Source organism: Pinus tabuliformis, chromosome 8 (genome assembly GCF_031772625.1).
Source record: "Pinus tabuliformis cultivar Carrire ecotype Pingquan chromosome 8, CPIR1, whole genome shotgun sequence".
Taxonomy (NCBI): Eukaryota; Viridiplantae; Streptophyta; class Pinopsida; order Pinales; family Pinaceae; genus Pinus; species Pinus tabuliformis.
The window spans coordinates 1,080,492,328-1,080,564,416 of NC_142294.1; positions in this window are offsets into that span (position 1 = coordinate 1,080,492,328).

Consider the following 72,089-nt stretch of genomic DNA (forward strand, 5'->3'; position numbering starts at 1 on the left):
GTGATGACGGACGTGAGTATGTTTTGAATGAATTAAAAAAAAATGTGCAAAACAAATTATTCAAAGAGAGTTGACAACACCCCACAACCCACAGCAAATAAGGGTAGATATGAGGAAGAACCAGAGCAATGTGGGAGTAGTGATAGCTATGTCACATGACCAAGGCCTACCTTTGCATTTGTAGGCTGAGGCATGCAACATAATTGTCTATTTGCATAATCAGAGTCCTCATTGGATTCTTGGTATGATTACACCGAAGGGGGCCTTCTTAGGGAGAAAGTCGGATGTGTCACACTTTAGGACTTTTGGAGCCTCTGTTTACTGCCATGTCTCCAAAGAATCAAGGAATAAGCTTGAGCTGACAACAAATTTGTGGGTATTTGTGGGTTACACGAAAACTCCTCACAACTACCGTGTGTACTTACCTTCTCTCTGAATGACAGTTGTGCTAAGGGATGTAAAGTTTGATGAGGAGAAAGTGATGCGGTGCTCTCTTGAGAGGGAGCTTCAGATCCCGCCAGAATATGAGCTTTTAGCTCTAAATGAGGATCCTCAGGAAGTTGTGGAGCAGCCACAAATTGAGGAGCAGAGAGTGGAGACATCCACTCAAGTAGAACCATCCAAAGAAGGCTGAAAAAGAGCCAGGGAAGTTGATAAACTTGTGCAGGATGTGAGGGAGAATGTGGGAGCTCCTTTAAATTTGCACAAGGAAAGGAGGTCACCTGAGAGGTACAATGGCTACATGGCTCTAATGACTCAACTAGTAGAGACTAAGTCATCCTCTTCCTAGGAAGCAGTAGAGAAACTTGTATGGGTTGATGCAATGGTGGAAGAGTATGAATCCATTGTAAAGAACAGTGTTTGGGAAGTGGTCCCAAACCAACAAATAAACCAATTGTGGGTTCAATATGGATTTGTGGCCAAAGGATTTTCTCAAGTTGAGGGAAATGACTATGAGTAAACCTTTGCTCTTGTAGCAAGTTATTCATCCATTACATCTATTCTTGCTCTGGTTGCACATATGGGGTGGAAGATCCACCATATGGATGTAAAAATAACATTTCTCAATGGGATTATTGAGGAGGAGGTGTACATCGAACAACCAGAAGGTTTTAATACATTTGATTGAAAGTATCTTATGAAAGGACTTAAGCGAGCATTTTACGGTCTCAAACAAACACCTTGTGCTTGGTACACCAAGATCGACAACTATCTCATTGGTTTGGGATTCCCAAAAAATGAAGTGAATGCAAACCTCTATAACATATTGGTAGAAGGTAAATTGCTTATTATTATCTTATATGTTGATGATTTAATTTTAACTGGTGATAAGAAGTTGATCATATCTTGCAAGGGAATTTGAAATTGAGGACATGGGTCTCATGCATTACTTCCTCGAGTTGGAAGCATAGCAAGGAGATGAGGAACTATCTGTGTCTCAAGGAAAGTATGCAAATGAGATACTACAAATATTTTGCATGGGAGTTGTAAACCCATGGAGACACCTCAAGCGACCAACTAGAGGAAGGAGGAAGCCACTTTAGGTGAGGAAGTGGATGCTACCATTTATTGGAAGCTAGTGGGTTCAGTGATGTATCTTGTGAATACACGACCAGATATGTGTTATAGAGTCAACCAGTTGAGCCAAGATATGGTTAGACCAACCACATTGTATTGGAAGACAGCTAAGCATGTGTTACGGTAACTCAAAGGCACTACCCAGTTTGTACTATGGTACATACGGATAGAGGGAGTGAAGTTGTGTGGCTTATTTAGTGCAGATTGGGTAGGGAGTCCATTGGCAACCAAAAGAGTACATCAGGTGGAATTTTTAGTGTTGGTCTGTAGTTGTTTCCTGGCACATCAAGAAGTAAAGATTTGTGGTGCTTAGCTCGGTAGAAGCAAAACACATGGTTGCAAGTCAAGCAGCATGTGAGCTGATCTGGATGAGAAATATACTTGTGGGATTGTTTGGTCATATGATGGATCTAACTATGATTTATTGTGATAATCAGAGTTGCGTCAAGATCTATGAGAATATTGTATTTCACGATCAATCCAAGCATATAGATATCTGGTATCACCATTTACGGGACTGTGTGCAGAGGTGGATAATGTTGCTACAATACATTCTAACAGAGGAAAAAGATGTTGACATTTTGACAAAGGCTTTGTCAAGATGGAAGTTCAAGTTCCACAGATGCAGGATAGGGGTGATTGTCAAAATGCAACAAGAAAGTCTCAACTTGATTTTGCCTTGGTCAAATTGAGAAAATCCAAATTTCCACATCAATAGACAACTTGGATGCAATTAACTAAGGTGACATGGCTCTTGTCACTCAGTTGACTCAATAAATTCAGGTTAGAGGAGTTATTCAATTAAGCATGTGTCATTGCTAATTTGTAGCAATCAAGGTCAGTTATTTCAAGTTGTTTCCAGTTAAAGTAGTTCTAACTGTTGGAGGAACTAGTGGAAGGTCATTTGTGTAGTGAGACTTTAGTCTAACTCAGTGATCAACCAGTTAACTGATCAATCAACCCAAAATAGCTAGAGAATTCGAGTTCCCCAGTTGTGGTGGAGATTCCAAGGCAATGCAACATTAGTTGTAGACTAGTCTTGAGTGTATAGGTGTTGCATGCAGTCAAATGACCAACCTTGAGAATTGTGCAAGCATTTTGGAGGAAATTCCTAAATAATAGGGGCCTAATTTCTTTAGGAATTACACAAGGAAATAGGGGCTCAAGCAAAGGCAAAAATTGACTAAGTTTGGGTTAGAGCTTCTCAATGAGTAGAGAGATAGGTTATTCACTTGCAGGTTGAGGTCAGATTGAGCTAGCAATTGTAATACATCTCTATTGATTGTATTAATGCAAGCAAGGAAAGGGGTTTCTAACAGATTGCTTTCCCTTAGAAAAATATTGTGTGCATGTGTGTTATTTCTCATTGCATGTTTGTGATTGATGTTTTGAATTGTGAATTTAATTCCACATGGCAGTGGAGTAGGATTATGTCTTGTGATTTCGATTAAAATTTCATGAGAAGTTACAATTCTACACCATAATTTCTACAGAAAAAAGTTGTTTGAGCGTAAAATCTAAAATCAGGAAAATCTCACAATTGAAATTTTTAACATAACACATACAAAGTTCATTGATTCCAACCATGAAAAAATGTCGATACTTATGACACACTTCAAGAGGCTCTTGATTTGTGGGTAGCTCATACCATAAATTATTTAAAGAAATAAAACATTAAAAGATGAAAGAAATAAATGTCAACTTTCATTATGATTCGCCAAAATCTTCCCAATACTTGGAATTAGCTACTTAAGAACACTCAGTTGCAGAGCATTCGTGGTGTTTAATGAGACAAAAGCAAAGAGAGGTTGAATATTAAAAGATGAAATAAATAAATACCAAACTTCATTTTTATTCCCCAGAACCTTCACAATCTTTGACATCAACTGCTCAAGAACCCTTGGCTATAGAGGATCCGTAGTGTTTCATGAGACAATAACAAAGAGAGACAGAACATTAAAATATAAAGAAATAAATACCAAACTTCAGTATGATTCCCTAGAAGCTTCATAATACTTGGCATCAACTGCTCAAGAACTCTTGGCAGCAAGAGATGTGGAGTGTTTCATGAAATACTACACATCCTCATAGTTTGAGACGAGATGATGGTAATTCCTTTGCGCTTCATTCACATCAACTTATTTGCATATAAATGTCCAGCAACAATCAACAAGTATTTAACATTACTTGTCGTAGACACATTTTGAAATGTGGGACACTTGCATTGTAATGAACACACTGGTTTTAGGCTTGAACTCAAGATCAAAATAGAAATATTATAATATATTTTATGTTCTTTTTATGATAACTGTTATAATATTTTATAGCCTTTGCAAATGAGGTATGAATATCAGAGGCTCACTTGGTGGATGAGGGAATTGAGGGAGCAGGGCAAGGCGCTTCCCTAGCTACCTTTGCCCTAGTTCGTGCCTCCTTTCCTGTCGATTCCCTCACCGCGGTGAGGTCCTTGGCATGTTGTGGCTCTCTTGGCGTGGACATCTGGTGTTTGGTTGCGACATGGAGGTAGGGTTGAGGGGGCTTCATCACGTTTCAGGGTTTTGGGCCCCTTTCCTCTGTTGTCGAGTCGTGTTGTCAGGGATCGCTTTCTATGCGTCATTTCTCTACTGAGGTCCGTGGGATTTATGTTCTCATGTCTCCGTTGTCGTCCACCTTTTTTCCTTTGGCTTTCTCTTGGGTGTTGTCTTTGTAGTTGCCTTTCCCTTTCATTGCTACTGGGTGTCGAGTAGGAGCTTAATCATTTGCTGGTGTAGGCTCATTTCTTGGCAAGGTGGTTTTGGGGTTTGCGGCTCATGGTTTCGCCCCCATCATCAAGATTTTGTGCAGGGGATTATTCCCTTATTTTGTTATGGATGCTTATCTTGGGCTTAGTTTTATGTGGCCCCTCTGGGTTTTTTCTGTGTCAGGCCTGCGTGTCCCCATTTTTTGGGCTTTTCTGGGGTTGTTTCTGGTGTGCCCTCTCCTCTAGTGTTGGCTTCTTAGCCTTTTCCTCATATCATGATGAGGCATTTTTCTGTTTGGCCTTAGGTTGATGTATCTGTAATCCCCTTGGGCATCTGCAAAAATCTAATTTTGTTGCTGAATAAAATTACGATTTTTTTCTTTGGAAAAAGAAAAAAATGAGGTGTGTTGCAATTCATTCACAGTCCAAGAACCCACCAAGAGAAAGGTTTTTTAACAAACACTGAAAGCGAGTGAGGAGAGGGTAGTAATTTCAAATCTAAAGTAGCCATCAAATTTGATGCTTTTTGCAACTCTAATATCCATTTAGATCATTTTATCACAGAATATTGACGAGCTAAAAAAAATTGGTTGTATTTAGTGGGAAAATTACCCTGTGATGGGCACATTATCTGTCAAATTCCATCCTTGATGAGGAGTGTGAAATAATTAATTTTAATCCCACAAAATAGCTAAAGTAATACAAATGAATAGTCTAATAAGTAACAAGACAAGGTCTACAGTCTCCATTCAACGCTAGGCTCAATTTAACCTTTTTACAAATTCTTATATTTAAACAATGTAAACTTTGAAATGGGAACTATCAACTCAAAATAGGAACTCTAGCAAAAAAAAACCCCAAAAAAAATCAAAAACAGTGCTGAAAACGAAAAGTGTGTATACTCGAATGACATTTTTTTAGGGTCAATTTTCAACATTTTAAAAAAATGACAATAAAACTGATTTTTTTGTGTGCAAAAAACAGTTGTTTTTGAAGAAAAAACACACTAATGCTTTTGGTAGAATAACATTTTTATTTTCCAGGTATAATTTTAGCATTTTTTAATAATGACGATAAAAATAAAATAATTGGATCTGAAACACATTAAAATTACATTAGTTTTCATCCATGTTGTTAAACATATAATAACATGACATTAAAGATCGCTAAAATTCTAATTATTTTCAACCATAACATTAAAGAAAAAAAAAATGGAAAAATTTCAACCATAGAATTAAAAAACTTTCAACATATTATGAACAAATTACATGAAAAAATTAATCAAAATGTCAATACTTGTAGATTGAATGAAACATAAATTATATCTCTAAGTTCTTGTTGCATTGTAGATATTATAAACAATAAAAATCATCATAATGAAAACATATAATCCAACAAACATAAAAATGACCCATAACTTCATTTAACACCATATGTGAATCAAAAATTTAATTTCAAGATACGATGCCAACATCAGTTATATAAACCGTCTTAAATAATTATTCAAAATCGCTCATATTTTCTTACACATCTTCAAATGAATGACTAGATGCAAATGAAGATGTTCTGTATTCTTCTCTTTCATCAACTAGTGCCCCATCTGAGTCCACATGCATGCCCACCATTTCAGGTTTCAAAATTCTTCTAGATCTACGACTGGTTTCAACAGACTCCCATCTCAACATTGTTCCTTCTAGTAACAACCTCTTTAGAATCTCTATCATCTTGAATCGAAGAGTTCCTCTCTTTGTTAAATTGAAGTCCAAAACAAGTATGTCTACATCCTCCAATTTTAAGAGGTCTTTGCGTCGACGATTTATATTTGTACCCTTTCTTTTTCTCTTTCCGCCAATTTTTTTATCAACTACCATCTTTGGCTTATACACACCATTGAATGGGTGTGAATTTGTGGCATACCAGTGTACTTCAACACCTGCAACATCTTCATTTTCTATAATGACCTTTATAACCTTAGTAACCTAGAATGGATAGCCATTGGGATCTCCATCTGCTAGCACTGTGATCATGCAACCCTCCTTAATAGCCTGTATTGAACCCTTATAAAGGTCTTCCATGGCTTCACATTGTGCACACGGTCTTCTAGAACCAATATACATTTCTCTTTCCTTTACCTGTGAAGAATTAATAATACCTTGAGATTGTTGTTGTTCAACAATGTTTCTTTCCTCATGTTCATTTGACACATTTTGTGGCCAAATAAATGGATTTTTAAAGGTATATCTTTATTTGTTGTTCTTGAAATGATATCACTTTGATTATTGAAAAAAATCTCCCACCAAACTGAATCAACAATATCAAAGTACTCATTTGTATATCTAATACATTTTTTATTTTCTTCTAGGAAATCAGAATAATTTATATCTCTATTCTGTTTATGTGCATTATGAACTTCAACAACTGATTGTAGTAACAATATATTTGACGCAAATATTTGATGATCTCGAATGAACTTCAAAAATGCCAAACCTTATGACGGCGCCTATTCTGCAGTAGTTGAATACTTCTTGCCCCATATTAGTGTTTTCCCATCAATTTTTTTGATACGAAATTGATGTTGGAAGCTAATGTCATTAAGTTGTTCAATGCATTTCTCCTCACCATGTAATCCCAGAATACACCTTCGCATGTCAACAGTTTCTTCCAAGACATCAAAAGTAGGCTCTGGCACGTATGATTTCTTAATACATTCAAGTAATGACAACGAGCTCCCAACTTCCTTCCTCCTCAATGTGACTAAAAAACGACTAAACATCTGATCAATATGGTCATGAGTGTGCCCAACAAGAAGGAAACCAACCTTTACCTTCTGGAAAATTCCCAATTAAACAAGCATGTTTAGATATCCAAAAACAATCTGATTTTTGTTTTCACGACAAGTGTTATCCAATTGTAGATACAAAACTTCAACAAGATTACGAGACCAATGAAAAAGCACATCATGAATTATGGTTATTGTCAGATTTGCATCATTGTGAATATTTGGAGTATTGAAGTATACCCTTGTCAACATTTTCACATTAAAGACCATACAACCGACCAAGTGATACTGAATAAAAATTTTCCTCCTGTAAATTTTTGGGTCTGCGAAAAAAATGTGGTAGAAGTGTTTTCTTCTGGTCCATGCCATCAATTATCAAACCCAAATATTTATTTGAATTATCATAACACTTCTTTCAATTCTTGTACAAATTTTTCCTTTCACTTGTTTGTTGTTCGTGAGACTCTTGAAGTGATTTGACAATGGAATCTACACAAGATAAAGGAAAGTCATTAAGAAATATGTTCTCATAGTTGATGACTATACAATTTTAAAAATTAAAGTTATGAATGCTTATCGCTTTCTAACCCTTCACATTTGTCCCTTTTTTATTTAAGAGAAGCACATGTATCGCAAATCCCCATCCTTGTCTTCTTAGGAATATGGACATTGTGGAATTCTTTCTTTCATATTTTCACAAAATATTGATATGTAATAAATCGACCATGTCCTTCAGGGCCTTTTGCATATTATTTGTATAAGTTGTAGATTTCTTGTCTTGAGAAATTATCTGGAATATGTATTGTCTCTCTATTTGGCATACACTCTCCATGTTTTGAAAAGAAATCTTTCATCCATGACATTGCAGTGTTTGACAATGGTCCAAACTGTCGTTTATGACGTACTTCTGAATAAAATATGGGATCCTTTTCCAATTTTTCTTGGATTCTTGACAAACAAAAATTACCCTTTAAATGAAACATTTTGAAATTCTTTCTACAGATAAATAAAGACCCAATATGATAATCATAACCTGACAATGTAGATTGCATGCACCCCACTAAATATGAATTTTGCATGCTTTTATTCATTGACAAATATCTCTTCCTTTTCTCTAATACAAACTTGAAATCCATGTGTTTCAAGCAATCTTTTTGACAACATTCACTTGAAATGAGAGCACTAATATAACTTCTTCTCGTCAAATATTCTTCTCTACTCCTTGTATAACTAGAACATCTTGGATTGATACAAAAAGGTCTTCCCCTACTCCTTGATACAATATTTCCTGGAAACATCTCCATCATTGGATCATCATTTGTATAAGAATTTTCATCATCATTATGAGGAATGTTATCCTCACTATGATCATCTGTGATTTTGAAATATTGACTTAGAGGATATTCTTCATCTTTCCCTTCTTCAGTGCTACCCTCATAGTCCTTAGAATTAGGACTAAATGGAAAATTTGACTCGATGTTTATTGGATATTATTCATCGTGTGCATTGTTAATGTTGCTCTCATAGTCCATAGGATTAGGACTACATAAAAAATGTGACTCTCTACTTACTGAAAATTCTTCACCCTGCCCTTCGTCATTGCTTCTCTCATAGTCCTTAGGATTAGCACTGAGTGTTTCATGTTGTCCTTCATCACTACTGCTCTCATAGTCCTACTAATTAGGACTAGGAGGAAAATGTGACTCTCGATTTATTGAAAATTCTTCATCCTGACCTTCATCATTGTTACTCTCATAGTCCATGGGATTAGGAATAAGTGGAAACTGTAACTCTCTATTCATTTGAAATTCTTCATCATGCTCTTCATCATTGATGTTCTCATAGTCCATAGGATTAGGATTTAGTGGACATTGTGACACTCTATTCATTTGAAATTCTTCATCTTGTTCTTCATCACTGTTGCTCTTATAGTCCATAGGATTAGGACTAAGTGGACGCCATGACACTCTATTCATTTGAAATTCTTCATCATACTCTTCATCACTGTTGCTCTCATAGTCCATAGGATTAGGACAAAGTGGACACTGTGACACTCTATTCATTTGTAATTCTTCATCATGCTCTTATAGTCCATAGGATTAGGACTAATTGGAAATCACGACTCTTTATTTATTTGAAAATCTTCATCATGCTCTTCATCACTACTGCTCTCATAATTCATATGATTAGGACTAAGTGGAAACCGTGACTCTTTATTTATTTGAAATTGTTCATCCCGTCTTTCATCAGTGTTGCTCTCATAGTCCTTCGAATTGGGACTAAGTGGAAGATTTGACTCTCTATTCATAGTGGAAGAATTTCCGTTATATTCATCAATATGAATAGAATTGTTATGCGACGAAGATGTTGATGCTTCACAAATCGAAACTTCACTATTATAAGAATTCATGCCTTTCAAACAGAAAAGGTTGAATGATACAAATGCACTCTCTTCTAATCATAATATATAGCTTAAAAAATGAAAAATTCCCTCCAAAGTTTCCCTTTAAAAAATTTCGCCGAAATCTTTCTCTCCAGAAATTTTGTTTCATGTATTTTCTTCCATAATTTTCTTCTACAATTTATTGAAAATTTTTAACTAAAATTTACTTATAAAATTAATATTTTAAACTAAATCTTTAAATTAAAATTATAAACTAAATCTTTTACCTAAATTAATTTTTTACTTAAACTATATAGCATTTACTAGACAATTGAATGTTTCTTTTAATTTTTATTATATTTTCTATCACACATTAAAAATAAATTGCTATATCACCATAACACGATTTATATGTTAAGTTTTTATATATAAAAAAAGAATACCACATTCACCATGTGGTAAAACAATTCTGCAATGTTCGCTTTATCATAATTTACTATATCGCCATAACAAAATTTATATGTTAAAGTATTTATAAAAACAAATTAATACCACATTCACCGTGCGGTAAAACAATTCCATAATGTTCGCTATATCAAAATTTACTATATCGCCATAACAAGATTTTATTAAAACAAATAAATCCCACATTAACCGTGTGGTAAAAACAATTCCGTAATTTCCATTATATCATAAATTTTATTATCACTATTCCTCACATCACATCAAGGCTTTTCGAGGTTCGTTAAAAGACTTGGAGCGAATTTGTGGAGCAACTACATTGTTATCAAAAACATGTGCAACGAAAGGTTATTGCATTTGAAAGGTTAGTTTCCCTTTTGCTGTGTGCAAATTTTTAAATTTAATAGGTTTAATGAAATTTAGATTTATTTATTTATTTATTAAATTAAAAATTTAGATGAGCCAAGTTTACCCGATAGCCTCATGGCAAGCAGAATGCCACTATGTTCATAGTGAGTGTGGTGGGCCCGATAATTCTCACCGGCAACACCCACCCCAGCGGCCCAATGGACTAGTGGGAGTGGAGGCCTCCACCCCCACGGGGGAGGGGCGGGAGCGGCTGCATGCAACCCCTCCCGCCCCACCCCTGTGGCCCAACGGGCCACCGGTGGGTGGAGGCCCGATATTTAGTGGAGAGAAGGGGCTGCCCGAGGAAGGGGAAGGGCGGGAGGGCGCTACATTTTTTTAAGTTATTATTAAAAAAATGTTAGGTTTTACAAAATTATTGATCATTTATCATTTTGTTTATTTATTTAAGCTATTGTTTTTTTGTAATTTACTGATTTATATATATATATATGTGTGTGTGTGTGTATTTTTGTAGGAAAATGGCATTAAAGTAAATTTTGGTGAATCTTTCTGGACCAAAGACTACTAAAATTAAAGGTGGATCCTCAAAAAACATTGTTGAACGAACCAGACCTGAGCTAATAACTACAAATCTATCGAACGTCTCAAATTATAAAAAGATGATTTCATACTGGAAGAAATCAAAAGAAGTGAAGCTTCTAAAAAATGTATGGTATGTGAAAGATAGAGAAGGCGAAGAGGTGCAATTATATCTATATGTTGATATCCCTAATGATCGTGGAATTTATGAGGTACTGGGAAGAGTCATAGACAGATGTTTGATACCGGACATTGAAGTTGTTTATGTACTTACAAAATCGCCCAAGTCACATGACAAGATTAAATATCAGTTATCATTGTCATTATATGACACGACAGAGGAATCTACAAACTTATGTAAACAAAATATAAATGACATTGCAAAAGTTATGGTAAGTATTATTATTTATATTTTGTTTTGCATTATTGTAACTAACTCATTATATTTTTATAACTTACTTTTTATTGACATATGATATTTTGTTTGGCAATTTTTTATTGAAAATCTTTCAATTATGTTGGGAGGCATTCATTTCATAGAGAAAGATATTATAAATGTTGTTAGCAGTTTCTACTCAGGGTTAGAAGAAGATGTGGCAAACAAGCAAAAAATAGTGATTCATGATGCTACAAATCTACATCCAAAGGATCAGAAAAAAATGTCTAGTGGATAAATCTAGCAAAGGTAGACAAATTATTTTTGAAGATGAAGAAGTTGAAATTGGCGCTGAACAATATGTTGCCATTACTGAGGATGACATTAGAACTGATGTTAGAAAGGAGAAGAGACATACAAGACCAAAAGTAACAATGCCTAGGAATGTCTCTATTCTAGTTAATGATGAGAATGTTAGGAGGAAAAAAATAAAAGTTGAACATTCTCAAGTAGTCATTGCCAACAATGAAGTTCATAGTGAAAATTCAAAAGAAATCAGGGAAACCATTACACTAGGAGTTGATTTAGAGGATGTCATTATTAAAACAAAACAAAATGTCACTCGATAAAACTTGACAAAGCCAAAGTTAATTGAAGGTGGTCGTACATTTCAGCTTAATATGAGACAAATCTGTAAGCCAAGTGAAGGACAATTTAAATATCAAATTAGAAAGCCACACCACCTGCATGCTCACAACTTGAAGACATTGATGAGGTACAATCCATATGCTCATGTGGTTAATTATGTGCTTCTTGCTAATCTAATTCAAGTTCCCAACAAAGAAGCATTTGTTAAGTCAAAATGTCTTGAATACAATTATTATGTGCTTGAAGTGAACCATTCTATAGAAGCTCAAAGGCAATTGATGGAGGAATGTTAGGGTCCAACCCTGACCCCCTTATTTATGTAATAGGGTCAAGTCATAGTTATAGTTAATTAAAGAGTCAATAAAGCCCATATTAATAATTGAAAAGTGGTTGACCCGCATTTAAAGAAAGGGACCATAATTAGTTGCAAAAGGGTCATGGTATTAGATACATGGTATTAAGAGAACCATGGTACTAACCCATGGTATTGCATGTATGAATCCTATATAAAGGATAGAGACTCCCCATTGAGGAGTGTCGTGTCTTATTTTGTAATCGAGCTCTGATCTATTGGAGGTTGCCCCTTCGAAGAGGCAAGTGAACATCGCTTTCATCTCTGAATAATAAAATACATGCTATTATTTCTTATTTTGTTCTGTGTTCTGGGTTGTCTTTTTTCATATATTCGGTATTCTGGCATCTTCTCGCAGGTCAAGAGCATAACAAGGAATATCTCAATAACCCACATTTTGAAACAATGAAATGTATCATTTATGTTGGTTTATCAGATACAGAAGCAAAGTTATTGGCATGGGATCATAATTCAAATAATGAATATAGGATGTCTATGACTTTCATCTAAAAGGTTAGATTTATTCGTAATGAATTTAAAGAAAAATGTGGTGGGGATAAGATAAATGTTACTATAGAATTCCGAAAGGAATGTTGTATGGAAATAGGTTATCAAATTGAAGAGAAAATCAGTTCAAACGACGACAGAGTAAACACTGATATATTCTGAGGTATTGATAACATTTTCCGGTTGTCATTTAGAACTGGAGAGATATCAAAATTGATTAATGAGATTTTTAGCATGTGGGAGAACATTGGCATTAAAAACCAGAAGCTCAAAAGGTCTAAACCATTGATATGTAGCAACAGTAAACCAGGGCTTGAAATGAAGCAACTTCCAGAAGATACGACTATCACACCTTGGAGAGCATTGCAAGGAGTGAAGGATGAAAAACTTGTCAAAGCAATATTATCTTGTGTGAGGTCAGGGGAATTATCATTGGAGAAAATGTCTGAAGAATTTCAAAAGTAAGTTTGTTGAATTATTTTTACTTATTTTTAGATTATAATTTTCTTTTAAATATAACATATTGTTCTTGGTAGTATTTATTATACATATCATTATATTAACTTTTTTTTACTTTATCTATTCATTCACAAAGTTTACATGAAAATACAAGAACAAATGGTTAAATTGTTGAATGAAGATAGTTGGGATGATGTTGTACACAACTACCCAGATTCAAGTTCTACATCGACTCTAAAATATTTTTATCTTGCATTTAAAAATGTATGTTGATTTATACATTCATTTTTATTCATGTGTATACTATTTTTATTTTATAACTTATACATATATTTGTTTATTTTATTAAAGATGAAGAAGAGTGCAAATGGAGCACCAGATAATTTCAGAACCTTTATTGAAAAAATTAAGATTGAAAGACTGAAGAAATAACATCTTAAGAATGTTGAGCTTGATCCAAATCTTACTCATTTCATTTGAAACACGCTTGAAACTATTCAATATCAAGTAATACAAGGCGAGTGTGAAGACATTGCTAAACTCATACCTAAAAGGGATTATTCCCTAGTTATTGCAGATATTCCCCATGGTTTCATTATCCCAAACATTGACTGTGATAGTGACCCTTATACTTATCAAGTTCTTAGTAAAGTGGTTGCGGGATTTGTAGAAGTCACATCATCACCATTATGGAGATTTGTGACATTTCATTCAAACACACAATTGGAAATATTATTGTCAAGCTTCAAGGGGAAAACAAACTCAAGGATGCAGTTTACATAGTAAGACGTTGAAATGTATGTTTGATTAATGTTAAAAAATTCATTTATGTACAAGTTAATTGAACTTTTACTATTTCATGTTACAAGCAAAAGTCAAATCTTCTTAACCATGAAGATCAACCATTTATAAATGATTGTGATTTCATCCATATTGATAATTGGGCAAAAAATGATGGCTATATGTATATGCTAATTAATCAGGTAGATGGAAATAGTCATAGCCAAGTATAGGTTTATGATGTTGTTGTGAAAAAACTAACATATGAAGACAAAGAAGCAAAAGGAGAGATAGTTAACATTTATCAAAAACCACAGTCATTGATTAACTATCTTATAGGTCTATGTTCAAATGAGGGAGATTGGGTTCTGGATTTATTTTCTGGCTCAGGTAAGTTTTATTATATAGAATTGAATTTCAATATCTTCTTTCTTAATTTATATGTCATTATACCAATTTATTTCATTATTTCTTTTGTGCTTGATAATTAGGTACAATGCTAGCATGTTGCCTACAAATAGAAAGAAATTGCATTATCATTGAAAAATATCCAGTACAATGCAAATTTATTTGGCAAAGAATTAATGCTCTTTAATTTCTTTCAGATGCAATGGAAGAAATTGGATTGAAGAAAGGGGATTTTAGTGATAAAGGAACCTCAACCACCATTAAATGGAATGATTGGAAAGGCATACATTGGGAGATTCGCAGACATCAAAAATCCATTCGAAGAGGAAAATGAGCAAAATGAAACAGAAAAGATTGTGGAAGAAGACACTGATGAAACTCTAGAGGATGAAGAGTTTGGATTACGTGATATTGTTGATTAAACTTAAGTTATGCTAGGAAATCAAGCTCATTCTTTGTAACTATTAATTAGTTATATTTGTAATGTTTTGACTTTGACATTTTATGAGAAGAATAGCCATTCAATTAATGTTGTTATATGTTCAATATTTGTATTATGTGATTTTCGCTTTAATTTTATGTGAATCATTATTTTTTGAAAAAACTGTGGTCATTATTATTTTTTTGACATGCAATTCATAAAAAAATATTATTTAACCATTTTTTGTTAAAATTCTCCTATAAAAATGTGATTTTGACATGTCATTTCTAGCAAAAAATTATCAAAATGTGTAATTTTTTAGTTATATTTATGTTTAGAATGGTTATTTTTATGTCAATTGTTAAAAAGTATTGTTTTTTAGAGACAATTATTTGATGTGCATTGAAAAATCAATTAACGATATATAAATATGTAGAATATCAAAACTATACAATATTGGCCTTCTTCTTTAACTATGCAAAAAAATAAAACCTCACTTTAAAAGAAAAAAATATGAAGAAGAAGACCACTTGAAAAATTGTTAAATCTAGAAAATAATTATTCACATTTAATACATTAGAAAACTTAAAGTCAAAAAATAGGTCTTTTAAAAAAAGGGCGTGACACAGAATCAACACTTTTTAAAATCAACCTGCAAATCACTAACATTCTAACAACTAATGTACATAAAAATATATAAAGCGTCAAAAACTATGCTAAAAAAAATTCTGTGTTCTGCATCACCACTTTTCAAAATCGGGTCACTTTTTTGCTACCTCAACAAAACGGGTAATCATATCAGTTCCCATTTCAAAGTTTACATTGTTTTAATAATTTTGAATATTTTTCAATTTTACTTCAAACTTTTATAACAAGCCTAGATTCATCTTAACTCTGAATCTACCAAGCACCAAGAGGGGTCAAATCTCTTTTCACTCTAAAATAGATTTGCATCTCAAGCGATTTGGTCCCGCTTGATGCTTGGTTGATCCAAAGTTAAGATGGATCTAGGTTGGTTTAATTTTTCCCTTTAAATACACTATATTCCACATGAATACCATGGGTCATTTTTATTTTTATTATTATTTTGTTTCTATAGAGTTACCTTTATTTTGTTATTTTTTTTGTAAGTTTGGTAGGACTACGCCATCATCATATCCAACTTATCACCTCGATAGGGGGAGAGAGGACAAGATTTGAACCCAAGACTTCTGATTCAGCGAGACTTCATTTCCGCGGCCATTACCAATTGAGCTACCCCAAACGAACTTTATTTTGTTATTTTTACTTTTATTTTTTATTTTTATTTTGACCAAGTTAAAAGATTTACATTACATTGTGTTAATATTTTTAATTAATTTTTTTTACAGGACATTATATTACATTGTGTTACACCATCTCTACCATATTACGCTAGAGAAGGTCTTTTGGTGCAATTACTTTTTTTTTATAATTATTTTCTTTTAATTATGGCAGTTATGCTCATTGCAAATAGTGTCTTCATGACATGAAAGTTACATGTCGCATGTCACAATTCTTTATGCATCTTTTTATGCTTAATAGGCATTCACAAATTTTCAACCTCAATTTGTTAGTCCTTATTCCTTATTACCCTGTCGCAGTCAGTAGTAACGCAATCAATAATGCTTTGAATTTGAATTAGTTACATCGCTGACTAAAAATGAAACGAGCTTCAGTAAAGTTAACATTAGAGTATTTTGTTTTGTTTTAATTTACTGTTAATTTAATTTATTTATTTATATTTCTATTGGTTAAGAAAAATGGGGTATTATTATGCAATCATTGTACGTTTGCACCAGCCGTCAGAAAAGCGTACAGTATTAGTAAAAAATAAAATCTTTGTTCATTCTATCCATCAAATTCACATCAATTATGAAAATGATTTCTGACATCATTTATTATACCATAAATTCACTGAAATTCATATTGAATGCGTATAGTATTCAATATATTCCACATGTCAGTGTTGTGTTATTCAAGGGCCTCACGTGTCATCATCTTCATACCATTGTTGTTGGGCGGATCCTATTTCCAACTCTATTGTAAATTTAATGCAGGTTGACATGCGGGGGCGATAGCCACATGCAACGTGCGCCGTGATGACTAGGAGGCGGTAGTCATCAAGGCCTGCGTTGTATGTGGCTATCGCCCCTGCATCTCAAGCGCATTAAATTTATAATAGAGTTGGAAATAGGATCCGCCTTGTTGTTGAACTGCAAATCTCTCATTGAAACTCATTGTTGGAAAGTTTTTTCAAAAGGCACACGTGTTGATCAACCGCTTGGGAATGTCTCAGGATCGTTGCAATCACACCCAGGTTAAAATAAGTGTGGTGAGTTTAATTTATTTAAACCACTTTATATAATAATGTTGTCATGTAATTTATACGGTGGTGTTTTTTAGTAATTAAAAATAACCAATATAGATTGTTTCATTTAATTTAAATGTGGGTTGTTGCCATTTAATTTAAATTTGGGTTATTACCTTGCCTCAAGAAGTACTAACACAATCGAATTTCAATTAGTTTCGCCGCTAATAAAAAATTAAATGAGTTTCAACAAAGTTAACATTATATTATTTTGTTTATTGTTAATTTAATTAATTTATTTTTATTTCTATTAATTAAGAGCAATCAGAGCTTATTATACAATCACTGTACTTTGCACCCGCCGTCAAAAAATTCAATAAAAATCTTACGAATATATATGTTTTGAAATTCACCCATACATCAAATTCCACCCATGCCACAGAGGCATAACTCTATTCGTTGTCCTCACAGTCAACTTAAAAAAATTTAAAATTTTATGCACGTTGGGTCTTTGATGTGGCGTGAAAAAAAGTATATGGTGATCCACACTGAGCAGTCTGTGGTCATATTTGTAACTAAATTTTCAATAACCTACACGTGTTGCATTACATATAGGATTTGATTTAAGATATGTAAAAGTTTCATTCTTAGATTTGAACTCTTTTGATCGTCAACATAATTACTCGAAATTTTTGCATTCTGTGAACATTAGCTTGCTTTTAGTTTTAATTATGATTATAAGAATAAAATTTTAATTATGATTATAAGGATGAAGGTGAAGACTAAAAAACAAAACCAAGTAAAAAACAACCCAGTACCTTGTTATAGTTCAATCATTCTGGACCCTCTCAAAGAAGAATAACCTCAAATCTATGACCCACTCAAATCATTTGAATCAAATCAGTAAAACATGGGAATATATCGATGTATTCCAATTTTTCTACTCAACCCACACTCTGCTAGCAAAAAAATGAAAGGACACGATTGCATATTGATAAAATATTAAACTTTGATTTTATTTATTTTTAAATAATGAAATTATAATTTTATTTTATAAATAATAATTAGGAATTAATAATAACTATTTTCAATATTAAATTGGCAATTAAATTTTAATAAATTATTAAATAAGTTGGTTAAATATAATTTAATAAAACTTTTTTTTTTGGTCAAGTAAGAATAGAGTCTTCTATTAACCACAAGAAATATTACATATATTACATGTCTCTACAAGTGTAAAGACCAACAAGGGCTAAGCCGATGAAGATTAACCTGAAACAAACCCGAAACCTTATGCCTTAGTCTTACATCTAAACCTCTGCCCATTATCCAACCCGATGGCCATTCAATAAGACCTCCCTTGATCCAACAGTCGTTAAAGAAATCACTTCAGAGATATGTGCGACCTTTACCAGCTTTACGGAGCCGACAGGGTAAATAAATTGTCAACGTATAAAACTTCAGGTCTGTTCTTGGCCTTAACCTCCTCCCATGTTGAAACCCGATGTCCCTTCGATCCGGATCCCGTAAGATCCGACGATCACGAACACTATTGCCTCGGCAACAAGTGCCCCTTTTACACAGTTCATGGACCCGATAAATATTATGAGCCATTGGTTTATAAATGTTCAGGTTCGGTCTGAGACTTAACCTTCGATTACTTTTAGAACCTGAAATCCATACGATTAGGTCCCGGTTGATCTAATGGTCCCCGCGATATCGGATCGGAAACTTGCATGGTCTTCCCCTCTTTTACGGACCCGATGAAGATTATGAATCGTTGATCTAAAATCTCCAGGTCCGCTTGATTAGTTAACCTTCGGTCACTTTCCCACCTGATATCCATACGATGGCAAAGGTTATCAACATTTGTTGGTTGGAAACCTACTAAGAAACCTGCTGTGTATCAAGTGCCCCTTCCCTGTAGAAAGCTCTGTCTTATGCATTTTTGAGGGATCAATGGTTAAGAAAGACTTTCGCTTCTGCTCACTCCTGCTTCCACTGGTATTCTTTCTTGTCCATTCCTGATAGTCTGGAAGTTCTCCATGTCTTTGGCCGCCTGTGTTTGACAATCCTCACACAATTTTCCGTAGGGTGTCGAATCCCAGTACCTGCTGTAACTTTATGTGCATAACACTCCTTCATTTGTCAGACGATCAGCTAGCATATTGGATTTCCTTCGCACATGAATGAAGCTAATCATTCTTAGGGTTTGTAGGTGGGTATGAATGTGCTGAAAGAAATGCAAAAGCTGCCAATGTTTTGAAACTTTTCCCGGTGATTTTCCATTACAAATCTTCTTGACCGCATTAATAATCAATTCAGAGTCTGCTTCAATGATGGCATTATGTAAATTTGACTCAATCAATATTTCTAGGCATTGCTCTAAGGCCATGAGCTCTGCCATGTTATTAGTGGCAGTCCCCAAATGATTGTGAAAGATAACCTTAATGCACCCCTGTTCCTCTCTAATGACCCCTCCAAAACCAGCCATCCCTGGGTTACCTTTAGAGGCTCCATCTATATTGAATTTTAAGAAACCATGAGGAGGAGGTTGCCAAATGTCTTTACTAGCATTTATTTGTCTCACACCCTTGTTTATGCTCTAGGAACTAGAAAATTGAGACCCAATTGCAGCAGTATACGAACATCCTAAGGCAGAGTAGGGTCCTCAGGAGGTCTTCCTAAAAGGGCTCCAACAGTGTCTTTGAGTAATCTTAATATTTGTGCAATAATGTTCTAAGTTGAGTCAGTTTTATTCTTGAAAATCCTGCCATTGCATTCTTTCTAGACATACAAGATTAAGAAGCCTAGAACCAGAGTCCAAGCTTTGTTGATGATTTCATTGCCTGAGAAGTTTTTTCTCCAATTCTTCAAGGTGTTGATAATACTGAGTCTGTCCCTGTCAGTCTACCTAAAGATTGAGGCCACCCAATCACACAAGGAAGAGGTAAAAGGGCAGAGGTTGAGTAAGTGTTCCATCGTCTCCTCTTATGAATCACATAGATGGCATTTGGATGGGCCAACAAAACCCTTTTTTAGAATATTTTCCCAAGTTAGAAATTTATTTTGTTGAACCAACCACATAAACAACTTTATTTTCATCCAATGCTAGTGCTGCCAAAGGTCCTTCCATACCTTATCAGGGTTTTGATAATCAAACCCTAGGGCTATTCGTTTAGCTTCTTTGTGGTTAAATTTACCTTCTGTTTTTCTTCCCCATCTCAGCCAGTCAGATGACAATGATACCAAAATCTTCCTCTGTTCCAAGTCCCCAGCAAGAGAGCCTGCCTGAGCTTTCAAAGGGCTCTCTTCATTGTAGCCTAGATCCTTCCATATTCTCCATGTACCATTGTTCCTTGCCTCAATCCAGAAGTCACTCACCATGCATAAGCCTTTGTTGTCAATGTCATTCTTGAGAGAAGTTAGTTTTTCCCTAAACAAATTTGGTTCCTACTGCCAGTTGTCCTCCCAGAATCTTGCCAGGTTCCTAGCTCGGATCTCCCAGAAGTTGTGCTACTGGACAATGGCTCTACTTTCCCAAGCCAGATTCCAAATGTGGGAGCCCTTGATAAGGCCAGACATTCAAATATGATCCCTCTCCTTCCAATTATTTGTGTATTTTTGTTTCCAAAGCTTGGCCCAAGGGGTTGCCGATTCCTTAAGCCACCTCCACCAAAGTTTAGCACCTGAAACTCTGTTGAGGGTTTTAGGGTCATCAAGCCCCAAACCACCATGGGCCTTAGGTTTGCAAATCTTTTCCCAAGCTACCAAAGCCCATTTCTTTTTCTCTTCCCCTTTGCCCCAAAGAAAATCTCTTTAAATGTTCCTAATCTATTGAATAACTCCTTTAGGAGCAGGAAGCGCTAACATCCTAAAAATGGGTATGACCTACAAGACAACCTTTGTAAGCACAAGGCGCTCTGCCAAATTCAAAGATCTACATGTCCATTTCCTGATCCTATCCTGAAGTTTGTTAATTACCAGCTCCCACACTCCCCTACTTAGAGGTTTGTCCGTAAGAGGGATTCCAAGGTACTTAGAAGGTAACTGATCCCTTTGAAACCCTAGAATTCTGGTGAGGTTTCTCTGAATAGCAATGTCAGTGTTAAAAAAGAAAACTTTTGATTTGTCAAGGCTTACCTCTGTACCAGCGGCCATAGCAAAGTCGTTCAAGATTTGTTTAAAAGCTTTGGCTTCCTTGACCGTGGGAATGCCCTGCAGCATAGTGTCATCCACAAATTGTTGGTGAGTTGAAGCAGCTCCATCTATGGTCAGTTTCAATCCCTAGATTCTTCCTTCAGCACTTGCACTTTTTATCACTCTGCCTAGTCCTTCCATCATGAGCACAAAGAGGAAGGGGGAAAGTGGATCTCCTTGTCTAAGACCCCTAGAAGGCAGAAAGGTTCTGGAGGGTGAGCCATTAAGAAGGATTGAAAAGCTAGCCGTGGATACCAGGGCCATAACCCATCTAATCCAGTTGTGGTTGAAACCATAAGCTCTCAGCATTGCCCTCATGTAAGACCAGCTTAGCTTGTCATAAGCTTTCACTAGGTCAAGTTGTATAATCATACCAGCTTGCTTATTGCTTTTAAGAGAGTGTACCATCTCATGAGCTTATATGATGTTATTGAGAATATGTCTTCCTTCCACATAACCAGTTTGCTCCTCTGAGACAAGAGCTGGAAGAAGTGGCTTGAGTCTGTTAGTGATCACTTTGGAAATAATCTTGAACACCATATTAAATAAAGCTATGGGTCTGAATCTATCCGGTGTCATAGCTTTTTCCTGCTTTGGAATCAAAGCTATGAAAGAGGCATTAAGAGCCTTCAAAACCATTCTGGATCTTCTAGAGTCTTCCACTACATCAAGGATGTCTTGTTTGACTGTTTTCCAGCATGCCTTGAAGAAGTCCACATTGAATCCATCCGAGCCAGGAGCTTTCCCATTTTGCATCTCATTGATAACTTCACTAGCCTCATCTTCAGACACCGGCCTATTAAGATTGTGATTGTCTTTCCTTGTTACAAGCTTGGGAATGTACTTCGTGAAATTGTTGATGAACCGTGACCTATCTAAGAGAGGCTCCTTTGCAATGCTAAGGAAGTGTTGTACTAGGACATATTCCATTTCTTTGTTGGAGACAAGCTCTTTCCCTTGAAAATCTCTGAGTTTTGAAATTTTGTTATTTGACCTGTGATCCAAAATTGATTTATGAAAAAACTTTGTGTTTTTTCCCCTTCTCTAATCCACTGCACTCTAGATTTCTGCCTCCAGAATATCTCCTCTTGGATGCACCTATCTTCCCATTCCTTCTAAAGAGAGTCAGCTTGAGTTTTCCTTTCCTCGGTAAAACCATCTGTGATTATGATATGATTAATCCCCTAGAGTTTCTGTTCAACTTCTTTTTTGGCTTTAAAAATATTACCAAACTCTTTTTTGTTCCAATCTTTGAGTCTGGATTTGATGTGTTTAAGTCTTTGTTGCAGCATAAACATTTTAGTGCCTTGAATGGGCAAATCTTCCATCCACCATATGTCAATATTGCTGGTGAAGTCCGGGTGAGAGAGCCAAACATTTTCAAACCTAAAAGGTATGTTCCTTGGTGTACCTATAAATGTGGCTTCAAGCTGGACATGCAAGTGGTCTGAGCCTCCAAAGGGAAGGATTAGAGCGGTCATGTCAAGTCCTGTGGGAAGGAGGTCCTATGAGATTAAGAATCTATCTTGTTTAGAGGCAACTTGAGAAGCCCCTACTCTCTTATTGTTCCAGGTGAATGTGCCATTTATTGTTTCAACGTCCACTAGTCTCATTTTATTTATGAAGTTCTGGAAGGCAATGGAATCTCTGCCTAGTGTTCTGGTGCCACCTTTCGTCTCTGTAAGAGATTTGATCATGTTGAAATCCCCTACCAGAATCCATGGCATATCAAGATATCTCTCTCTTAGCTCCTCAAGGGAGGTGAGAAGCTTGAGTTCGTCTTCTAGTTTTTGATGATCATAGACATTTGTAATCATGTAATTCTCCCTATCATCCAAAGGCTGAATCACTAGCAAAAGATAGTTCCTGGACGCTTCCGCATCTAGGATTCCAAGTTTCTGGGGATCCCAAAGTATAAGAATCCCTCCTGCCGAGTTATCTGCCTTAACCTCTAGATATTCATACTTGCTTAACCATTTACTTTGTATTTCTCTAATCTTGTCCATCGAACACTTAGTTTCCTTAATAAAAACCATATCTGGTTTTTCTTCTTTTGTTCTACTGCTAAGATTTCGTTGTTTCCTTTTACTTCCTAGGTCCCTAATGTTCCAGGTTGTGAGCTTCACTAAGAAAGGTTTGTAAATGGTAGCTAGTGAGATCTCTCATCTTACCTGAGTTAATCATGAGTTTTCCACATTCGGTCAGCAGCTCATTCTGTCTTTTCCTTCCTCTTTTCCTACCCGGATTCTTGGAAGAGTGCCCCGGTGTTTCCTCCATTGTTTTCATCCCTCTATTCTCCTGGTTTTCATGGTTTCTCTTGACTCCAGAGCCCTTCGATTGGGATCTCCAGAGGAAGAGCTATTGAACCCTGTCAAACTCCTCCTTTGGCAGGGAGTCAACCCCTTTGGCAATACCCTGCTCCAGAAACTTTTCTAGATCTAAGTTCTCCCTCTCAAGAATCTCCTGCAGTTCATGGTCCTCCATTCCCACCTCACTTGGGGTCATCTCATGGTCCCTATTGAGCTCCACAATGCTTGGTAGATCATCCTTTTGTTGGTTGTTCTCTAGTATATCCTCCATGCTAGCATCCCTATCCTTCTCATTGGTATTAGTCTCCGCTTCCTAGTTTGCCTCGTTGTTTCCATCTTCTTCTTCTAAGATTTTGAAACTGTTGTGGCTCGATTGCCCGTCCTCGTTGATTTTCTTTTGGTATCATTTTCCACCTTTCCCTTTGCCCCCCACCTTAGTGAAACCCTCAGGATCTTTGCTTGTGGTGGTTTTTGTGTTGCTCTCCAATTTGTTTGATGGGCAGTCCTTGTATAGGTGCTCGTGTTCATGGCATTTACGACATCTGAATGGTACATGTTCATAGTCCACTGCCTGCACCCATTCTTCATCATATACTTCTAAAATGATCTCATCTGGAAGTGCCCCAGATAAGTCCATTTCCACACAGATCCGGGCGAAAGAGGTGTATTTACCTCTTAGAGTCGCATCCGATATTTTTATAAAATGCCCTAGTTTATTACCAATAGTCTTTAAAGACTTCGGCAGCCAATAATATAAAGGAAGAGAGTATAGTCTTATCCATACCAGTACTGAAGGGAACGTTTCTCATTCTGGGACAAAGTTCATCACCCATGGTTGCATGTAAAGGCCTGCAACAATGTAAAAATAAGGTCCTCTCTCGAATACTCTGTCTTTATCTTCTAAGCTCGTGAACACCACCGTAAAGAAGCCCTTGGATCCAAGATGAAGGTTTATTTCCCCCTTTGATTTCCAGTGGTTCCTTATCCATACATGTAAGGCCTTTTCCATAGGCCAAATCCCCATAAATTTGCATATAACTGCGTGTTCCGCCATGTGTTCTCTGTGCACCTGTAGTGTTGGGTCACTTAAAACGACCCGATGAATAATGGTCGACTTGGGTTTACAGACCCCTGTCGCACTCATAGGTGCAACTTTCTGACTTCTACCCTCTTTCCTTTTCTCCCTGCTATCTTCCTCATGATTTTCTTTCTGTCCGTGAGGTTTGATATTTCATGTGTTAGTATCCTCAATTATCACCTCCAGTGGTTTCTTGAAGCGATGTAGACCAGTTTCCTTGCTTATGTTTGCGGCTATGTGACTGTAGGAGGGAGTAGAACTCCCTCCTCCACGAGCCGCCATGGTTACCAGCTTCCAAACCCTAACTCAAACCCTAGTTCAGATTGCAGATCCCTTCGGGCATGTGGTCACATAGATTATCTGGATTTACCTGATTTCAACAAAACATAATTTAATAAAACTTATTATTATTGAAATCAATATTATATATTCATCACTTTTAAAATAATAGCTAAAACTATTTACAATTAATTACTACAACTTATATATTTATATATTGTTTTTGAATATAATTGAAGTTGGTTAAAAATCTTTTTTAGATTTTTTTCAATAAATATCATATAGGGAAGTCATGGGTATTTGACTTTTTATTAATTTTAGATGAACATTACATAATCTTATTTCTCTTGTTTTTCATTTTTCCTTACAAAAAAAATGAAAATATATTTATTTTTATGATTATTATATATTTGTGATATTTATGTTTATGTATTCATGCATATGTAATATTGTGCAAAAATGGAATTTGATGAGAGGTAATATGTGTGTCTATAAATATATGTTAGTTGTTAGATTTCGAATGCAAGATAACAATATTTTTTTTGCCACTTTTTCAATATTTTCTTACTGTAATAAACTAGAAATATTTTTTGGTTCTATGATTTTCATTCCACAGTCCACGTACTATAAGTTCGAGGTCATTTAAAGCAATATTCTATGGCTACTGAAAAACACTTTGTTTAACCATTCATGCATGTCTTTATTTGTTTTTGTTCATACCTTTCAAAGTCCAATAATTAAACTAAGTGACAAGAAACACTAGCTATATGGCTTTGTTGCAATTCTTTTTGAGACGACAAATATTTTTAACTTAAGATTAGAACTTGACTTCAAACATGAATGGAGTCATTTCAATATTAATAATATACAAATTCCCAAAGACATATTGTCTTCATGTTTGATTAATGTTATATTGACTTTAGTTAATTGTTTGAGGATATTTGTTTATCTTTATATATTAAAGGTTCATGTCTACTCAACACAAGATAGCAACAACACTCAACTAATAGACCGTATTTTCCATATTTTTAAAACTCTCTCCATATTGTTGTGTTTTTTCATATACTTATTATTAATTACTCAGAGTAAATTGGAAAAACTACTATTTTGTTTTTTAATAGAATCTATAAATACTAATAAAGACTGAAATAAAAATTAAATTAGCTTTTACCTTTTTAATTATTATAATGTCTTAAAAGTGTAGAGTGCCTTATTCTTGTGTCGTTGGGTTCGAATTTCATATTCGTAAAACTAGTAAGGGAGCTATTTTTTATTTTCTCCTTTTTAATGTTTTAATAAACTTTGGTGTATAATAATTACCTACTATATTGTCTTTTTTTTGGTCAAGTAAGAGTGGGACCTTCTATTAATCGCAAGAAAAATTACATATATTACATGTCTTTACAAGTGTAAAGATCAAAAAGGGCTAACCCGATGAAGATTAACCCGAAACAAACCTGAAACCTTATACCTAAATCTTACATCTAAACCTCCGCCCATTATCCAACCTGATGGCCATTTGATAAGACCCTTAGTGATCCAACGGTCGTTAAAGAAATCGCTTCGGAGATATGCGCGACCTTTACCAGCTTTACGGAGCCGACAAGGTAAATAAATTGTCAATGTATAAAACTTCGGGTCCATTCTTGGACTTAACCTCCTCCCATGTTGAAACCCGATATCCTTTCGATCTAGATCTCGTAAGATCTGACGGTCATGAACATTATCGCCTCGGCAACATGTGCCCCTTTTACCCGGTTCACGGATCTGATAAGGATTATGAGCCATTGGTTTATAAATGTTCGGGTCCGGTTTGAGACTTAACCTTCGATTACTTTTAGAACTCGATATCCATATGATTAGGTCCTTGTTGATCTGATGGTCCTCTGAGATATCGGATTAGAAACTTGCATGGTATTTACCCTCTTTATGGACCCAATGAAGATTATGAACCGCTGATCTAAAAATCTTCGGGTCCGCTTGAATAGTTAACCTTCGATCACTTTCCCACCCGATAGCCATTTGATGACGAAGGCTATCAAGATCTGTGGTTGGCGACTTGCTAAGAAGCCTGTTATTTACCAAGTGCCCCTCCCCTGTAGAAAGCTCTGTTTTACGCATTTTTGAGGGATCAACGGTTAAGAAAGCCTTTTACTTCCGCTTACTCCTGCTTCCACTAGTCTTCTTTCTTGTTCATTCCTAATAGTCTGGAAGTTCTCCATGTCTTTGGCCGCCTGTCTTTGACAATCCTCACGCAATTTTCCCGAGGGTGTCGAATCCCAAGCATACCTGTTGTAACTTTCTTTGCATAACACTCCTTCATTCGCCAGATGATCAGCTAGCATATTGGATTTTCTTCGCACATGAACGAAGCTAACCGTTCTCAGGGTTTGTAGGTGGGTATGAATGTGCTGAAAGACCTGCAAAAGCCGCCAATGTTTTGAAACTTTTCCCGGTGCTTTTCCATTACATATCTTCTTGGCTGCATTAATAATCAATTCAAAGTCTACTTCAATGATGGCATTATGTAAATTTGACTCGATCAGTATTTCCAGGCATTGCTCTAAGGCCATGAGCTCCGCCATGTTATTAGTGGCAGTCCCCAAATGACTGTGAAAGATATCCTTAATGCACCCCTGCTCATCTCTGATGACCCCTCCAAAACAAGCCATCCCTGGATTACCTTTAGAAGCTCCATCTATATTGAATTTCAAGAAACCATGAGGAGGAGGTTTCTAGAAGTCTTTATTAGCATTTATCTGGCTCACACCCTTGTTTATGCTCTAGGGAACTAGCGAATGGAGACCCAACTACAACAGTGTACGAGCATCCTGGGGCAAAGTAAGGTCCTCACAAGGTCTCCCTAAAAGGGCTCCAACAGTGTCTTTGAGCTGTCTTAATATTTGTGCAATAATGTTCTGGGTTGAGCCAGTTTTATTCTTGAAAATCCTGCTATTGTGTTCTTTCCAGACATTCCAGATTAAGAAGCCTGGAACCAGAGTCCAAGCTTTGATGATGATTTCATTGCATGAGAAGTCTTTTCTCCAATTCTTCAAAGTGTTTGTAATATTGAATCTGTCCCTGTTAGTCTGCTTGAAGATTAAGGCCACCCAATCCCACAAGGTAGAGGTGAAAGGGCAGAGGTTGAGTAAGTGTTCCATCATATCCTCTTGTGAAACACATAAATGGCATTTGGATAAACCACATAAACAACTTTATTTTCATCCAATGCTGGTGCTGCCAAAGGTCCTTCCATACCTTATTAGGGTTTTGATAATCAAACCCTAGGGCTAATCGTTTAGCTTATTTGAGGTTAAATTTACCTTCTGTGTTTCTTCCCCATCTCAGTTGGTCAAATGAGGATGATACCAAAATCTTCCTTTGTTCCAAGTCCCGAGCAAGAGAGCCAGCCTAAGTTGTCAAATGGCTCTCTTCACTGTAGCCCAGATTCTTCCATATTCTCCATTTACCATTGTTCCTTGCCTGATCCTAGAAGTCACTTACCATGCATAAGCCTTTGTTGTCAGTGTCATTCTTGAGAGCGGTTAGTTCTTCCCTAAACAAGTTTGGTTCCTGCTGCCAGTTGTCCTCCCAGAATCTTGCCAGGTTCCCAGCTCGGATCTCCCAGAAGCTGTGCTGCTGGACAATGGCTCTATTTTCCCAAGCAATATTCCAAATGTGGGAGCCCTTGATAAGCCCAAACATTCAGATATGATCCCTCTCCTGCCAATTATTTTCATATTTCTGTTTCCAAAGCTTGGCCCAAGGGGTTGTCGATTCCTTAAGCCACCTCCACCAAAGTTTTGCACCCGAAACTCTGCTGAGGGTTTCAGGGTCATGAATCCCCAAACCACCATGGGCCTTAGGTTTGCAGATCTTGTCCCAAGCTACCAAAGCCCATTTCTTTTTCTCTTCCCCTTTGCCCCAAAGAAAATCTCTTTGAATGTTCCTGATTTGTTGCATAACTCCTATAGGAGCAGGAAGAGCTGACATCATAAAAATGGGTATGGCCTGCAGGACAGCCTTTGTAAGCACAAGGCACCTTGCCAAATTCAAATATTTACATGTCCATTTCCTGATCCTATCCTGAAGTTTGTTAATTACTGGCTCCCACACTCCCCTACTTAGAGGTTTGTCCGTAAGAGGGATTCCAAGGTACTTAGAAGGTAACTGATCCCTTGGAAACCCTAGAATTCTGGTGAGGTTTCTTTGAATAGCAATGTCAATGTTAAAAAAAAAAACTTTGATTTGTCAAGGCTTACCTCTGTACCAGTGACCATAGCAAAGTCGTTCAAGATTTGTTTAAAAGCTTTGGCTTCCTTGACCGTGGGAATGCCCTGCAACATAGTATCATCCACAAATTGTTGGTGAGTTGAAGCAGCTCCATCTATGGTAAGTTTTAGTCCCTGGATTCTTCCTTCAGCACTTGCACTTTTTATCACTCTGCCTAGTCCTTCCATCATGAGCACTTTGAGGAAGGGGGAGAGCGAATCTCCTTGTCTGAGACCCCTAGAAGGCATAAAGGTTCTTGAGGGCGAGCCATTAAGCAGGATTGAAAAACTAGTTGTGGATACTAGGCCCATAACCCATCTAATCTAGTTGTGGTCGAAACCATAAGCTCTCAGCACTGCCCTGATGTAAGACCAACTTAGCTTGTCATAAGCTTTTGCTAGGTCAAGCTGTATGATCATACCAACTTGCTTATTGCTTTTAAGAGAGTGTACCACCTCATGAGCTTGTATGATTCTATTGAGAATCTGTCTTCCTTCCACATAACCAGTTTGCTTCTCTAAGACAAGAGCTGGAAGAAGGGGCTTGTTAGCGATCACTTTGGAAATAATCTTGTACACCACATTACATAAAAATATGGGTCTGAATCTGTCCAGTGTCATAGCTTTTGCCTGCTTTGGAATCAAAGCTATGAAAGAGGCATTGAGAGCCTTCAAAACCGTTCTGGATCTTCTTGAGTCTTCCACTACATCAAGGATGTCTTGTTTGATTGTTTTCCAACATGCTTTGAAGAAGTCCACAGTGAATCCATCTGGGCTAGGAGCTTTCCCATTTTTCATCTCATTGATAACTTCACTGACCTCATCTTTAGACACTGGCCTGTTAAGATTGTGATTGTCTTCCCTTGTTACAAGCTTGGGAATGTACTTTGTGAAATTGTTAATGAACCGTGACCTATCTAAGAGAGGCTCCTTTGAAATGCTAAGGATGTGTTGTACTATGACATATTCCATTTCTTTGTGGGAGACAAGCTCTTTCCCTTGAAAATATCTGAGTTTTGAAATTATGTTATGTGACTTGTGATCCAAAATTGATTTATGAAAATACTTTGTGTTTCTATCCCTTTCTCTAATCCACTGCACTCTCGATTTCTGCCTCCAGAATATCTCCTCTTGGATGCACCTATCTTCCCATTCCTTCTGAAGAGAATTAGCTTGAGTTTTCCTTTCCTTGGTAAAACCATCTATGATTATGATTTGATTAATCCCCTGGAGTTTTTGTTCAACTTCTCTTTTGGCTTTAAAAATATTACCAAACTCTTTCTTTTTCCAATCTTTGAGTCTGGATTTGATGTGTTTAAGTCTTTGTTACAGCATGAACATTTTAGTGCCTTGAATTGGCAAATATTCCATCCACAATTTGTCAATATTGCTGGTGAAGTCAGGGTGAGAGAGCCAGACATTTTCAAACCTAAAAGGTATGTTCCTCGATGTACCCATAAAAGCGGCTTCAAGTTGGACAGGCCAGTGGTCTGAGCCTCCAAAGGGAAGGATTAGAGCTGACATGTCAAGGCCTGTGAGAAGGAGGTCCTCTGAGATTATGAATCTATCTAGTTTAGAGGCAACTTGAGAAGCCCCTCCTCTCTTGTTGTTCTAGGTGAAAGTGCCATTTATTGTTTCAACATCCACTAGTCTCATTTTATTTATGAAGTTCTGGAAGGCAATGGAGTCTCTGCCTAGTGTTCTAGTGCCACCTTTTTTCTATGTAAGAGATTTGATCATATTGAAATCACCTGCCAGAATCCAGGGCATATCAGGATATCTCTCTCTCAACTCCTCAAGGGAGGTGAGAAGTTTGAGTTTGTTTTCTAGTTTTTGAGGACCATAGACATTTGTAATCAGGTAAGTATCCCTATCACCCAAAGGTTGAATCGTCAGCGATAGATAGTTCCTGGACGCTTCCGCATCCAGGATTACAAGTTTTTGGGGATCCCAAAGCGTAAGAATCCCTCTTTCCGAGTTATCTACCTTAACCTCTAGATACTCATACTTGCTTAACTATTTGCTATGTATTTCTCTGATCTTGTCCATCGAACACTTAGTTTCCTTAATAAAAACCATATTTGGTTTTTCTTCTTTTATTCTACTGCTAAGATTTTTTTGTTTCCTTTTACTTCCTAGGCCCCTAATGTTCCAGGTTGTAAGCTTCATTAAGAAAGGTTTGTAAATGAGTAGCTGGTGAGATCTCTCATCTTACCTAAGTTAATCATGAGTTTTCCACATTTGGTCAGTAGCTCATTCTATATTTTTCTTCCTCTTTTCCTACCCGGATTCTTGGAAGAGTGCCCTGGTGTTTCCTCCATTGTTTTCATCCCTCTATTATCTTCGCTGTCATGGTTTCTTTTGACTCCAGAGCCCTTCGATTGGGATCTCCAGAGGAAGAGCTGTTGAACCCTGCCAAACTCCTCCTTTGGCAGGGAGTCCACCCCTTTGGCAATACCCTACTCCAGAAACTTTTCTAGATCTACGTTCTCCCTCTCATGAATCTCCTGCAGTTCATGGTCCTCCATTCCCGCCTCACTTGGGGTCATCTCATGGTCCCTATTGAGCTCCATAATGCTCGGTAGATCATCCTTTTGCTGGTTGTTCTCTGGTATATCCTCCATGCTAGCATCCCTATCCTTCTCATTGGCATTAGTCTCTGATTCCTGGTTTTCCCCGTTGTTTCCAACTTCTTCTAAGATTTTGAAACTATTGTGGCTCAGTTGCCCGTCCTCGTTGATTTTCTTTTGGTACCTATTTCCTCCTTTCCCTTTGCCCCCCACCTTAGTGAAACCCTCGGGATCTTTTCTTGTGGTGGTTTTTGTGTTGCTCTCCAGTTTGTTTGATGGGCAGTCTCTGTATAGGTGACCATGTTCATGGCACTTACAACACTTGAATGGGACATGTTCATAGTCCACCATCTGCACCCATTCTTCATCATACACTTCTAAAATGATCTCATCTGGAAGTGCCCTAGATAAGTCCATTTCCACACAAATCCGGGCGAATGAAATGTATTTACCTCTTAGAGTCGCATATGATATTTTCATAAAATGCCCTAGTTTATTTCCGATAGCCTTTAGAGACTCTGACAACCAATAATCTGAAGGAAGGGAGTATAGTCTTATCCATACTGGTACTGAAGTGAAAATTTCTCGTTCTGGGACAAAAGTCATCACCCATGGTCGCATGTAAAGGCCTGCAACAGCGTAAAAATAGGGTCCTTCGTCGAACACTCTGTCTTTATCTTCTAAGCTCGTGAACACCACCGTAAAGAATCCCTTGAACCCAAGGTGAAGGTTTATTTCCCCCTTTGGTTTCTAGTGGTTCCTTATCCATGCGTGTAAGGCCTTCTCTGTCGGCTAAATCCCCATAAATTTGCATATAACCGCGTGTTCCACCATGTGTTCTCTGTGCACCTGTAGCACTAGGTCACTTAAAACGACATGAGGAATAATGGTCGACTTGGGTTTACATACCCCTGTCGCACTCATAGGTGCAACTTTTTTATTGCTACCCTCTTTCCTCTTCTCCCTGCTATATTCCTCATGATTTTCTTTCTATTCGTGAGGTTTGATATTTCATGTGTTAATATCCTCAATTATCACCTCTGGTTGTTTCTTGAAGTAATGCAAACCAGTTCCCTTGCTTCTGTTCGCAGCTATTTGATTGTAGGAGGGAGAAAAACTCCCTCCTCCATGACTCGCCATGGTTACCAACGCCAAACCCTAACTCAGACCCTAGTTCAGATTGCAGAGCCACCAGTCGTTCTCCCTTTCGATCCTTTTTTACTTTTCTTTTCATTCCACTTTACTCAACGTCATTACCTACTTTATTGTCACGGAAAACATCTAAATTTAATATATTTATAGTCAATCATGCTTGTAGTTTATGAACAAATAATAGATTTAGTAAATAAGTCACAAACTTATTAAGTATCAACTCTTTCTTTTTTGTTTTTTTTGTTCTGTTTTTATTATTATTATTTAAAGATTGGTTACTATGTATTTGTTTATTATGTTTTGTATTTTAAGATTTAAAAAAGGAATAATAATATTAATAATAAAATTATTTTATATTTTATATGATTTAACATTAAAAAAATACAATTTTTTTATTAAAATAAATATTAATTTATATTTTTCCTTCGTAAAAATCAATATATATTTAATATAATTTAAGTAAAATTGAAAATCATTTTTTTAATATTTATATATAATAATATTAATATTATTTTTTTATAATATTATTAAAAAATTATATAAATATCTGATTTATATTTTATAAAAATAATAATAATTATTTTGAAAAATTTATAATGAATTTAAGTTTACATCGAAATAAATCCTCTATGTGTTTCCTATATCGTATATTTTAAAAATGGATTAGGTTAATCCATATTGAGTGTTTATATATATAATTTTTTAGAGCTTTAAATTGGAAATTAATATTATCATTTACTTTAGTGTGTATATAGTGAATAATTTATAAACAATTATGAAATAAAGATGGTTAAGAAAACATTGCTTATTTCAAATAGATGGATTGGTGTGATAATATTATCTCGCATTAAAATATTAACATTATTGAACATATGTATCATTCATCGAATATATGGGTTATTATCTATCTAATATGAGTAATAAATCATTTAAAATGCATATTGTAAAAAAATTATATATAATAATGTCATTTAAACTGTATATTGTGAAAGATACAAATAGAGTTATTATGCTATATTGTGGATAATTCTATGTGCAATTATAAAATATAGATAGTTTATAAAATATTGCTCACATTATTATGCTATATTATGGATAATTCCATGTGCAATTACAAAATATAGACAATTTATCGACTTTAATATATGGATTGATGGGTAACATTAAAAATAAATTATTTGATTTATATATTATAAAGATTGCACATGTAATTATGAAATAGAGATGGTTTATAAAATGTTATCTATTTTAAGTTGATAAAATGATGTGATATTATTATTTTTCTTTACAATATAGCATTATTATATATACATAAGTGTTAGTTTTAAATCATATATCAATGGAGGGGAGATGTAAGGGCTTAATTAAACAATATGTTATGTTTGTATCATTAACACATGTTGAAAATTGCAGCAAGAAATTTTCAATTTGATTTTCTCTGATTAAATTGAGAAAATACGAATTTCCACATCAGCAAACAACTTGGATGATGTTAACTTGTGTGACATGTCTTGTGTCACCCAATTTACTCAGTAAATTCAAGTGGGAGGAGTTATAGTTTAGTTCTGCATGTGCGATTACTAATTTGTAGCAATCAAGGTCATTTATATCAGGTTGTTTTCAATTAAACTAGTTCCAACTTTTGGAGGAACTAGTGGAAGGCCAGTTAAGTAGTAGGACTTCTGTCAAACTCAGTGATCATCCAATTAACTAATCAATCAACCCAAAATAGCTAGTGCATGCAGAGAATTCGAGTTACCCAATTGAGGTGGAGATTCCAAGGTAATGTAACATCATTGTAAACTAGTCTTAAGTGTACAAGTGTTGCATGCAGTTAGATGATCAACCTAAGGAATTGCACAATTGAATTATAGGAATTTCCCTAATTTCTCAAGGAACAACGCAAGGAAATAGGAGCTCAAGCTGAGGCAAAATTTAACTAAGTATGGGTCAGAGGCATTCGGTGAGCAGAGAGATAGGTTGTGCACTTGCAGGGTGAGCTTAGTTGAGCAAAGCAATTGTAATACATCTCTATTCATTTGATTAATGCAAGCAAGCATTAGGGTTTTTAGTAGATTGCTTTCCCCAGATAAAAATATTTGTTGTATATGTGTTATTTCTTCTTGCATCTCTAAGATTTTTGTTCTAAATTGTGAATTAATGTTCGTAGAGCATTAGTGTAGGTTTGTGTCTCGTGATTTTGATTAAAACTTCATGAACAGTTGTAAATCTACAACCTAATTTCTACATCGTATCAAAGTTGGATTCACATTAGAGCAAGAAATTCGAAGTTGTTTCTCAGAGGTTCGAATTTGAAGATCAGTGTAGCAAGATTTCTTAAGAGCTGAGAAGATGGCCTTCAATGGACTAAGGCTAGAGTATGCCTTGGAAGGCACCTCTCATTTTGTTGAATGGAAGGACCGCACAGAGGAAATATTAGATGATAATGGATTTCCAGAATACATCAAGACAGATGTTGCAAAACCTTAAGCATCTGATGCCCAGAACCTTGCGCGGTGGAAGAAAGATGTAGCCAAGGCAAGTAGAATAATCTTGAAGGGAGTACATGATCATATTATCTCAAATCTCCATGGAAAATAAACTTCGTTCACAATGTGGAAAGCAATGACAAAATTGTTCGAGAATAGTAGTGACGACAAGAAGCTGGCGCTCAAGGATAAACATCAAAGTATCAAGATGCAAAAGAATGACATATTTCCGTAGTATTTGAGCAAGGTTACATAGTGTCGTGATGAACTTGGCGAGGTCGGTGTCAATGTCTCTGAAGAAAACTTGGAAACCCTTGCCCTTCTGGGCCTTCCAAAAGTTGGCATAGCTATCAAGATTTGGTGAATGGGAGGGAGAAACTACCGAGTTGGCAGCGCTTATGGTCTGATTTGGTACAGGAGGAAATAAGGCAGAATACCAAGGATGGGATTTCACCCAAGGGCGAGGATGAAGCAAACTTGGCACTGAATGGAAAGGAAAAGAAGGGAAAAGGGAAGAAATCCCAATCCAAATCGGAATCCAGTCAAGGGGACAAGAAGAAAGATTTGTCAAAAATTAAATGCTTCCATTGTCATGAATTCAAGCACTATGCCACGAACTATCCACACAAAAGGATAAGCAAGAAGACCTCAGGAGGAGTAGCAGTTGAAGCCTTGGATTCACAATTCGAGCTTTATTTTACCCTCATTACATGCATGGCCAACACAATGATGGGTAGCATGTGGTACTTGGACTCAAGTGCATCATTCCACATGATGTGAAATAGAGACTTTTTTAGTGAACTGGAAGAAAAAAATTGTAGATGCACATCGAGATGGGGGACGATGGAAGGGATATGCGACCGAGATTGGTACAGTCACCTTTAAGAGGGACTCGGGATCCCCCCTCAAGCTCAAGGATGTCATGTTCGTTCCGGGACTAAAGAAAAATATCGTCTATGTTGCAGTTTTGTAAGACCATGGTTATGATATACTCTCCATCAAAGGAAAGGCATTCTTGAGACACATAGCCACGGGACGGGTGAAGTAGATCGGAGTTTGTGTGAAGAACCTATACAAGTTAGATGTGGATGATTGTGATGCATTTAGCACAAAGGTGGAGAAGGTGCAGAGTCGTGATGTCAGTGAACTTTGGCAGAGAAGACTTGGCCATTTGTATCATGGTGCTTTGAAGATCATGCAATAGATAACCATAAGCCTCCATAAAGGAGCACTTGAGCAACAAGATGTATGCAAAGGATGTACTTTGGGGAAGTACACAAAATCCACCTTCCATGATTAGGACAACAGAGCACATGCAGTCCTTAAAAGGATCCCCTATAATGTCTATGGACCTTTCTCGACAACCTCCACTTCTAGGAACAAATATTTTGTCATTTTTATTGATGACTTAGCATGGAAGTGCTAGATATTCTTCATGCAGAATAAGGATGAGACATTCTCCAAGTTCAAAGAATTCAAGGCGCTGATTGAGAAAGAAACATGCAAGAAGGTGAAGGCTCTAAGGAGTGATAATGGAGGTGAGTACGTGTCGAATGAATTTAAAATTTTATATGCAAAGGAAGGCAATCGACAAGAGTTGACAACACCCCACAACCCACAACAAAATGGGGTGGATGAGAGGAAGAATTGCAGCATTGTGGGAGCAGCGAGGGCAATGTTTCATGATCAAGGCCTATATTTTCATTTGTGGGTCGAGGCATGCAACACAACAGTCTATTTGCAGAACTGGAGTCCTCATCGGATTCTTGGCATGATTACACCGGAGGAGGCTTTCTCGGGAAGAAAGTCAGATGTGTCACACTTCAGGATTTTTGGAGCCTTTGTTTATTGTCATGTCTCCAAAGAATCAAGGAAGAAGCTAGAGCTAACAACAGAATTGGGGGTATTTGTATGTTACACAGAAACTCCCCACGACTACTGTGTGTACTTTCCATCCCTCAAAATGAAAATTGTGTGAAGGGATGTAAAATTTGATGAAGATAAAGCGATGTAGTGCTCTCTTGAGAGGGAGATTTAGATCCAACCAGAAGAGGAGCTTTTAGCTCCAAAGGAGGAACCTTAAGAAGTTGTGGAGCATCCAAAAATTAAGGAGTAGAGAATGGAGATGACCACTCAAGCATAACCATATAGAGAATGTAGGAAAAGGACTAGGGAAGCTGAGAAAATTGTGTAGGATGCGAGGGAGAATGTGGGTGCTCCTTCAAATCAGCGCAGGCAGAGAAGGTCACCAAATTGGTACACTAGCTACATGTCTCTAATGAATAATCTTGTAGAGACTGAGCCATCCTCTTTCAAGGAAGCAGTAGAGGAACCTGTGTGGGTTGATGCAATGGTGGAGGGATAAAAATCTATTGTAAAGAATAGTTTTTGGAAGTGGTCCCAAGACCAGTAGATAAATCAATTTTGGGTTCGAGATGGAACTTCAAGGTAAAGCATGCAGTAGACAGAAGCATAGAAAAGTACAAGGCTAGATTTATGGCCAAGGGGTACTCTCAAGTTGAGGGGATTGACTATGAGGAGGCCTTTTCTCTTGTAGCAAGGCACTCATCCATTAGATCAATTCTTAATTTGGTTGCACAAATGGGGTGGAAGATCCACCAGATGGATGTGAAAACAACATTCCTCAATGGAGTTATTGAGGAGGAGGTGTACATCAAGCAACCAGAAGGCTTCAGGACTTTTGATCAGGAATTTCATGTGTGCATACTCAAGTGAGAATTTTATAGTCTCAAGCAAGCACCCCGTGCTTGGTACATCAGGATCGATATCTATCTCACTCGTTTGGGATTCACCAAAAGTGAAGTGGATGCAAACCTCTATCATATATTGGTAGAAGGAAAATTATTGATTATTGTCTTATATGTTGATGAATTGATTTTAATTGGTGATGAGAAATTGATCTGATCCTGTAAGGAGCACCTTGCAAGAGAGTTTGAAATGAAGAACATGGGTCTCATGTACTACTTCCTCGGATTAGAAGTATGGGAAGGTGATGAGGAATTGTTTGTCTCTCAGGGAAAGCATGACAACGAGACACTTTAGAGGTTTCGCATGGACAATTGCAAACCCATGGAGACACCTCTAGCAACCAACTGGAGGAAAGAGGATGCCACTTCAGGTGAGGAAGTGGATGCTACTATTTACCGGCAATTGGTGGGATCACTAATGTATCTTGTGAACACACGACCAGATATGTCCTATGTAGTTAACCAGCTAAGCCAAGCTATGGTTAGGCCAACCAAATTATTTTGGAGGGCAACTAAGCATGTCCTATGGTACCTCAAAGGCACTACCCAGTTTGGACTATGGTACAAATAGGTAGAGGGAGTGAAGTTATGTGGCTTCACAGATGCAGATCGGGCTGGGAGTCCATCAAACTGAAAGAGTACATCAAGTAGAATTTTAGTTGTTGGGTCCGCTACTGTTTCCTTGCATAGAAGGAAACAAAGATCTATGACACTCAACTTGGTAGAAGCAGAATATATGGTTTCCAGTCAAGCAACATGTGAGGCGATCTTGATGAGAAAGATACTTGTTGGATTGCTTGGTAAGATGATGGATCCAACTGTGATCTATTATGATAATCAAAATTTCATCAAGCTCTTTGAAATCTTGTTTTTCACGATCGATCCTAGCATATAGATATTTGGTATCACCATTTATGGGAATGTGTATAGAGGCAAATAATGTTGTTGTAGTACATTCTGGCAGAGGAACAAGATGTTGACATTTTGACAAAGGCCTAGTCAAGAGAGAAGTTGAGTTCCACAGGAGCAGGATAAGGGAAGTTGATAACCCCTTTCTTGTTGAGAGGGAGTGTTGAAAATTGAAGCAGTAAATTCTCAAATTGATTTTTCCTTGATTAAATTGAGAAAATTTGAATTTCCACATAAGAAGACAACTTGGATGATGTTAACTTGTGTGACATGGCTTGTGTCACCTAGTTTACTCAGTAAATTGAGTTGGACGATTTAGAGTTCAGTTATGCATGTGTGATTGCTAATTTGTACCAATCAAGGTCAATTATCTCAGGTTCTTTTCAGTTAAACTAGTTCCAACTTTTGGAGGAACTAGTGGGAGGTCAGTTAAGCTATAATCAAAGAATTTGAGTTACCCAGTTGAGTTGGAGATTCCCAAGCAGTGTAACATCAGTTGTAGATGAGACTTGAGTGTACCGGTGTTGCATGCATTCAAATGATCAACCTAGGGAATTGCACAATTCAGTTAGAGGAATTTCCTAAATAATAGGGGATAATTCCTCAAGGAACAATGCAAGTAAATAAGACCTCAAGCCGAGGAAAAACTTGACTAAGTCTGGGTCAGAAGCCTTCAGTGAGCAGAGAGATAGGTTGCGCACTTGCATGGTGAGCTTAGTTGAGCAAATCAATTATAATACATCTCTATTCATTTGATTATTGCAATTAGGAATTGGGGTTTTTAGCAGATTGCTTTCCCCGGATAAAAATACTTGTTGCATGTGTGTTATTTCTTCTTTCATGTCTGAGATTTTTGTTCTAAATTGTGAATTAATGTCCTCAAAGAAGTAGTGAAGGTTTGTGTCTTGTGATTTTGATTAAAACTTCATGAGCAGTTGCAAATCTATAGCCTAATTTCTACAACACAATGACATATCATAACAAGTTAGGGAAACATGTATGGAAGTGGTGTTTTTTTACCTAAGAAGAAATATTGAACTATTTTTCTCTTAGAACCTAGAATTAACATCTATCAACCAAGATGAAACCTATGTCTTCCGCCTAGGACTTAAGCTTGCCTCATCATTTAACACCTCGAAGATCATCATCGTAAGAGCCTCCAAAAATACAATCTAGCATCTTTAGTTGGGTACTCTCCCCTTTGAGGCCAGATTGTGCTTGATTTTTCATCACATCAACTCATACCTTCCCTAATTCCCTCCAATATCCTTTTTCCATGTTCTTTATATCAAAAACTCCCTCAATAATCATCAATCTAATTTATCTTTCTAAGACAAAATATGGGACCTATTTATCAATGGTCATAGTTACACCCTCATAATTCCATGAATCCCCCCCCCCTCTCCAACCACTTAGCATTTCCACATTCTCCATGTCACCTCAGTCTAGCACACAATGCATAGTCTCACGACACCTCCATCACCTTTAGGCATTAATTCTCCACACCTCCACTTTTTTAATAAACAATTTCCACCCTCTTCTCAATATCGAGGTGATATTTCCCCTATGCCAAGGGGTTCTCTAGTTGTACTTATAAGGCATGGGCATCTTCAATGATGGGATTGGTAGTTATGGCTTCGTTTAAAATGGGATTTTTCCCAACATCCCACAACAATTTCAAATTTTCCTTCAACTCTCCCTTGGTCTGTCTCACCCTCCTTCTACACTGGATTCCATGATCACACTACCTCAATTACAATCCTCCTTTGTTAATCCCATGTCAAAGCATGAGCTCACAATTCTCAATTCTTCCCTCCACCAACGTTCAAGGGAAATTAAGGGGCTCCATGCTACACTTAGTCAACTCCAAGTTCGGTTCTCTAATTTGATAATGTAGGTAGAAACATTTATGGGTCTTTTAATTTAACATAGCTAGGTCATCCAATAGATCTAAGACAAATGTGATGCCTTATGAATTCAAAAAGGGGGCCTTAGGAAGCAACAACTGATTGGAATGCATTTTAATTCTCGTTAAGCTGACTAAAATATGCCATCGAAAAATTCAAATGATCCTTCCATTCTCGACTTAAATGCCCCAACCCTAGAGAGCCGAATCTAGAGTTGTAGACAAAGCAGATCATTTCACGGTATCATTGGCTACTTCACTTGAAAATTTATTTAAGATATTTTTTGTAGTATCTTCAAAGTCATGCAGAGTAAACATAATTGTGTTCCCACTAAAGAGCTCAACGTAATTAGAGTCTAAATCTGTATCAAGTTGTCCAATGAAATTATAATTTCCATAGCACGTGAAGCACTAAAAAGGCTAGATACTATTTCCAACATCATTTCCACATATTTGTCAAACGTTAGTGATTGCAATTTGTGCACAACCGAAGAATTTTTCGATTTTCATGTCTTCTTAAAATATAAAATTTCAAATACACATTTGATATGCTAAAAGTTGAGGGAAAAGGAATCTATAAAATACATGTAACACTTATCTACAATGTCCCATGGCGGTCACCATGAGTAATAATTAAATTGGGCTCCATCACAGTGACTACATTATCCAATCATGGTAATGAGGTATCCCCTGAATAGGTCGTAGCAATCTGAAGAATTTCTTACTAAGGGCTCGACCCACTAACTATGCCCAACTTAACCAGTGTAGAAATTCTCACTGTAGATTAAATTGATTATGCAATGTACTAAAGCAAAAATACTTAAATCTACTTCTACAATCAAACTTGCGAAAGCTTAATAAATTTCGAGCAAGATCAAATAGAACACATATAACAGAGAAGAAGAAACAATCACACATGAAACACAGAAGAATACACTGGGGAAAGCCTCAGCTAAAAACCTCGCTATCTGTATTATCATACAAGTGGAAATATCTCAAGATTACACAAAGCTTTAGCTCTCAAGCTATCCAGCTCTTAGTACAATCCCTCACTGTTGCTCATAGATAGAATAGACAACACATATGCCTTCTCCTCTGTCCTCCAAGCCTCCTATTTCCTTGCGCAGTTTTCCCTAGGTCCTCCAGCTCTAACCTGTGTGATTCTCACGTCGCACACTGCTCTGACCTCTGTAGTAACTGCACAATCCTCAAGGAATGAATTCCTTCTACATGCAAGAGATATTCACATGGGAATATTCTAGCAACTGATAGTACATTGTCCCTGCCTTTAATCTCAACTAGGTCTTTTTCTGAACTGACATGCATGAGTTATTTATGAAAGAATATTCAGTTATATGGAGAACACTAGTTGCATGCATGCATGCATTAACTGACTGAACTCATAATTAGTTCCACAAACTGTTTGGAACTAATTTAACTAGACTTAACTTAGTTAACTGAGCTAAATAATTACAACTCAAATACTACTCATCCTTATCTCCTAAATTAGGGGATAATCTCCTTAACTTAAGGGATAATTGTTGCATGACTTCACAAAGACTTCATGTTTGAATTTCTCCAACTAATTAACTCAAGATGAATTAATTAATTATTTTTCAAATAGCTAGTAAGACTAAATCCGAATTTTAATTCTCAATTTTGATTTAAGGACAAATCAAAATTGGAATATATCCTGAAATGTTGTTTATAGAAATGCTATTTTTAGCATTTCTATTTTTATCATTTCTTGTTGCTATTTTCAACACTCCCTCTCAACAAGAAAGGAATTCAACTCGATCCCGATCCTGAACCTTTGGAATGTTATACATGCAACACTTCTCTCAAGTGTTGTTGCTCTAGCAACTCCAGAAACAAAATAAAATAAAATATCCAACCTGAATTAGAATGATTCCTCTATCATCAAAGTCTCTGACTGCTATTGCCTCTGTCGACTGAAAACTCTGCGCTTCTGCTGACCCTGCCTAGTTAGCCCTTGTCTACGCTCTTCAGTATCTGACTGCTCTAGCCTCTATCACTTTGTTCTCTGACTGCATCAATCCCACTAATTCCTCCCACTGTGTCTGTGTTGCTGTTGGTCCTTTCTCCCAGCACTGCATCCGCACTACACCTCCTCTCATCATGTTGCATCGTGTTGTCCACTGCTGCACTGCAATTCAGTTACTGAGAAGTAAGTAATTGATCTCCCAACTAACCTCCATGTTGGGCTAGAAACACCCTTTGATGCTAAAGCTCCCTCTGCCACTCCATTTGCATCCGTCTCTACCCACTCAGCCAGTCCTGCTACTCCTCGTCGGGGCTCCCGTAGCAAGGTCTAATCAAAGAAGTTGGGTACCTCAAGGATCTTGCCCCTATTTCAGCCTTCTTGGGACTATCACTTCAATTTACCCCACCTCCCAGCTGAAGGTATGGCTGCATGTGATCCCTCTGCTGACTTCTCCAATTGTGGCTCCTCCAAAATTGTCTGAGACTTCTTCTGGCATTGCATGTTGAGAGGTAATGTAATCTCCCTATCAACCACCAAGTCTCTATCATTTGCCCTACTTCTTAAGGCTTTTCATGCATCTTGAACCTCAAGAGCATACAGGTTTCGTACTCGTGAACCGATCTGTTTCCCCTGACCTGTGGTGATGTGTCTAAGGAAAACCTTTCCCTTACTGAAGACAACATCGTAGCCTTTGTCCTCCAACATTGCGATCGATACCAAGTTCTTATTCAGTCCAGGCACATACTTCACATCTGTCAAGGTGATGAGAGCTCCATGCTCCCTTTGAAAAGCAAACGTGCCCACTCCTGAAACATTATACCTTTCATCATTACCCATCTCTATGCGCATCTGGAGGTCTTTCTCCTCCAAGGTACTGAACAAAATCTTATTACTGGTCATGTGGAATGAGGCTCCACTATCAAGAAACCAACCACAACCCATCATCGATGAAACCATGCATGTGATAAGGGTAAAATCCAATTCGAACTGAGAGGCCAATGCCTCACCTTCAGATCCTTCCGAGGATCCCTTCTTGGATTTCTTCAATGGACAATTAGTTGCATAATTGCCCACCTCATGATAATTAAAGCATCTCACTTTAGATTTGTCAATCTTCTTCCCACCATGAGAAGAACTAGATTTGGGATGAGAATCCTTCTCCTTCCCTTTCCTTGCCTTACTCACTAAGGCCAGATTTTCTTCATCCTCCTTGGATGAAGAACCATCCCTGGTGTTCCTCGTGATCTCCTCTTGCATGAGATCCGATCACAGTCGTTCCCAATCTGGTAGTTTCTCTCTTCCATTCACTGAGTCCTGGTAGCTATGCTAGCTCTTAGGAAGACTGTGGAGAGCAAGACTCACCATATCATCATCAGCTATTGTGATTCCTACACTTCCAAGCTCATCTCTATAGGTGGTGAGCTTGTTCAGATATGTAGAGATCATGTCGCCCTTTTCACACTTGATTTTCTAAAGCTTGTCCTTTAGCTCTAGCTTCCTCTGGTTGCTGCTATTCTGATATAGGTTCTACAATGTCTTCCATATTGAAAACGGAGTCTCCTTCCCATGGAGACTCGAGACAATATGGTCTCGAAATCCCTCCAAAAGAATCCTCCTCGCTCTCACCACACATTTTTTCCATTCCACCAATTCTTGGGCATTAGCTGCTACTAGCTTGGGGACTTCTTGATCAATGAAGTCCTTCAAACCATTGTCCTCTAATACCGATTCCATGAGATCCTTCCATGTTATGTAATTCGAGCTGCCATCCAGGGCATACTTGAGTCTTAAGCCATTGAATGCCATTGGTGAACTTTGAGATGTGATAAGAAATCAATTTCGTACCTACAATCAAGAACTTCAAACTTTGAACTTCTGCCTTCTTTGTATACTGTTCTCTGCTTTGATCACCCTTACTCTGATACCATGTAGAAATTCTCACTGTAGATTAAACTGATTATGCAATGTACTAAAGCAAAATACTTAATCTACTTATACAATCAAACTTGCGAAATCTTAATCCATTTTGAGCAAGATTAAACAGAACACGTATAATGGAGAAGAAGAAACAAACACACATGAAACACAAAAGAATACTCTTGGGAAAGCCTCAGCTAAAAACCCTGCTATCTGCATTATCATACAAGTGGAAATATCTCAGGATTACACAAAGATTTAGATCTCAAGTTATCCATATCTCAGTACAATCCCTCACTGCTGCTCATAGACAGAATAGACAACACATATGCCTTCTCCTCTGTCCTCCAAGCCTCCTATTTCCTTGCGCAATTTTCCCTGGGTCCTCTAGCTGTAACCTGTGTGATTCTCACCTCAGACACTACTCTGACCTCTATAGTAACTGCACAATCCTCAAGGAATGAATTCCTTCTACATGCAAGAGATATTCACATGGGAATATTCTAGCAACTGATAGTACACTATCCCTGCCTTTAATTTCAACTGGGTCTTTGTCTGAACCGACATGCATGAGTTAATTATGAGAGAATATTCAGTTATCTAGAGAACACCAGTTGCATGCATGCATGCATTAACTGACTGAACTCACGATTAGTTCCACAAACTATTTGGAACTAATTTAACTGGGCTTAACTGAGTTAACTGAGCTAACTAATTACAACTCAAATACTACTCATGCTTATCTCCTTAATTAAGGGATAATCTCCTTAACTTAAGGGATAATTGTTGCATGACTTCACAAAGACTTCATGTTTGAATTTCCAACTAATTAACTCAAGATGAATTAATTAATTATTTTCAAACAACTAGTGAGACTAAATTCGAATTTTAATTCTCAATTTTGATTCAAGGACAAATCAAAATTGGAATATATCCTGAAATGCTATTTATAGCAATGCTATTTTTAGCATTTCTATTTTTACGATTTCTTGTTGCTATTTTCAACAACTAGTGAATTTACTTGGAACAATATTTCAAAAGGCAACTTCAAACCTTTGGGAGGAATTATGATTGGCAACAATTTAATGGGGGGAATGAAGTACCAAATACCATGATGGGTCTATCTTCAAGTTCTTTTGAAGGGAGAAAAAATTTCCTACAACACCTTTCACGTCCACATCCTTGTTTCCTGCAATGCTACCTCTCTTCCACTCTACATTCATCTACACTTTATGTGTGTGCACTTGCACCTTTTGGTGCAAATGCTGGTAAATATCATATTTCAATAATTAGATGTGGAAGCCCATGAAAAAATTGTCGTTCTATTGATTGCTTATTGTAACTATTAAATTAATTTACCTTTTTTGATATTTTATCATATAGAGGTTCAACCTCCACAATTACTTTAGGTTAAGTCTTCAAGGTAGTCATCAATAATTGACTACCCATTACAACTTGTAGGTTCATACCCTTTAATGGATCTAGGATCCTCCTGCAAAACTAAGGACTAGTCACCTTGTTGAAATAACCCGATCTATGGAATATGCATTTAATAGTGATCACTTTTGGTTAGTTTGCCTATGTTTCCATATTGGTCATTCTTTCCACCATAAGGCCTTTAGGAGCCTTTGATGGCCTAGTTAGGGCTTGGGGATGGATCAATCAACATGAAATCTACTATAGTCATCCATAATAACTTTGACTTTGATGAACAAAGAAATAATGACACCCCTAGAGAGACCCTAACAATTTGTTGCCAAGGCGTATTATATATTAAAACCTCCATATCCTTTTCAACCATTTGCTAATGAAATGAAGTTGAACCTTCATAACCTTATAAACCTTTATTTAATGAAGACAGATTAATCCTCCATATTCTTTGAACCCCTAACTAATGAAGAGGTATCAAGTCATTGAGGGAGAATACTTTGAGAAATAAGGTCTTGAAAGGCTCATGGTAAATACCTTTTTACAATAAGGTGGTTGATACTTCATTCCAATCTTTGAAATGGCATGTCTAATGGTTGGTTAGTTGGGGCATTGAGGGTGTTACAACCAATACAACTTTGAATGTCTTCATTCTAAGTGAACCTTGCATATAAATAGTTAGCGAATCAAATAATCAACCCTCTAACCCCTCATCAACCCTAAAATAATAAATATAAGTTGTCAAGAATGATTATTTCAAGAAATGGGGCTTTGAAAGGATCGAGGTAAATGCCACATGACAATAAGGCAGCCAAAACTTTGTTCCAAGGTTTGAAATGTTGAAAACAACCCTAAAAAGATATTTTTTTATATTCTATTTCAAAATTTGAGGATGTCTATCATGAGAATGAGCATCGCACAACCATAGATGACTATGTTGATCATGTTCCCCGAAAGGTGATGATTCAAACATGGATGAAATTTGAGTGTGGGAGCTACATGGTGGCATCGTTAAAAGTACGAAGAGCTTAACTAAAGGCATGTTTCAATTTTTTTATTTTTTTTTCATCAACAATCTACAAGTGAAGTTATCACTTCTAACAACTCTTAGGTTTACAATAATACTTTTGTTGTGTTCTCTCATTGATTCTTGGACTTTTTAACTAAGTAGAGTGCACAACCTTATTTTCCTATTTATATATAGTTTATCAAGCATGCCCATACAATTTTTCTCATTCATTTTATGTTTCTCCAATACCTTTAGGTAGCTTCATATACTATGAACCTTGCAATTTTTCTAATCCTCACCCTCAAAGGAGGGGATGCCTTAGAGTAGAACAATCAAGTGTTATGTTCATCTTTTTTTTTTCTCTGAATTGGACTAATTCTATTAAGCAAAGATATGGTACAAGATGATACAGTCAAGAGAGATAGAAAACCGGCAACCAGAAATGATAGGACTATCAACATCGGTTCCGGAGAAGGAGTGAAACAAGCAAGAAGCTACAACATATGGCTAGAAGCAACAAGATTGACTTCTACCCAGAATGGGCAGAAGCCTCAACACGAAGCTTTTTCCCTTTCCTATTTTTAACTTCGACCCAACCATCCTGGGCTGAATGAGCAATAACAACTTGAAGATTAGGGTTCTCCACAGGGGGGCCCTCCTTTTCTGAATCAGAGGAGGAGGTCATATGGACGCGTTTTTGGGCGGTGGCTGTACCAGAGGACTGCGCCGGACCATCAGTGGAAGGGACCATGGAATGAGGGGCATGATCCAATTATGCATCGCTACCTTCATCTTCAGAGCTAGAGGAATCAGAATCCATGACTGGAGGTGGAGAGCAAGGAGCCCATCGTTTGGAATTGGGCTTGGAGAGGTTATCCTTATTCTTTTTTGCCGGGAGAGATGGGCAGGTGTTCTGCAAATGCCCTGATTGGTGGCAACGGTGGCAATGGAATGCAGTGTTTTCGTAATCCAGTGTATGGGTCCAGACAAAGTCGTTTATTTTGAGATTTATTTGGTCTGGAAGTCCTTTGCTCAATTCTAACTCCACACATATTCTGGCATATGTGTAGAGACCTTTATTTTCCCGCTAATAATCTCCCATAATGAAACTGCCCAAGGTGTTTCCTATAGCTCTATAGACTGCACCATGCCATAAGTGGGCTGGTAAGTTTGGAAGCCTGATCCATACAGGTGTCCTGGTAATGACTGCAGTTGCTGGATCAAAATCTGGGAACCAAGGAGTCAAGAAGAGCCCTGCAGTTCCCATGAACCAAGGGCCTTCTTCTAAAGCCTTTTCATAATGCTTACTGTCCTAAAAAAGAACAATGAAGTATCCTTTTGAACAGAAACTGACCTTACAATGATGAGTCCAGTTTGCATGGATCCATGCATAGAGATCCTGAGATCGCGGCCACAGTCCGTTAAATCTGCAAATGATGGCTCTTTCTGCAAAATCTTGAAGTTGGATTGCAAGACTATCATGGATGATTTCAACAGACAAAACTTCCTCTATCTTGTCAACCAAAAAAGGCTTAGGTTTAAGGGCTTCCGAGGGTTTGGGGTTCTCAGAGTGTACTGCATCTTTGTAAGAGAAAGGAGGAGCTGAGGATGACTGTCCCGCTGCACCTCCTCTCAAACGAAGGGTTAACACCAAAGAGCTGTTTCTGGTAATGCTGTAAGAAGAGAAGGGAAGAAGGTCTTCGAGTTGTTTACCTTGAAAGAGAAGTCTCTGAAGGCTTGAAGGGATCCCAATCCGCCGTTCTAAAACTAGTTTGAGATCCAGCACCAGATCTGAAGAACTGACCCATTGCAGGATGGTTCTGCCTGTAGGTTGAGAAATTTGGATCTGAAAGGAGTCAAAGAAGTGCCTAGACATAGTACCAGGGCCTCTTGTGCGTCCGAGAGCAAATCTGCCATGGCGATGATAGGGAGGGGATTTCTCCTCTTCAAGCATATCTGGCGAGTTTGAGAAGCAGATCCGCTGCTTGCTTACGGCAGAGATGACGGTGGCACCATCTATGCCAAAGAAAGCCCTGTGCAGAGGCTTGCTAACCTGTCGTTTCAGCTTTACAACCCAGTCGATGTGTAATGCCAGCATTGGAACCTCTGCAGGCAGATCTAGCAGGTTCGGGAGGCAGATCCACTGCTGACTTGCTGCTGAGGTGAAATCTAAATCCACCAGAACTTCAATCCCAAATATTCTTTTAAATGCCTCTCTGCTCTCACTGCAGCCCGCTACCAAGGCTATAACAGCCGTGGCATCCTCGACGATCCCCAGTTTGGGCCTATTTAGCGGATCCAGAGCCAGATGGAAGAGGGCTTTTAGGGCATCCTTCTTGCACTCAGGGTTTCCCAGGCGAATAAGGTCCAGAAGAGCCCTAATAACCTCGGGGCGGTCGCCTACGATAGGCCTGTAGTTCTCGACGACGAGAAGGCTGAAAATAGCGGCGGCGACGTTCTGCTTGGCCTCCAGGCTCCTCCCGGCCGTGAGGCAGTGCACGATGGCGTCCAGGGCACCATGGCTTGACATTATCACCTCTCTGCTTCCTGCATCCACCGGCTCACAAAAATCTAGATATGGTCTATCTCTTTTGAGTTGTCTCTTCATTGGAAGGTTACAAATATTTTAATTCTTTAATTTATGCTTATAGTGTTATGTTCATCTTTATCAATAGTAAGATTTTTAATTTTTTTATTAAGTACATCAATCTACCCAATAGATTTTTAGGTGTCAAATAAAAAACTATAAGATTTAACACTACTTTTTGATGGCCATCACTAAACTAACTAGAAGCTTAAGCCAACTAGGAACCCCAATCTCCTCAAAATAAATCAATTTCTTTGGCTAACAATGATGTAGAAGATGGTTCAACTCAAGTGGTTAATATAATTCAAAAGCTAGTAAGGTTGTAGTAACCCAAAAGGTCAAGGATAGCAAAACTTTGGCCTTGATCATTTTGACCATGACCAAGTCATTAACCTCAATAAAGGTCAAGAAACCTATCTAGTTCTCTCAAAACATTGTCATCGGTGGTGGTAATAGGGAGTGTGTTATTTATCTCCCTTCTTAGAATCTTAATAATTTATTAACATCAATGAGTCTTAAAGAAACTCCAAAATTTTCACCGTGCAAACCTTTGTCGAGGCAATCCATGTGAAGTTTGAAATCCTTTCACTTTCTTGGCACATTGGTTGATAAGGCTAGTATGGGTAATATGTATTTCACTACTACTCCAAGCCAATGAAAGTACTAAATAAAGGGTCTTACCAAACCCTACAAGAGAGTTATGGCCAACGGGGTCAATTTGTGCCATGTGTGGTTCTAGCTTGGGACATACCCTTCTCAACCTCTATTGCAACTAAGAGCATGTCTTCATTGGGATAATCATGGATTATGAATTCTTATACGGCCAACTCATACTCCTCATCACATTTACACCGACCATTGCAATTACAACACACGTTTGGTATCTAACAAGTTATTAATTTGATATCAACAAATAATCAACATAGAACCTCAAGTAGATCAAACCTCATCCTCATCCCAATTATGAATTCTTCAACCATGTTAGAATAATCTCTTTGTTGAGATTGTTGATGCACCTAACATTGATTATAATGATTAAATTTTTGGCTATGTGAGAATGTTAAAGGTCTCAATCAATAAGAATGTTCTAAGGCTAGGGTTTGCATGTTATTTCATATCGCATAAATATTCGGAGGTTTAGATATAAAATTATTGCTCATTTTCTTGCATTTACTTTTTGAGTCATGGTGGAGGCTATGATTAAGGCTTGGGCCAAAGAGGACTAGAAAACTCATGGTCGTATTTGTACTCGACAAAAGGAATTTTTTTAATTTTCTTTTGTTAAAATAATCATTGCCATAAAGTGATTCATCATGACCCTTGGGCATGTTGAAACACTAGTTATGTTTGTTAAGTGCTATGAGGTATTATTCACTAAAAAAATCCCAAAACTTTATTATTCAAATTGAGTTGAATTTTCAAATATCCTTTTGAATTGATAGGAATGTCTAAAATATACTTTGATTCCAATTTTTCAATTTCAATTACATTGAACAAATATGGTTATTATACCTATTGAATGCATAGGCATGTAGCGATCGACAACACTTTACTGCCTCTTAATTCCTTTTGACCTTTTTCATATCATATGTTTAACTAATGTTTTCAAGAAAACATTGTGTGAGTGTTTGTGCTAGTCTTTCATTCGACAATAGATTTGGGAGTCTTATTGCCATCTTCCTTTTTTCAAACCATTTCACATATAATTTTTGAATTGTTCATGTTCGATATTCAAAGTATGTTATCTTGAGTTATATTTATGCATATTCAAAGTTCCAAAGTTTTATGCTTGCTACCCCTACATATCCAAAGTTTTAATAAATATGCAATGACATTTTTTAATACACGCCCAAGGTTTGCTTTCCCCACCATTTGGCCACCCCTACGCCTTTTAGCAAGCATGTTAACACTTCTCTTGTACACCATACATCCTCCATATGTCTTGAAGCCACACCTTTCCCCTGCAGTCACACCATTTTTATGTCGTTTCCACTTCTTCCCTTATATCTATTATTTGTACATATAACTCATTCATATTACTTACAAATAATTTAGTATTGGACCCGATTGTTAGGATGAATGGAGCCACTTATTCATTCTTCGCCACCATCAAAACCTGATTTGTTTCTTATTATAAAATGAAATTCACCACAAACTCAGAGATAGAGGAATATAGCAAAAAATCCAACATCTAATTTTAGGAGTTGGTTGAGAGAACAACATACCTTCCAAATACTTGTGACTTTGTGGAAAAAGAGGTTGGGACTTGAACATGACCTCATGGTGGAAGAAGATGGGACTTGAACCTGATGTCACCGTTATACTAAAATCTTTGGATGTGAATGTTAAAGATAGTTTGGAGTAAATTCATTTATAAGGTTCATGAAACTAAAAGTTGACATTCTTATATCCACTGACAATGCCAGATTAAATTCAAAAATGTAAGTATTATTCTAACCAATCATTTCCCTACATTCAAAACTTTTGTTATCATTTTCTACAACATTCCTCTCTTTATCAAAGCACCTATTTGTCCCTCTTCAGAGACTGTTTTTTCAAACTTATCGAACATCAAGTCACCTTGGGTGATTTGAGGGTTATCCCCAATCAAGCATGAGCCATGATTGTTTTTAACAAAAAAAAATTAAAAAAAAAAATCAAACTATAAAGTCCATCCATCTATAAAATTCAAACTCCATCCATCTATAAAGTCCAAACTAAATATGTATGAGAAAATACTTGTATTTTTCTGCAAATCTTAATATTTGAAATAAAAAATACAATACAACCCACTTTAGCCAAAGAGTTAACAAAAAACTTGGAATTACTAACTAGAGTCCTAGCTTAAGTTGGAAACAAATAACTCACTACTTGTTCCCCATAGGTGCAGCCTGTTTCTGCCTCGCTTGCACACCTAGTTAATGCGGGAAAAATCCCCAACCCCATAAGGTGTGACTTGGTGGCAAACTAAGAGATGGGGCTATCACCTATTCCCAACTCTCTCCATTAAATCTCTCTCCTAGTTAAAGCTAAGAGGGGTGGTCCCTAAAGAAGGTTGATGAAAGTAAATGTGAGTTTCTAGGAGATTAAAATGAATGGAGAGCTTATCACAATCAATTTGATTCCACAATATGAACAAGTAATGAAATATATATGAGAAACATTAAATGATTCATTCAAAAAATATAAATCATAGATCAATGCTTAAACAAATAATTTCTCAAATAAATAGTATGTACTTGCTCAAATAGAAATTTCCAAGTAATATAACAAGCAATCCTGCAAAAGGAAAAATGTTAGAGCAATAAATGAAATATCACTTGCAAGATGGAAATATTGTACTTATAAAGAAATGCTCAAGTAAAAGACAATATCATCCCATAATCATGAGCTAAACATCAAGTACATGAGATAGCAACTTAGCAAGTAAAGTAAAGATTGCAAATGAAAGATCCACACTACTTGCAAAATAAGGAGAGTGCTATTTGAAAGATAGACAATGCTTGCAAATGAGATTCAATAGATCCAAAAATATTACTTGCAAAATGTAAATAGATGTTGCACTTGCTAAAGGAAGTACTCAATAACAAGAGATAATTACATCAAGAAAACAATGAGGCCATCCATCATGACAAGTACATGAAACCAATAAATTTGCAAGTAAATCTAAGAGTGCTCCAAGATGATTAAATTAGCATGAAATGCAATCTATCTAACATGAAGGGATTTTTTCTTGGTAAATTTTAAGTTAAATGCCTATCTAGATGTAACCTTTCTCTCAACTATTTTGAAACAAGTCTCTAGTGTGAGTTGTGGAGGGATACCTAGGAAAAGACAACTGAGGTTGTATTAACGATACCTCCCCTGGAATATCCAACCACCTGATGCCTCCAACACTGCAGAGATTGTGGCTTTGATGACTGCAAGATCACCGTGTAAACCACAAAAGATGGTCTCTGTTCCTTAAGTTGGGTGAGAGAGAAGGTCCTAAAAGTATTTCAACCAAGCTTACGCTTGGAGGTAAATTAATTAAAGCTGCAATTAAGACTAAGGATGCCTAAATTAGATGCATTGAACATTAATGTTTCCAAAGAAAGTGTAATGAGAGAAAACCCTCAAGTAAATGTCACCATTGTCTTTCAATGGATATGAAATGTGAAACAATTAGCTTTACGTAAAACCATAGGTTCCAAAATATGTTGCTTGCAATGAAGTAAATTTGCTCAAAATGAAATAGGAAAAAGATATTTCAAGAAGTAACCATCAATGACCAAAGCACCATATGAACATGGATTGATAAAGATATTGAAGCAATATTCTCATGAACTTGTAGAGAAAAGTAAAATAGTTTAAATTTGCCAAAATAAAATACTTGTTTGTCCAAATGAAACTTGCAATATTTTTTGGTAAAAGGAATGCAAAAGTATTGAATAAAATGGAAATGAAAAACTATAAACTAATCTTAAGCATGTGTTGAAGAAAATAAGGATATAAGTGTTATGTTAATCATGCATTAAGTGAAATTATCAAGTGAAACTAGTGAATAATATTAGAGCAGATAATCAAGAAATTAGTAAACCCACACACGAAGTTTCTCCCTCTAAATGGAGAGAAGGGATACCATGGGAAAAAATCCCAACCTCCCACGGAAAGAAATTATCCCTTTTATTAGTTTAGTTACAAGAGATGAGAGCCCCTAAAGGCATCAACTAAGCTCAAGGAAAATATTTACAATGAAAGCTTTAACCATAGACTTTCCTTAATGAACTATTGATACAAATGAGGCCAAAGAAAGTCCTTTGAAATCTGAAAATTGAAAACTTTTTTTTTTACATATAAAATTTGACTTGAAGAGGAGAGAAATTTGCACAAGGCAAGAGAGGCTAAGCCTCCTTAGATCCCATGACCTATAGAGAGAAGTGCAACCCTTAAATGGGACTTGGCTTTGCCAAAGGAGAGCCTCAAATGCCCACGACATCCCTTGAAAAACAAGCCTTGAAGTGAGAGCCCAAGGCGATCCAGGAGGATCTTGTCAGTCCAGCATGAGCGAAGTCTTCAGTGGTTCAAAGTCGAAGTGATATTCAAATGATCATGGTGGATGAGGTCTTGAACGTTATCAACTTCGCCAGTATTCATCGTCAGCATTCAGTGTCCAGTGTCTTCAACTTCGACAGTGATGTTTATGGTTCAGGTTGTTCGGTGTTGGTTTCAGTTCCGCAAGTGATGTCAATGGTTGAGATGGTTTTCATGGTGTTCGAAGGATATGGTGTTTGGTACCTGGTTGTTGACATGTGGTTGTTGTCAGTTCCACCGGGGTTTGGTTGTCAAAAATGGAACAGTTGTCGTCATGTGATGTTGACAAATGTCACTTTGTGACGAAGATGTGTAAATGGTTTTTTTTTAGATGTCAAAGTGTAAATCTTGACACTAAAAACTAAACCTAAGACATTATGCATTAAAACCTAAGCCCTAGCTCTAAACCTATAGTACAAACCTAATACAACACCTAAACACTTAAAACCATACCTAGAACCTAAACCTTGAATTGACAAATGCATTTTCCAGAGTTTAAAACCCTTTCGGCTTTAATACAAAACCAAAGTGTTTAATGTAAATACTTTGCAGGCTCTAAACCACAGAGGGTTAGCCTGATTGTGGCAGAGTAACCATGAACATGTGAGCATATACGGGGGATAACCATCGGGGTTAGCATCGGAGCTTGATTGCGCAGAGGTTGTATCTATCGGTGGACATGTGAACAAATCCAACCACAGTTGGAGACCACCGGAATAACCACCCACTATCACTGTGCATGAGAACAGTTAGCGAGTGAGTCACCGGAACTTCCAACCTGGAGGTTACCGCAAATGGTCATATCCACTTGTTCACATGCACTGTTAACACTCCTCCGCCCAGTTATCTGGCTGCCAACGGTTTTGAGTTAAACTAAGGTGCGAAGTGGGGTTTTAAAATCAATTTTGGATATTTTAAATACACCTAGGCCTAATAAAAATATGTGAAACTAATTCACTAAACCTAAAACCCTAAACTCATCCCTAAAATCAACTCATACATTCTAAAGTTGGGTAGCAGAGGTTAGAGTACATTTGCAAGGCTATAAAGCCAGTTTGGCTCGTTGAAGTGAAGAAGAGTGGTTTTGAGTTTTGTGTGCAGATTCTGGAGGATATAGACTGTTTTGTTTTCAGTGTAACAAGAGCATTAGGAGTCAGAATTTGGAACCATTACATGTGTTAGAAAGCTAATTTAGAGAGATTTCTTGTGACAGTAACCAGAAGTGCCTGCATGCACGATCAGTCTTGTCAATTCGTTGTGTAATTGACCTCCTCAGATTCAATCCTAATAAAGCGGTCGCCCATCTTGAAAGAGGACTCAGAGACGTAGTCCATCAGGGACGAACTTCGTAATCAATCTTGTTGTCTGGTATCGCTGTGTTTTTGCTGCTTTTAACTTCTATTTACATATTGCTTATGTTTCTCATCTGTCGTAAAGTCTTTTCTTTTCAATCGATTTTCACGGTTAAAGCACTTTAAGTTAACATTCGGCTCACTGTTGACATTAATCAATTATACTTCAATTTAATGTATGATCATTTCAAATCATATAATGTGGTATTAGAGAAGGTTGCGTTTGTAGAATTTGTCAGTGAATGTTAACCAGGTCGAAGTCGCAACGTGGAGAAGGAATCCTCGAGGAGATCGATCTAGAGATTAGAAAGCGAAGAGTCGCTCATAAGTCGACCATGACCGGATCTAATGCGGGTGAAACTCCTGAAACTAAGATAAGTGAGGAACAGTTTCAGCAAGCATTCTTGAGTATGCAGCAGATGTTGGGATAACTCTACAAAGATAAGAAGGCGAGAGATGTAGATTCTTCTTCAAAGACATCGAAGAAGGACAAATGTAAAGGAAAGGTTGATAAACCTCCTTCAACTCCATCATCTCCATCATCATCTTCTTCTTCTTATTCTAGTGCAGAATCTGAAACAGAAAAGAATCCTAAGAAAACATCTCTTTTGAAACTTGATGTAAAATTTGAGTTACCTATTTATGATGGCAAAATGAATCCTGAAAAGTTAGATAACTAGATTAAGTAGTTAGAAGTGTATTTTTGTATTTAGAACATTTTTGATGATAAAACAAAAATTCAGTTAGCTACACTTAGAATGGAGGGAACAACTTTAATCTGGTGGGAAAGTAAAACTCAAATAGATGTAAAGCGGAAAGGTAAAGTCATCTCTTCATGGTCTAAGTTTTTAAAAGCTCTTAGGAAACAATTATATCCTTTAGGATACATGCAACAAGATGTTATTGATTGGCAGCACTTGAGGCAAGGTAAAGGGCAGAGTGTTCAGGAGTTTACTTGGGAGTTCAGAAAGAAATCATTGGCGCTTGGTATTTCATTGGATAAACGTGAAAATTTATTAAAATACATCGGCCATTTACATTCATATATGCAGCATACATTATTGATGTTTAATCCTGATGATTTTAATGAAGTGTGTGTTCAAGCTATACATATTGATTAAGGTGGTAGACCATTCAAGTTTTCATCGCAATCATCCAAAGAGTTGAAAAACAATGATTCCAATGACAGTAAAGGGAAGAACAATTTGAAGAGAAAGAAATCAGTGACAGCTCAGAAGGAAAGACCTACTTGTTCTTATTGCCAGAGAATCGATCATGATGAATCTAGGTGTTGGAAAATTCATCCCGAAATTAAGCCCAAAATGTTCCTTAAAGAGAAGGATGAAAAGAAAGCAATTGCAACAATCCAACAAGATCTAGGTTTTGATTTAGGTGATGAAAGGAGGATAACTGCCATAGTTTCGACAGGTAAAACTTCTGACACTGGTTCAAGTTCGAATACTATTGCATCTTCATCAAACATAAATCCTTCAAATGAGGATAAAAGAGTTGAATTATTTAACATAAGGATAACTTCTAAGCACACAAAAATAGATACAATGTTTGACAGTGGATCACAGGCCAATTTAATATCTGAATATTTAGTTAAGAACTTGGGTTTGGAGACACATAATCATCCAAGACCTTACCCATTAAGATGGCTAAATAAATCAACTCAGATAAAAGTCACAAAATAGTGTCAATTAAGATTTGCCATTACATCTAATTACATTGATGAAGTGGAATTAGATGTGGTTCCAGTAGACATATGTGGAGTTGTCTTAGGAAGTCCTTATCTTTATGATCGTGATGCAATATTTTATAGGAAAGAGCATAAATATCACCCGAAGAAAGATGGGGTTGAATTTATTGTCAGGGCACATCAAAGTAAAAATCACTTGAATTTAGTTGTTGCTAATAAGATGAAGCAATTTATAAGTTCAAATAAGAGATTTGTAATCATGTGTATGAAGGAACAACATAAGACTCGACATGATGTTTATTCAAGTTATGAGTCCCAGTTTAAAGATAGTTTGATCGAAGAGGTAGAAACTTTTTCAGTTCTATTTAAAGAAACCAAACATCTTACTCATAAGCAGGGAATACAACATGAGTTACAGTTAATGCCTAAGCTCCTCTTCCTAATGTCAGAATGAATCAATTCATTCCAAGTTTGGAATTTATCAGTTACAGGGATGCAGGTTAGTATTGGGGAAGTCAGTGTTAAATTTCTCTTGTATTGTGTCACCATTTCATGTTTCAAACAGTTTGGAAGCCTCTTTTCAAGTGGAGAGGAAGCTCATTTGTTTTCATATCAAATCCTTTTCTAAAGTAGTGTCAAAGTATCCAATACATCTAAGGAAAACTTATGCATCAGGGGAAAGTACTAATCAATGGAAACATCATTTAATGAATGAAGAAACAATGATTCAAATAAATCATCTGACATTTCAATACTTTCAAAATCAAACTAAGTTGCAGCAGTTTTCACCTTACAGTTTGATGAGTTTATCGCAGCAAGTTGACTTAGTACTCAAGAATCGATGAAGCATATCAAATCAAGTAGCTGGTATGATGTCGAGAATGTATTTGAATGTTTTTGTTATTCCGCAAAATATATTATTAATACATGTCAATAGTATTGGAAAATATTCTGCAGAGATTGTTTTCAAAGATGTTTATGAATCACTAATTCATCGTACTTCAAGGAAATAATTCAATTGCCATGTTCATAACAGGTTGTTTGACCATCTTCGCAAGTTGTACATACTACAGATGGATGGAACAGGTCACAGATTCAGCAGATTCCATGATCAGCATCATTAGGGTCATCACTTTCCAGTGATTGATCGAATGTATTGGTACATCTTCCGGACAAGTTGGAGAGTGAGGGAGCTCTACCCTCATCTACTATATGTTTAAGTCAAAATTTTGTGGTCCGAAAACTCTCAAGTGGAGAGGATTGATCTAGGAGGATCTTGTCAGTTCAGCATGAGCGGAGTCTTCAGTGGTTCAAAGTCGAAGTGATCTTCAAATGATCATGGTCGATGAGGTCTTGAACTTTATCAACTTCGCCAGTATTCGTCGTCAGCATTCAATGTCTGGTGTCTTCAACTTCGACAGTGATGTTTATGGTTCAGGTTGTCCAGTGTTGGTTTCAGTTCTGTGGTGATGTCAATGGTTGAGATGGTTTTCATGGTGTTCAAAGGATATGGTGTTTGGTACCTGGTTGTCGACATGTGGTTTTCGTCAGTTCCGCCGGGGTTTGGTTGTCAAACATGGAACAGGTGTCGCCATGTGATGTTGACAAATGTCACTTTGTGACAAAGATGTGAAAATGGGTTTTTTTAGATGTCAAAGTGTAAATCTTGACACTAAAAACTAAACCTAAGACATTATGCATTAAAACCTAAGTCCTAGATCTAAACCTATGGTACAAACCTAATACAACACCTAAACACTTAAAACTATACCTAGAACCTAAACCTTGAATTAATAAATGCATTTTCCAAAGTTTAAAACCCTTTCGGCTTTAATAAAAAACCACAGTGTTTAATGTAAATACTCTGCAGGCTCTAAACCGCAGAGTCTTTGCCTGATTGTGGCGAAGTAACCATGATCATGTGAGCAGATATGGGGGATAACTGTCGGGGTTAACATCAGAGCCTGACCACACGGAGGTTGTATCTATTGGTGGACATGTGAACAAATCTAACCACAGTTGGAGACCGCGTTGGAACTGCCGGAATAACCGCCAACTATCACCGCACATGAGAACAATCAGTGGGTGAGTCACCAGAAATGATGGCCTAGAGGTTACCAAAAGTAGTCATATCCACCTATTCACATGTGTTGTCAATGCTCCTCCGCCTGGTTATCTGGCTGCCAATGGTTTTGAGTTAATCTAAGGTGTGAAGTGGGTTTTTAAAATCAATTTTGGATATTTTAAATACACATAGGCCTAATAAAAATATGCGAAATTAATTCACTAAACCTAAAACCCTAAACTAATCCCTAAAATCAGATCATACATTCTAAAGTTGGGTAGTAGAGGTTAGAGTGCATTTGTAGGGCTATAAAGCTAGTTTGGCTTGTTGAAGTGAAGAAGAGTGGTTTTGAGTTTTGTGTGCAGATTCTAGAGGATATAGGTTGTTTTGTTTTCAATGTAACATGAGCATCATGAGTCAGAATTGGGAACTGTGACAGGCGTTGGAAAGCTAATTCAGAGAGCTTTCTTGTGACAATGACCAGAAGTGCCTTTGTGCACGATTAGTCTGGTCAAATTGCTGTGTCATTGGACTAAATCTTAATAAAGTGGTCGCCCATCTTGAAAGCGGACCCAAAGACACAGTCCATCAGGGACGAACTCTATAATGAATCTTTTTGTCTGGTATTGTTGTGTTTTTGCTGCTCTTCCATTCTGTTTACATCTTGCTTATGTTTCTCATCTATCGTAAAGTCTTTCCTTTTCAATCGATTCTCACGGTTAAAAGCACTTTAAGTTAACATTCGGCTCACTATTGGCATTAATCAATTCTACTTCAATTTAATGTATGATCATTTTAGATCACAAGGTCCTGCAAAACAACTTGTTAAAAGTTTTATGCAATGATTCCTACAAGTTGCCACAAAAACAAGTAAGAGAGGGCTGCAAAATAAGCCAAGTATTAGCTATGAAACTAATCAAGAAAATTGCAAATGTATATGTACAATATAATCTACGAAGGCTAAGCTAAAGAGCATGAGTAAACTCTCCTCTTTGTTTAACTATAATTTAGCTCTAAAATATCAAAATTATATCAATGAAGCACAATGGTTTGACAAATAAGTATTATATGGATTATGCTTGAAATATGAACCCAAAGTCCCAAAAAAATCATTGCAAGACAATTCGAAAGACGAGGCTTTGAGAATTAACAAATGTGCATTCTCCTTTGAGTATTTCAAGAGTGGGTTGGTTCCTTCGAGAACTTCCCCTCGCGCTTGAAGGTTGATCCAATAAAAAAAATTCTACACAACTTCACATAGAAAAATCAGATCCATATGGGTTAAATCACATGCAATCATGATAAAAAAACATAGATATACGGGACATAAACTAAATCATTATCTATCCAGAGCAAGTAAATCAACCTCATGCTAATGTAAGATAGTTATACATTAGCACAACTTGGAGAGCATAATGGAAATAATTACACAGTGAAATGAGTACAATCCTTTAAAAACACATGGGATTTCTATCTTTAAGAGTTTACTTGGTAACAACATAATGGATCGCTGGGCATTAGAGGAAACCTCATAATGGTTCCAATTAAATATATTTTGTAGAGAAAATATTGGTAGATGTATTCCTCATCTTGATAAATGCAACATTCACAACAAAAAGAATGAATATGCCATTCCCTTCACACTAAATGCAATTGTTTTTTAAATCTCGTAGGCATAACCGATCAAGATTCCGTGGGGAGAAAAACTATGTACAAATCAAAAATATTTCTAACCATGTTTAGGTTCCTAGTATCATAGGACTCAAATATATTACTCATTTAATTTGACTATTCAAATGGGCATAAATTGCATTCTGTTATTTTCTTCTTCCTTGCCTAAGAAATGGGTCAAACTCTATCATATGTATATTGAATCCCTTGGAATATCTTCTCACCCCGACTAAAATAAATGTTATGTGATAACCATGATTCAAAAATATCAGTGAAATTATATAACAAATACAATGTTGTGGTTTATGGGTATGTGATTCATCGAATTGACCATCCTAAGCTCGCATTATATTGAATGGTATTTCTGCCCTAAAAGAAATATATGGACTAGTACTTGGTGATCATCTACTACCTCTACAAGCTTCGCTCAATGTCATAGCTCTATGGCATGTCATTGTACTCAACGCTACCCTTCCTCAGCTAGTGCATGGGCTCATCTCTCCCATGTCTCTCTGTCCATATGACCTTGCACTCATCCAAGAATATTTGTATCATCTTCGAAGAAAGCTTAAAAGCCTAGCAGAAATGTGCCAAGATGGCAATGACCTTGGAAACAAAGCACAAGATCCATGGCCATTGATATTCGTTGATTATTGATGTTATAGGAGAATTTGAAGATGGATTTTTTTTGCAAATGGCATTGCTTGTCTGACAAGATTCCATAAAAATAAACACATAAGGTCATGTCGCAAACACCTCAGTGACATCCTCTTAAACCTATCTAGAGCCTTCAACAAGAGACATGTGTAATGCATTCAGAGATGTCACGTACATGGCATGATGCATGTCATATCTAAACAACGATTACAAAGTCATCGATTAACTATTAATCATAGTTAATTTATTTAAATATAAATCACCACTTGTATGATTGTGTGGGCTCACATTTTTACCACTTGTCTATCTTGTTGTAAGCCCAACATGCATGTGAAAGTTCAAATAATTCTCTCCCCCTCAATGGACAAAAGAGTTGATCATGGTTGCTGCATAATTTGTGATTGCATATCTAATATATGAAACAATGGTAATACCCACCATGTGGTGATCAATTTCTACCCCTATGGCCTCATTTCTTATTTTCCCCAATGTTTTTTTTAAACGAAACAATTATCACTTATATTATAAAATTGGTTGCATGGCGAGGACCATTTACATTCTTTTGCGAGTTTAGAGACTTCAGTATTCCAGTATATCTATAACATAATTTTCTTAACTCATTGGGCTCTTTGGACTACAATTTTACATCGATACCTTCCATTAATTCTACAAAATGCCCCCAAAAATAGTGCAAACTTGCAATACATATATTAAATCTTGGAAATTAAAAAAAAAAAAACAAGAGGGCACAACTTCTACAGTATCTACCAAGTTCTCTTTTGTCCCATGAGGTTCAACTTCTCCTAGCGGCTCTACACCAGGAAAATCTGGAATTTGCATGCTAGTTCCTACTTCCCATACCTCCTGGTTGTCATCAAGCTCAACAACTAGAGGGTATCCATTCCATTGACTTGAGGCTTCAACATCAACAACTCCACTGCCAAAATTACCAATTTCTTATCCATCTTAGTCTACAGCCAGTCACATCATTTTTCCATCAAATAAAACCTTGCCTCCTTTTCCTTCTCCATTAATTCCACTCTTCTATTGGTTATTTCCATCATCCTCGTGACTGCCTTAAATAGGTTATTCCTAAGCTAGTACCATCTCTCCCAATCATTTTCCTCATCTTAATCCTCGAAGTTTGCCTGCTCTTTCCTCTTCATGCTCATCTTTCCTTTCCACAAGAATCGACTGAAATCCACTAATTCTAGTGAGGCACTTGCAGAACTCCCCTCCATAAATACTGGCAAGACATGAGATTGTAAATGGTGATGTCTGAGAGGAGAGCTAATGCCCAAATATTCCCATATCCATAGCCTTGCAAAACAAACTGTATCTGCCATGGAGTTTAAGCCTTGACTTGGAATATAGAGCTTTGTATTTAAGACCCAAGAGCTTAACTTTATAAATTGAATCACAAACGAGTTAAACCATTTCACATTCCATTTATTTTTACCTCGCCAATTGTTTGCTTGACATGATCTTGAATACATGGAGTGATGGTTGTCGTACAAGCCACATGCACGCATTGGTAGATAACTATGCCAATACCCACCTGTGAAATGCACGAGGCCAACATCCCCACCTTTGAAGAGACCCTCCAAAATAATTATTCACTCATATTTCAAGGAACTGTGGCCAGGTTGGCTGCTAGTTTTTGAATTGAGGATACTTCTGGAAACCTCATGGAATATGAGAGAGAATCTTATAATTTTGATTTAGTTCCAATGTTCCTTTCCCCAGCCTTACCCCTTGTTTAGCAAGTTTATTCTTGTTCCCATTCAAATGCCTATATATGTGAAAGAAGGCAATCTCCTCAAACTTCTCTAACTGTAAAAAAATCCTACTCAATATTGCAGAATTAGGAGTTCCACGTTCAGATCTTACTTTGTAAACTTGCCTTATGATAATCATTAAATCTCATAATACCATTAATTTCTTTATGCCTTTATTGATGGCAAGCTCTAATCCATTCAATAGGCCAAATATTCAGCCTGGTTATTGGTTGAATTGCCCAACCCCTGAGCATAATTAGTCTCATTTTTCTCTTAAAGGCAGAAGATCGCCCCTCCCGCTCCCACCTCCCTTGAAATATATATATATATATATATATATCTATATATATATATATATATATATATATATATATATATATATATATATATATATATATATATATATATATATATATATAATGTGGTTCACTGTGGGACTGAATCCTAGATGGGGATGATAAGAGCAGCTCCTCCATACGATCCGAGCTACACACACTTGACATTTATTTTCCCCAATGTTACAAATTGAAGGGGAGTGCATTAAGCCAAACCATTGTTGCATTGCAAGAATTCACAAGCTATAGTTTGTAACCCTATCTTGGTTGGAAGGTCGATTTCCCAATTACATTAAGGTAAGTTTTATGGTTTTAAAATTCCCATTTTAAAATGTTGTGTTTTTTACTAGTGCAAAATCACACCTCTTAAGTAAACCTTGTTGTTTGGTAGCGACTTAGTATGCATGTTTTCCTTCAAAATAAGGGGTTGATTCTGGAATGAGGGTGAGCATCTTGTGCTGAAATTCCATGAAGAAAGATATGGTGACCAAATCACATTGAATATCTTTCAATCACCATATTTTGAGGGTACTACCATCCAAAAATAAGGAAAAACAAGAAACCTATAAGGCACCAGTATCATCAACCACTCAGGATCTATACTTCTCAGTAAGAACAAAACATACGCATATTCCAAGCTCTATATAAACATAATTGCATTGTTTCATTCAAATCCATTGAACTTTTCAACAAATAATATGGTTTTCATTTCAGATTTTAGAGATGAAGATGGGTAAAAGCCTTGCCCACTTTGATTTTTCAAGTCCCTTTTATTTTATTGTGTCGTTTTCTCTTTGTGGATATCTTATTTCCTTTTTTTCTCCTTTTCTATAGATTCATTTGGATTTAAAATCTTCATGTGCAAATGATACAATTCCTATTGTGTTTGTAAAATACTTTTCCATTTTACTATTTGTATTTCAAAATTTCTCTGTATTTCAGTGTTTTTATGCATTGGGATGGAATTGGTTTGTTGTATGATGTGGTTATTCCTTCTTTAATGTTTATTTATGGATTTTTAGCAAGGTTTTAAAGATATATTCCCATACACTAACATGATAGTTATTTTGATTAGCTCATTAAAGATCTAGCCACCTCGTGAGGGAACAATTTTAGGTATAACATTATGCCTCCATCTTTAGGTAAAGGTTGAAACACTGTAATCATCTTTTATTGTCTCTTGTGTTTTTATTTCATGTTATATTAGAAGGTATGGGTAGAAAGAAGGTTTAATATGATAAGGGTTAGTAGTTACATCCCTCCAGACCTTGGTAATTGTTCTTAGCTATGGTACACCAATTTTTTTTCACAAAATATCACATTCATTGCTACCCTCATTTGGATTTTCCTCTAAGAGGCTGATGTGAAACCCATGCATAAGGTTCACTCCAACATGCATGTATTTTCTCATCAACTTGATGGCTTGATTTCAACATATAAGGTTGTTAAAAAACATCTTCTGTTCTTCCATCGATTAATCTATGTTTTCTAGGATGATCTAGTTTGAATACCCATAGATTAATTGTTTAGTTGTTTTCTCACTATAGATCTAAGAAAAAATTAATAAGAAAAGACATATAGGTAAACAACATGCCAATTATGCAACAAAAAAATGTAATGAACAAAGATAGATACGTAACCAACATGCCAATTATTTAACATTGTTTTGAAGAAGATAATATTTTTCATTTTGACTAGTATGAGGACAAGCCTTAAAATTGAAATTCCTTTGCTTTGAACCCTTATTTTAACTCCTATTTATGAAAATTGGTATGTTGAGATTGCCATTTTGATAAGCTAGGCAATTCCATGCAGAGTTAACAACTCCTAGTTAAAGTTGTTTTATTGTAAAAATTCACGATGATCAATGCTATAAGGAGAGCACAATTTGACTATAGCCATAAGATGTCGTGCAAGATAATTAGTTATTATGTAAATTTAAAAATCCTAGAACACTAAAAAAACACAAATTAGTGGTTGAGTTTCTCGTAATAACGAAATAGTTTACTGCAGATTTCTATATTATACAACAAATATGGTGTGGGAAGTGTTGATAAGAATCATAAAAGTCTATTATGGAAGCAAATGAGTACCCCAATAGTTCATTAAGCAATTATTACAATATTTCAAGGCAATATGGATCTACCAAAGATCACAATGATTGGTAGAAAAATTAGAGCTAACAACATGCCTTAGTGGAGCCTTTAATTATACTTGTGGAATTCAACCCCTATGAGTCCCTTCTATGGATTGACATATAGTTTGCATGTTTTTCTATTAAGGGGTTTTGGATAGGGAAATTTCTTGAACATGTGAAACAAAAATACATCTGAGTGGAGGATTTGATTGTTCATTTTGGGTATCCCATTTTTTTCCTTTGGTTTCACTTTAATTGGGTAGTGTTTCCACATTTTTATGATCTTATGCACATTGTTACACCTCATACTGTGACATCCCCTCATTAATATTTTCCCATTGTAAATAATTTCAATGAATTAAAAGGCCGAGAGAAAGGGACACAAATTTTAAATTGATTGAGGAAAGAGGTTGCTTAATGGATGGTTTGTTTTAAATATCAGTTCTAGTTTGCTGAGTGGTTTTAATTAGGTTGAATGATTCATAAATGAACTAAAAGGAGGAATTACATTCCCATGCGTCCTCTAGCTCCAACAATAAGCAACAAAAGGAAAAAAATTAAGGGAAGCATGGGTTGTGCTGTCCTAGGCAATTGACTTGCGTGTAGCTAGGAAGAAGATAAATAATTAATCTATTTAAATTGACACACACTCTCATGTGCATAGGGAGGCAATAGCGAAAAAAGGGGCCTCTCATTCTCTTTCAAAGGAAGTGCAGAAAATAACACACAGAGAATAACGTGGCTGAAAATTCCTCCAAGGGTGGAGGTGAGAGCACAGAGAGAGAGAAACGAATAGAATTCACAAAAATTGAGCTCAAGGGAAAGTAGCCAGCTAAAGATCCTCATAGGGGCTCGTTGGGTGAAATCGTTATATAGATCAGTGGATTGTCTACAAGGTTAAAGAACCCACTAGAAGCTTTTGGATTGAGGAACCTATTGGATTGGGAAGAGACAGATGCTTGTGAGGGATGATGAACCACCAAGAATTGCCTTAGGGTCGAAGCTTTGGTGCTTGAGTCACTGGTGAACCAATTGGAGGCGTGATCTCTTTTCCATCAGTAGCTTATCTACTAATGAACCTTCCCTTTATGTGGACTCTCTTCACCTAAAAGTGAGATGAAACTTTCTGTACTTTGATATCCTAAATTGGATGTTAATTATGTCTAAAAAGGCTGAGTGAAAACTTATGCAGCTGGTGGATGAAGGTAGAGTGGCCTTGCGATATCCTATTTCAGTTGTCTATATTGTTTGAAGTTTCCCTCAGAAGCACTCCACCTCAAGCACTGGAATTGGGTCAGGGATGATAGCTACAAGTAACAATGGTTGTATCTTATCCATGGTTTAGTGGAGAGTTGAAGTCCCACTATTAATTGTCATGTCATTTATAAGATAAGTACACTCTTGTGTCTCTATGTATGTATTTTTCATATTTCTAGTTATTGTGTTGAATCAATGACATGTAAATACTAAGAAATGTTACATATTACATGAATGGCAAATGCTAATGTTTTATGTGAATATATTTTGAAATAGTCATTCTTGTGGATACTCTCAACTTGAATTAGCTTAAGACTGCTAGAGCATGAAGAGATAGAAATATTTGTTAGTGAAGAATTACTTACACGGACCAGTTAGTATATCTGGTCATTATGTAAGGCCTAGCACATGTTAATAAGAAGGAATGTAGAATTCCAGCATAGAGATGCTCTAGAATGTCTTTCAGAGATGCTGCATACCTGTAAATTACCTTGACTTGTGGATTGGTCTAGATATGACCTATGCGTAAAAAGGTAAACAACCTTTGTTAATCAAATGAGTGATTGCTTGGAAATGATGAGGCTTATAAACCTTGCTTTATATATTGCAAACTTAGGGAGGATTAGCAGTCATATAGTCGGGTTAGACCAAGTTCTAGTATGCTCAAGAGGAATAACAATGGGTATATATATTGTAGTAGTTGTTCAACGAAGACTCCCTTGAAAACCATTGAATACAAGACATTGTGCATAAGGACCCAACAGGACTGAGCCTCAACGCTTCAAGTGCCAAGCGCTAAGACCAAATAGACCCATCTGCATCGAACCACTGTGACTAATCTTGTAGGCAGGGAATGGTTCTCAAACCACCCACATTATAAGTGTCATGGGCCAGAGTTTAGGATCCAAAGGAGCTTAAAGGCCAAAGCCCACGAGCCATGTGACCAGGTGCGTCGACCATACCTTTGGGCAGGAAGATTTTGTGCCACTGATGAGTGAAAGCTCATGGTCACTAGAAGATCCCCAAGGTTTGGTACCTTAGATATTTTGAGGGGATCCCATAAGAGTAACCTCCAAGATTTTATTTATGAGATGAATCGGTAGGTGGGGCTGGTTGGTAGGTGATTTAAGAGTCACAGTGAAGGAAACATAAAATAATTTTAACATGGGACTTGATTTTCACATATACTCGAAGGACTAGGTAGGACCCACACCCAACATGGCAGGTGACATCACCCGACATTTCTTCCCCAGTGATTTCTCAAGTAGTCGGGTGCAACCCTGTTGGGATTTTATCCCTGGGATGATGTGGCGTAGTCGAGCCCATAGGAATATGTGGAACAAAACGTGACTGCATGGTTGGGTAAGCTATGTTGAAGTGGCAGCAAGGTGTGGTAAGCTCCACATAGCCCGATACTTTCTTCTCAGAAGGAATAGCGAGGGCCTACATGAGTAAATATCAAGATTTAATCTCTAGGATGTTGTGGCAGGATTGGGCCTGAGTGCATGTTGTTGATGCGATTAGTACAAGGACATGATGGAGAAGGGACCCTAGGGCTCCACGTACTATCAAAAGGGTCATCCCTGAAAGAAACAATGAGGGGCGACATGAATTATTTCTGAGAAGATTATTTATCGGGTGATGTTGCATTTGAGGGGCCCACATCCACAATACATTTCATTCAGCGCATATGTGTGATGGGTTGAGTCACACCTACTGTATAGTGGGGTTACTATGTGACTAGTATGAACAAGTTAACATCTCAAGCAACACAACCATGTGGAAGTGATGTGGTCGTCTAGGATAGCCACATGGGCACCAGGTGGCAAGATGGTGAAGTGGCGTTAACTGAATGGCTAAAATTTTAATGGCCACATATTTTGATTTGGGCACCGAAATGGAGAAAAAAATTATATCGTTGGAAATGTCTCAATGAGACAAATGCAATGATGTTATCCTCTTTTTAAGTTTTAAGAGATTCTGAAAGGGCGAAAAACTTGGACCCCAATTACATAACTTGACCTTGGAGATTGGATCATCACAGTGACTACCTTCTTCTACTCTTAACCAGGGTTGGGGATAGTAGGGGGCATGTTACAGAGTGGTATTGGAGCTTCTAGGTTCCACACTTGGACTAGATGGGATCTATCGCAGAAGTAACCTAGTGAAGGTTCAACACTGGACCTTTGAAGATCTAGTGTGGCCTTAAAGCCTCGTGATAAGAATTACAAACTTGATTATTATTGTTGATGGATTGAGTGTGTTGTTTGGTATGTTTTAATTATGATGTACACATACACGTAACAAAACACTAATGATTGATATGATTTTATTGAAGCTAATGTGTCAATTGAGGTGTAATATTGTAGTTAGCTTAACACCAACATATTTACAACAACAAGTGAAGGTGACAATATTTAGCATGCATTTGAATTTGTTTAAATCTAAAAATTATGTGTGTATATGAAAACACATAAAAGACACTAAGGCCAAATAGATGAAGGTCAAATACCACAATAAGATCAAAGGGTGGTATAATATAGAACCAACAAACCAGGAATGAATAGTAAAATGGTACAATATAGCTCTAATCAATCACGACATGGATATGAAGAAGGAAGGACGAATGAAGAAGAAAGATTAATTGTACAACAAGGAGGAATTGACTCTCCTAGTTGGATGGACACATTGAGAAGCTTGAGAGCATAAATAAGGAGTTTTAAGGCTGACAATGAGAGGCTTGTCAGTGCACAAGAGAATCAAGCATAAGTCAATGCAGATATACTGCAAAGCCTATCATACCTGCAAAGGAAAAGGCAACATGAGTTGGGAATCATTCATAGGGATATGAAAAGTCATTTGGGACAAGGAGAAATAACCAACGGGGAAAATGAGAGCAGATCCAGAAAGAGGCACAAATTTTCAAGTGAAGACACTATGAAAGGAGGCACTTTGCTAATTACTCCTAAAAATAATTCAAGCATCCATGAGTAGCAGTTTTAGGATACTCATAAAACACTGCATTTTCATCACCACCACCCTCACCATGAGGAAGGGAGGAAAATAGAGTATGCAACACATGAGCTTAAGAAGGCTAAGCCTCCTACCTTTGATGGTGAAATAAGGAAATTAGAGTATGTTGAAGCTTATCCACCAGGAATGAAAAAGTTCTTTTGAATCCATGATTACTCAGAAAACATGAAAGCAAGGATAACTACTTTCAACCTAAAAGGAAAGGCTAACATCTAGTGGGAGGACCTGAAAAATGTAAAGGGTAGAAGAGAGGAAGAATTTTCATGGAGTGAGTTTGAGGATTATTTTAGGAATAAGTATCTATCTAAGAGATACTTTGATGACAAGGCAAAGTAGTTTTATGAGCTCAAAATGGGTCAAATGATAGACAAGGAGTACACCACCAAATTCTTATAACTACTAAGGCATGTTCCCTACCTTAAGGAAGAGAAATCAAAGATTTAGAGGTATGTCAACGAACTGCCACAATATTTCAAAGATAGAATTGAGTTTTATGTGCCCAAGTTATTAGAGGATGAAATTCAAAAATTGAAGCACTATTATGAGTAGCCTAGGTGTGGACCTGAGTATAAATTAGATTGTAAATTCAAAGGTAATGGCAAGTTTAAAGGAAAAGGATAAAGGGAAACTAAGGAAGCGAGTGCAACCCCTGTTAACCAAGAAAGTCAAAAAATGTCTAATGCTACCAATAGAAGTCGTTCCAATCAAGAAGAAGCCAAGGGCTATTAGAAGGGTCCATTTAAGTGTTGGACTTGTGGAGGAAACCAATCGAGGAAAAATTTCCCACAACACAAGAACGTTGGCCCAAGATAGTACAATGCACAGGAGGTAGAGACAGTCAAGAATGTTGCTCAAAATACACCCAAAATTTACGCAGTAGTGAATAATTGTTAGGTTGATCACCAGGAAGCAATTATAGAGATTGACAGTATGCTCTGTGACAAAAAAAAACAGTTTTGATTGACCCTAGTTCAAATTTTAA